This window comes from Benincasa hispida, chromosome 6 (genome assembly GCF_009727055.1).
Source record: "Benincasa hispida cultivar B227 chromosome 6, ASM972705v1, whole genome shotgun sequence".
Taxonomy (NCBI): Eukaryota; Viridiplantae; Streptophyta; class Magnoliopsida; order Cucurbitales; family Cucurbitaceae; genus Benincasa; species Benincasa hispida.
The window spans coordinates 169362-241450 of record NC_052354.1 but is presented as its reverse complement, the minus strand read 5'-3'; the positions used below and the strand labels follow the sequence as shown (position 1 = coordinate 241450).

The 72089-nt window shown below is 36.3% G+C and overlaps 3 protein-coding genes across 6 annotated transcripts; 1 reads left to right on the top strand and 2 right to left on the bottom strand.

Annotated features, from left to right (window-relative positions):
• Positions 1 to 23157: 23157 nt before the first annotated feature.
• On the bottom strand, positions 23158 to 28077 carry LOC120079628. The gene is made up of 3 exons (XM_039033893.1): positions 27822 to 28077; positions 24067 to 24181; positions 23158 to 23429 (listed from the first exon to the last, which is right to left on the bottom strand). Exons 1-3 carry the CDS (start codon positions 28041 to 28043, stop codon positions 23356 to 23358), a joined length of 411 nt encoding a protein of 136 aa, XP_038889821.1. The 5' UTR covers positions 28044 to 28077; the 3' UTR covers positions 23158 to 23355.
• Positions 28078 to 28204: 127 nt separating this feature from the next.
• Positions 28205 to 33665, top strand: LOC120079627 (putative methyltransferase At1g22800, mitochondrial). The gene is made up of 11 exons (XM_039033892.1): positions 28205 to 28466; positions 28896 to 28976; positions 29548 to 29626; positions 30679 to 30817; positions 30913 to 30982; positions 31452 to 31516; positions 31601 to 31679; positions 32050 to 32137; positions 32468 to 32532; positions 32733 to 32822; positions 33300 to 33665. The coding sequence occupies exons 1-11, from the start codon at positions 28275 to 28277 to the stop codon at positions 33411 to 33413; spliced, it is 1062 nt and encodes a 353-aa protein (XP_038889820.1). The 5' UTR covers positions 28205 to 28274; the 3' UTR covers positions 33414 to 33665.
• A 1142-nt stretch (positions 33666 to 34807) lies between these two features.
• Positions 34808 to 40173, bottom strand: LOC120079626 (probable serine/threonine-protein kinase At1g09600). Of its 4 annotated transcripts, none has more exons than XM_039033888.1 (9): positions 39533 to 40173; positions 38804 to 39355; positions 37463 to 37747; positions 36972 to 37289; positions 36553 to 36780; positions 36282 to 36382; positions 35971 to 36085; positions 35477 to 35740; positions 34808 to 35177 (listed from the first exon to the last, which is right to left on the bottom strand). In XM_039033888.1, the coding sequence occupies exons 2-9, from the start codon at positions 39251 to 39253 to the stop codon at positions 35010 to 35012; spliced, it is 1929 nt and encodes a 642-aa protein (XP_038889816.1). In that variant the 5' UTR covers positions 39254 to 39355; positions 39533 to 40173; the 3' UTR covers positions 34808 to 35009. The 4 variants fall into 4 exon arrangements, with proteins under 4 accessions (XP_038889816.1, XP_038889818.1, XP_038889815.1 ...); XM_039033890.1 differs by having other exon boundaries at positions 39570 to 40173; XM_039033887.1 differs by having other exon boundaries at positions 38804 to 40173.
• Positions 40174 to 72089: the final 31916 nt, after the last annotated feature.

Here is a 72089-nt window from a genome sequence, read left to right as displayed (position 1 = left end):
ATTGCCATTCAGAAAAGCCGTCTTGACGTCCATTTTCCATATCTCATAAATTATAATAAGCGACAGTGGACAGAAGGATGCAGATCAATTTTAACATGTCAACAGGTGAGAAAGTATTCTCATAGTCGACTCCCTCCACCTGGGTATAACCCTTTGCCACAAGTTGAGCCTTGAAGGTTTGCACTTTCCCATCAGCACCCTGTTTGTGCTTGTAGATCCATTTACAATCTATAGGTCTTACCCCATCAGGCTGATCTACAATATCCCATACCGATTTGAAGTACATCGACTCCATCTCAAAATTCATGGCTTTGATCCATTCATCCCGGTCAACATCCTCCATTGCCTTTTGATAGGACAATGGATCCTCAACATCCCCATCTGCCACCATATTTAGGATTTCTGTGAAACCCAAAAAGCGGTTAGGCAGGTTTGTAAACCTCCCACTACGTCGAGGTTCCCTCAACTTTTGAGGTGGAACCGACTTATCAGATGAACTATCATCAACAACTCTTGTTAATGAAGTAGGTCTTTTAACAACTCTTGTTGAAGTTTCAATAGTTTCTTTGGAAAGCTCACTTAACACGACTTTACTACGTGGACTGTGTTCCCTAATATGATCCTCCTCCAGGAAAGTAACGTTTGTGGAAACAAACACCTTGTTTTCGGACGGATTATAAAAGTAACCCTCTCGTGTACCTTTGGGGTAGCCTACAAAGAGGCACAACCTCGACCGTGATTCCAACTTCTTGGGATTTGCCTCAAGCACATGTGTTGGGCAACCCCATATGCGGAAATGACATAAACTAGCTTTACGCCCGTTCCACAACTCCAGAGATGTTCTCGCAACACTCTAAGAAGGAATAAAGTTGATAATGTATACCACAGTCTCCACTGCGAAACCCCAAAATGAGTCCGGTAAGGAAGCATAACTCATCATCGAACGAACCATCCAACGAGGTTCTCTTTCTCTTCTCCGCTACACCATTCTGTTGAGGTGTACCTAATGCTGACAGTTGAGAAACGATTCCATGTTCTAATAAATAGTCCTGGAACTCAGAATCTAAAAGCTCTCCACCTCGATCTGATCGAAGTGTTTTAATTCGTCTATCCAAAGCATTCTCAACTTCAACTTTAAATAATTTGAATTTTTCAAAAGATTCAGACTTTCGTTGCATTAGATAAACATACCCATATCTCGTGTAATCATCAGTAATACTAATAAAGTACTCATAGCCTCCTCGAGCTCGCACATTTATAGGACTACAAAGGTCAGAATGTACTAATTCTAGAGGCTCTTTGGCTCGATAACCTTTTCCAGTAAAAGGTCTTTTAGTCATCTTACCTTCAAGGCCAGATTCACAAATTGGTAAAGAATTTTCTTCTAACTCGCTTAGAAGACCATTCTTCACCAATCTCTCAATCCTATTGAGATTGATGTGCCCTAATTGAAGGTGAAAAAGTTGGGCATTTTTTTTTTGGACAAACTGATTGGCGTTAGATTGAGTTATGGAAGATTTAAACATCTCTATGTTATGAAGGGAATTTAAGGCTAACGGTCTTAGCACATACAAGTTATTTTCCAGTTTAGCTGTACAAATTTCAACACCATCCTTATGAATAAACTTTTTATTAAATTTAAAAGAAAAGAGCTTTATCCACTTTCTCCACTAAACAAGTTTCTAACACAAGTAAATCACATTTACCTTTGTTTGTCTTTGCTGCCTTCTTTTCCTTTAGATAATGAGGACAATTCCTCTTCCAATGTCCATCCTGGTTACAGTGGAAACATTTTCCTTTTTCAACTAGCGGTGGACGCTTCTTCTGGGCGACAGGTGGCGGGTTAGCAGACGCATTCCCTTTCCCTTTACCACCCTTCTCCTTCTTCCCCTTTCCAGAGTTAGAAGTTGAAGGTGCAAACTTTATTCCTGAGGTCAAACCTCGATGGAACCTTTTAGAAAACAAGAAAACATTTGCCTCGCCTTCCTTTTTCTCCTTACTTTTCAGCAAGGATTGGTAAGTCTGCATCTCGTTGAGGAGAGTAGTAAAGATATAGTCCACTTTATTAAGAATCGTATTACTAACAAAGTGGATAAAGCTCTCCGACAATGAATGCAGGATAATGCTAACCTGATTGGCCTCATCGATTTTAGATCCATTCATCTCCGCCACGTTAAAGTGGACCATCATATTCATCAGTGTTCACGAACAGAGGTGCCTTCCTCCATTTTGGAGCTGAAGATGTGTTTCAGAGCCTCATGCTTGAGCTATCCAGACGGTTGTCTGAACATTCCCCGCAGGGACTCTATGATCTCACGTTCTGAGACCATGGGCTCATGGTTCTTGGCCAACACGTCACTAGAATTGACCAAGATATAGGCTCGGGCCTTCTCGTTTGCCCGTATCCAACGCTCATATGTTGCCCGAACATTTCGAGTAGTGTCATGAGGTAGAATAGGAAGATAGTCCTCCATAGGGACAAACTTCAGATCATCGATGATGAGTATCGTCGTGAGCATATGTTTCCAACTCGAATAGTTTTGGCCATTCAATTTTTCGGCATTAAGTAAACTGATAATGGATATAGCCATTTAAAACCATTGTAGAAAAAATGAATAAACTTTTATAAGACTTTGCAAAAACCACGTTTTTAACCAATTAGTTTTAGGAAAACAGATTCCAAGTACCTTAAGTGATAAGACTTCTATTTTGCAATGATGTCCCAGCGAGGCAGGACAAACGTCACCAGTGGGGTGATCAGATGTCCCTTCACTAAGATGAGACATTCTAAACTATTAGGTAGAACCAACTCTTGGAACTGAATCTAACAGCCACCATTTGTTCGGTATAGAACTGTTAACCCTTAACAATTTTGTGTAAGTGTAACCCCTCGTTTTCGGCCCCAGAGTCCCGCCCTAATGCGCCCACCATAGGAAAAAAGTAGATTAGGACAAGAGTCTAAGTAACCTTATCCTCTTATAGAAGATCAAATAAAGAAACGGGAAAAACAACCATCCTATAGGGGGACACACTCAGGGTGCCTCGAGGCGATGCGCATAAACTTTACTTAATCCAACGAGAGAGACTATAGGATATGTTGTCGCACTTCCCGCTCCCACTTACTATGAACATTCTCTCCATCCACCTTGATATTGACCTACCCAAACACCATCCTTTAGGGGGACACTCCCAAGATGTCATGAGGCTGAGGATAGATCTCACAGTGCGGACTATGAGGGAGAAACACGAGAGGTTTAAATGAAGCATCAAATGCCCCAAGTACCTCCCACTGAATGTTCTACCTAGGGATTTATTAACCTAGACAATCTGGCTACTGATTATAATCTAAGTCATTTATTAAATTTGCACAAAAACAACTTTTGTCTTTGAAATAAATCATAATACTTATAATAAAGAGAATATACATGACCAATCCATAACCTAAGGTGAGATTTATCTATATGTGAATACCATATGACATAAAAATAACATACATCACATGTATAAAACCATGGATTAATGGACCGGGATGAACCAACACAAAATCGGAATGAAAAAACTATCTATTACATTATCCCACCGAGCAAATCGGTTCACAAACGAACCGGGTCTTGAACCGTCGGACGAAGCTCCCATCGTTTAGTAAACACCTCCAGGTAAACGATCATGTAACACACACTAAATGATAGCACAAAAGCTAAACGATCGCATAGACAACAATGAGGTCGTGAAGCCTGATCTTCTAGACAATCGCTTAGCACGCAAAAAGTAAACAATTTACCACGCATTTACTCCAAGATTGTATAATCAGTAACTAAGTGATGAGGCTTGTTGAGCTATACGATCGTCTAGTGCGCGCATGCGTTAAACGATAGCCAAGCATCCGATACTCAGCAATCGTCTACCTCATTGTCTGCACGACATGACCAATGCTTGATCGTCTTCTTCCTCAAAAGACAGCAACCCTTGCTCCAAACTTCATCATGAACGACTCAAGACTCAAACTAACTTTGAAATTACAGACTCGATAGCAATTAATTGTGCCAAAAAACACTGGGGCCTTTACAATTAACTAGAGAATTCAATAAACCGAGGTTACATCCCAGAAAATTCCATTAATCCACACATTCACAAACGAATTAACAATTAAAACAAAGAGTAAACATGTTGCACCCACCGAGAATGTAAATTCAATTCTTTTGCAGTAATGAATTGGAATATCAGAAACCTGGCTCTGATACCAATTAAAGGAACTCTTATTCAAGAGTACCTACGAGCGGAAGCAGATCTTTCCAATTCATTGTGACAGAATTTCCACATTCGAACATATTAATATGCATTGATAATGTTAAATTATTGGCATGCTCAAAGAAACAATAAATAAGAGATCGAGAGATCATACCAGTTGAAGACTTATTCTTCACAGCAAATCTCACTTTCGCTGAAATGGTAAGCTAACGTTCAGCAAATCCCAATCATCTACCTCAAACAGTCTCCACACGAATAGAAGGAAACGAGAACGACACCACCATTTAGAGCCCTCTGTATCCTCGGAGTGAGAATCCAAAGGGTAGACTTTGTTCGGATTTTGTAGAAGGAAGGAGGAAGGGAGATCATATACAACGATAAAAAAAGGGGGAGATAGGCTCGTCTATCGTATAGATAAAATGCTTGTCGTTTAGGTGAAGTATACGATCGTGTAGGAAAAATTAAGCAATCGTCTAAACGATTGTGTAGGAAAAGCTATGTGATCATCTATACGATCATTTAGTAAATATCGGGCACTAAACGATCGCTTAGGAAAAGGTAAACGATCTTTTAGTAAATAGCGCGCACAAGTCTTAGCGTTAAGCGATCTCTCAGCACTATCGTATAGGCATAGGTTTTGTTAAGCGATGAAACTCTTCAACACAATATCCGTGCATACAATGCTTAACACACCATGAGCTATTTAAGCATCTCAAAGAGATTCTTCAACTTACTCATTCGTTATGAAAACAGAAGAGATGCCGACCTATTATCCATTTAACCATGTAATTAATAGATGGTGCGCGGTAGTTTGGAAGTCAATTTTATTCGACAACCAAATCCCATGGATGCGGTATGCGATTCATGTTCCTAAGATATGCGTTAATAGTCATGCGTCGATGGTCATGTGTTGGAATGAAAAATGCGTTAACGAATGTATGCGATGACCATGCGTCCTGCCACAAGTTTTCTTACGTTCATAACAAGTACAACATGAACACAAGTTTCTTGGGTAATCCGAGGTCGAACATAGGGACTTGTAACTATATGTTTGCGTTGATGTGCATGCGACGGTTGAATAAAAGAATGGAGGGGATGTTGCTACGTTAATGTTACTCCTACTCCTATCTAACATACAACGCAATGAGAATATGCATGAAAGGTAGAGATGCGACAAACCTTAACATAAAATAAATGTGTGGGAAAATAGATAAAATGCGGAGATGATTTCATTGCAACCTTTAAGAGTGACCGCAAGGGCAACCTTAGTTAGTGTCAAACTATGCGATCATGTTACAACCATACATGGCAAGTCATTTTCCAATGGAAATGCGATGCTCCTAATTCTAGGATGCATGTGCTGAATGTAAAGTATCCATAGAGCTTATTCCTAAGTCTCTACTCTTGTCCTATGCAATGATGCTGAATACACACAAAGCTACGGTGACCGCATTCAATCATATCCTATCTCTAGGATGCATGCGATGCGTTAATAATAAATAGTGCTCATTCCTAAGCACCTATCTCTTGTATTATGAGTTATAATCTGGCTCTCCCAAGCCTAGATTCTGACCTGACCTTCCCAAGCCTAGATTCTGACCTAACCTTCCCAAGCCTAGATCATGTCCTTAGACTACTCTCACAAGTATCCCTAATGGACAAATAAAGCATACATAATACAAGACAATCGCATAAACTTCGCTGACCTAAGATTGTTACTATCCCTAGTGAACAATGCATACCTTGCTTAATGCGTCCAACCACTTACCCTATCGGGCAGTTGATTGTTGCTGACTTCATTCATAGACAAACAATGCGTTAGCCCATAGACAAGCGTTGCAGCAGCTTCACACTAAGCAAATAAGATTACTCACATACTCGCGCAACGCACACCTCTTGGTGGGTTGCTTCATGCTTCATCTTCCAGCAGATGTGCGTTAAGGCTGTCGGTGGTGCCATGGATGGGTGATGGAGCTGACTCTCCCGAGATCTAGCTCTGGTCGAAGGTTCCAATCGTCACTTGGAATAGATAAAGGAGGTGAAGAACTCTCAGCCATCTTCTCACACAATTTATTTGGATTGGGGGGAAAATCGATGAATCTCCCGGATGAATTTGGAATTTTGCTCATCGGTTATATTTTATAGAGTTTGGACTACTGACAGCATTAATTGGACTGCTCTGAGTCTGACTTCGGCACATTAGTCCTTTCTGAACCTCTACCACCAACGGCACGGTAGGTGAAATGTCAGCATCAACTTTGGATTTTCTCGAGGTAGATGAATTGATGCGTTCATTCCACCTACCTTGCATTGATCCCATTAGAATGCATTGTCGTATAGCCACAATCATTCAATGGTCGCATTCTCTTAACACCGCAACTCTATATGATGACTGCAATCGCTTGACAAGCACAACTCCTATGTAATGGACGTATACGGCTGATTACCACAACATCCATGCGTTGATCGATGCGTTTGCCTTTGCGATGGAGTATTTCTCCGCATACGGTCGTCTATACGATGGTCCAGTTTTCGCGTTTCTGTTTATTTCCTACATTAGCTACAAAAATAGAACATTGAACGCATAATTAACGCAAAGTAATGGGTTAGCTAAGATTCGACATGTTGATTGATGCAAACTCTTTTTCTTATGAATTCCTAGCACGATCGACGCAATTTCTGTATAACAACCTTCATAATTCTAAGTAAAAGAACTAAGATGGCATGCATTTCTACATGTCATCAATAGACAATGAATATAATCACATCATATTCATAACCTACAAACTAAAATCATATATTAATCATAGTATTTTTCTTCTACTAGATATAAATCATATTTATATCTAATTTTCTCCAAATTAATATATCTCATACATAAAGTTAATTGTATCATATATAATTAACCAATTATATCATATATAATTGAACTCCCTCTTGTCAATTTAAACATTTCAAATTGACCCAAAAACTAATTCTCAACTTGTATCCAAGCTACCAAGGGGACCTAATGGACCTATGGCTCGAAGCTCCAACGGTACGTGAATAACTGACTAAACTCTTTAGCCACGATATCCACCATCCGTTAACTGCCAGGCATTTCACTAAAAACCGACAGTTGAACTCTTCTTACCATAGATATATTTCTACGTCCATTGGATATAACCAATCATCAGTACGATGACCCTTCACAGATGCTCGTAAGTACAACTGGCCAATTTATCGTCTTACCCCTGTAGTTACATCTTACTTCTTAAGTACCACTGATCCCTTTAATGAATAATACAGTATAGTCCTACTATGTGTGAACACCTCTCTGGCCATGACAAGGTGTGTGGCGCCACATCGTTCAAGCCCCGGGATTAGCCTTTAAGAGAGCAATATCTATCTACTTACCCCTAATTCGAGGAAGGAGTGAACTCCATCTTGTGAAGCTGAGTTTTCAGCTCCCAAATCAAACGAATCCCCAAAGTGGTAGGTTTAGGTCAGCGCTCTGGCCACTCGCACCCATGCAAATCAAAGGGTCGCCCTCAATGGCAGAAGTTCCCAACTCACTTAGGATTGAGGTCATGTTACCTATGTTTATCCTAGTGAAGTAAAGTCTCTGTCATGAACGGAGTTATATGACGAGACGTTAACACTTCGAGGTCAGGTCTTATACAAACTCTTTTTAGAGGACGCCTCTGCTCGTACATCCCTTACACGAATGATCAGGATCAGACCATCTATGACAAGTCACAACACTTGTAACTATTCCATAAAGTAGCCCATGTCCGTAATGTTATCAGGATAAGGTTTCCCTCCTATATCCATATACTACACACCAATTTATTGTCATTTAAGACATGATCCACTTGTATGTCACTACATACATGCTTAAGTTACATAAAGACAACCAGGGATATTAAGTTTATTGGTTTGTGGTAAAATAAAAACATCTAAATGTACAAAGTCAAGAAGTGAAGTAAATATCATATATATTATACATCATAAGCGTTCGTACAAAATTGTTTACAAACTGCAGGATACGAGACTTTAGGGCACAAACCCCAAAAACTGGGATATGTATTTGCAAGGTGGCTTCTTTCATTCCAATAACCTTTCCAAAAAGAGATTCTTTCACCATTGTTAACTTTCCAAGAAATATTAGTATTGAACCAATCTATTCCTTTCATGATGGAAGTCCACGGAGACTTTAAGTTGCGCTGTATCTGCTATATGAAAGCAAATCTCTCTGATAGGATTGGTTGTATTTGCCTTTAATCACTCTTTTCTAAAGCAGGTCATCCTCATTGTAAAAACACCACAACCATTTATAAAGTAAAGTAGAATTTGTGTTTTCCATACTGTTCATGCTCGGGCTCTCTTTTCCTTTGGAAAGTGACTGTATTCCAGTTGATTAAATGTGTGTTGGAACCTCTGCTATTGGTTTCTTCACTATTATCTTTCCAAAGGAAATTTCTCCACTATTTTTCGATATCTTTGTAAACATCTTTAAGAGCTTTAAACAATAAAAGCATATATGTAGAGAGACTTATGAGGGAGGACTGAATACAAGTTAATTTGCCCCTTATTGAAATGTATGAGTATTTCTAGCTACTAAGTTTTTTTTTTTAATGTTCTCAGTAACTCGATCCCAAAACGAACAATTTTAAGGCTTACCTCCCAAAGGCGCTCTCAAGTAATCAATTGGGAGGAAATGGTTTTGGATACCCCATCTACTTTCTATATTTTCAACTTTTTCCCTTTTATATTGATGGTTGAAATGGATGATTTGTTGAGATTTACAATTAAGGCCTATAGCAAGCTCAAAAGCTTTTATAACAAACTTCATGTTTTCCAAATAATCATCATTGCTCTCCACAAAAATCAGAATGTCATCTACAAATAGTAAATGAGTAATATAGCAAGTCTCGGAGAGATATACTCCTTTAATTTTGCCCTGTAGTTCAAGTTTTTGTAAAAGCCTACTCATGTAATCCATAGAAATAATAAAAATGAAAGGAGACAGAGGATCACCTTGTCTAATGCCCTCGTTTGATTTGATACGACCACATGGTTTTCCATTGATGACGATGGAGAATTGGACACTTGATATGCAAGCATTGATCTACTTCCTCCATTTTTGTGGGTAATTCTTTTTGAAGAGCATGTAGTCAATAAATCTCCAACTTATTTTATCAAAAGCCTTTTCCATATCAAGCTTTAACATAAATCCTCTTTCCTTCTTTTTCCTCCAGTAATCAATGGCTTCATTTGCCATTAGGATAGCATCAATTATTTGTCTTTCTTTGACAAAAGCCAGCTAATTTTCAGCAATTGTGTTAGGGAGAGTCTGCTTTAGCCTCTTAGCAAAGGTTTTTGCAAGTATTTTGTAAAGGGAGGTGGTAAGGCTTATAGGTCTGTAATCCGTAGCCCTACAACACTTTTCTTTTTTGGTAATAAGAGCAATATAATTATTGTTTACATTATTATTCACTATGCTGTTTTGAAAAAAAATCTTGGAACACCTCCATAATATGGTCTTTGAAGATGTTCCATGATTTTTTTAAAAATTCAACAGTGAATCCATCTAGGCTAGCCGATTTTTTTTTACCAATATAATTGTGGACATCACGAATTTCAACTTCATTGAAAAGGACACAGAGCTGCTCTTGTTGAAATTAACTTATAAGCTGCCAATCAAGATTTTCAATTAATCAATTTTCCTTGTACTCTTTCATATAAATGTCTTTGAAATGTTGGGTAAGCACATTTTCGATCTGACTACTTGTAGTGCATATAGATCCATTTTTATCATTTATTTCTGTTATATGACTTCTTCTTTTCCTAGCAGTACATGCTTTATGGAAGCTACGTTTTCATCTCCTTCAAAAAGCCACTTCTTTTTATATCTTTGTGCCCAATAACAAGCCTCTTTGACAACAACTTCATTGAGGCTAGCTTTGAGGGCGGTACGATGGATGCTATTGGTTTCATTGATTTGGTTATTGCTTCTAATTGATCAATTCTTTCAATCTCTTTTAGCCAAGCCTGTTTATCTTCTTTCAAAACTATATTCTGTCTACTCTGCCAAGTAGCTATGGTATGTGATAGTTGTTTGAGCCTTCTGATGAAAGAAAAACTAGGATAGCCGCTCTGACTTGTGTTATTCCACTAATCCCTAACAAATTTGTTGCAATTAGCATTTTCCAGATTTATATTATTAAACCAGAAAGCGCAAGGTCCCTATTTGTGATGCATTGATTCTAGAACAAAGGGAAAATGATCATATGTGGTTCTAGTAAGCTTTCTAGTGGAATGTGTTGAGAAACGATCTTCCCAATGCGATGTGTATAGGTAGCAATCAAGTCTGGAAAGCACAGCTTGAGTGCAAAGATTTGACCAAGTGTACTTTCTATTAGACAGGAGGATCAATGAGAGAATTGTTGCTGATAAAATCATTAAAATTGTTTCATACTATATTTAGCTTGGTTTGTAGCTGAGGTCTCATCTTCCCATCTAACCATATTAAAATCCCTACAATAAGCTAATTTTGTGAGCATATATTCTGAAAATCAATCAGCTCGTCCCAAAAGTTTTTTTTGTGCTTCCATTTTGCAGGGCCATAGACAGTCATGATCCACCAACTAAATCCATCAGCCATAACCACATTAACAGATAAGGTAAAATTTCTTTCAATGTAGTTTGTGATAGAGTATTTATGATCATCTCACATAAGTAATATCCTTTTTGATTTATCCACTGCATTAACAAAAGGCCATTTAATACTAATAGAACTCCAAATGGATTTGATCAAGTTCTTTGAAACAAATTTGAGCTCTGTTTCAGACAGTAAAACAAAGTCGGAATCTTAACTAGAAACAATGTTTTTTATTAGGGCTCTTTCGACGAGAGAACCTAACCCACGTACATTCCATATAATTACTTTCATGTTAGACCTGAGATCCCCAAACGCTTAACGCCCTGTTTTTCCCTTAGCCCCTTGTTCAATTTTTCTTTACATTATTGTTTTTCTTTTTTGTTTAAATTATTGATTTTCCATTGTTTTGGGATTATTGTATTTATTTGGTAGATGATTTGAAATTATTATATTTTTTTTGTATGGTTTTGCATGGTTTCACATGGTTTAGATTGTTTCTACATGATTTAGAGTGATTTTGCAAGGTTTTCCTTATTTGCATGATTTTGCATGATTTTTTTTCATTAATTCAATATCAAGTTTTTGGTAATTAATTTTATAAGATCAAAACTTGATTTACTTTTCTTTTTTGTTTAAATTATTGATTTTCCATTATTTTTCATTCCATTGGGATTATTGTACTTATTTTGTAGATGATTTTGAATTATTGTACTTGTTTGCATGGTTTATATTTGTTTTGCATGATTTAGAGTGATTTTGCAAGGTTTTCCTTATTTGCATGATTTTGCATGTTTTTCTTTTGTTTTCACTAATTAAATCTCAAATGTTGGTAATTAATTTTATAAGACTAAAACTTATTTTTTTTCTTTTTTGTTTAAATTATTGATTTTCCATGATTTTTCATTGTTTTGAGAATATTGTACTTATTTTGTAGATGATTTTGAATTATTGTACTTGTTTTGCATTGTTTTGCATGATGTTGCAAGGTTTTCCTTATTTGTATGATTTTGTGTGATTTGATTTCCATTTTCACTAGTTCAATCTCAAGTGTTTGGTAATTAATTTTATAAGATTAAAACTTAATTTGTTTTTCTTTTTTGTTTAAATTATTGATTTTACATGATTTTTCATTGTTTTGGGGATTATTGTACTTATTTTGTAGAATAAAGATGACACAGTCTCATACGCCCATACCTACGTAGAATTTAATAAAATATATTATGTTATACAACAAATAAAGCAACGATGGGTAACAATAACTGTAACTAGTTATAACAACTAATCTAGAAAGCGTGAGGGAGGCCATACAGACTATACGTCAGTTGTTTCCCATCCGTACGCTCATTTCATTTGTCTACTTTGTCTTGCAACCCTTTTTTCATCCATTTAATTGTCATATAAAATACATATTTTCCCCAATCTACGTTACAAAACTTCTCCATATCATCAATGTAACCTAGGAAGTTATAGTTCATACTTGACTTTCTCTCCTTCCTATCTGTCCATACTCGATGAAAATAGAAAATGGACATTTTTACAGCATTCTCATTGTTCTTAAACTCAAGTGATGGATCTTGGCGTCCAATTCATACTCTTTCAAACCTTCAACATCGTTGAGGTATTTTCCCCTAAATCTAACATGGGTAGTATGCCACTTGCCCTAGTCCAGCCGCGGGTGATCCTGTAGACCAATGCTCTGAAGGTGACCCTCAAACACTATACCCGTGAGAGCCTTCATAAACGGGTCAGCAATATTGTGCTCCGAAGCGATCTTCGTGACGATCACGTCCCCTCGATGCACTATTTCGCAGATCAGATGATACTTCAGCTCTATGTGTTTTTCGCGCCTATGACTCCTAGGCTCCTTAGAGTTTGCCATTGCCCCACTATTATCACAATAGAGGGTAATAGGCCTAGACATATCTAGAACAACTTCCAGTTCTGTCAAGAACTTTCTGAGCCAGACGGCTTCCTTAACAGCTTCGCAAGCCGTTACGTACTCCGCCTCTATAATGGAGTCGGCGATGCACCCCTGCTTAGTACTTCGCCACACTACAGCTCCTTCGTTAAGAGTAAAGACTGACCCTGAAGTGGACATGGAGAGTCCCTATCAGTCTGAAAGTCAGAATCCGTATATCCAGTAATGATCAAATCCCTAGCATGTAGTCCCTCGTTCTCCGAAGATACTTGAGGATGTTTTTCACTGCGGTCCAGTGACCCTGGCCTGGGTTAACTGATACCTATGGCTATGCCTACAGCGTAGCAGATGTCTGGATGAGTATAGAGCATAGCGTGCATCAAATTGCCAACCGCAGACGCATATGGGACCCGTCTCATCTCCTCAACCTCTTGAGGCGTCTTAGGACACATGTCTTTAGAATAAAGTGGCTCCATGTCTGAACGACAGTAGGCCCCTCTTGGAGTCCTACATCGAGTACTTGAGCAACATCTTGTCAATGTACAATGTCTAAAACAATGCTAGCACTTTGTTCTTACAATCCCGAAAAATCTGTATACCCAGAAAAACTGAGCCTCTCCCAAATATTTCATTTAGAATTGGGTCGCTAGCCAGTTCTTAACTGTAGTCAGTAGACCTACATCATTCCCAATGAGTAATATATCGTCTACATACAACACTAAGAAGACTACTGAAGCGTTAATGATCTTCTTGTAGACACAAGGTTCATCGACGTTCTGGTTAAAGCCATACGACTTGATCGTAGTATCAAACTGTATGTTCCAAGATCTAGACGTCTGTTTCAGCCCATAAATGGACCGATTCAACTTGCAAACCTTTTTCTCTTGACCTTGGGCTATGAAATCCCTCGAGTTGCACCATCTAAATGGTCTCCTCAAGATTGTCATATTAGAAAGGCCATCTTGACGTCCATTTGCCAGATCTCATAATTATAATAAGCTGCAATGGACAAGAGGATGTGGAACGACTTTAAACATACGGCAACAGGCGAGAAAGGTCTCCTCATAATCGACTCCCGCTACCTGGGTATAACCCTTTGCCACAAGTCGAGCCTTGAAGGTCTGTACTTCCCATCAGCACCCCGTTTGCCACTTGTAGATCCCATTTATAACCTAGAGGTCTTACCCCATCAGGCTGATCTATAAGATCCCATACTGAGTTGAAGTACATCAACTTCCATCTCGAAATTCATGGCCTTGACCCATTCATACCCTGACCCATTCATCCAGTCAACATCCTTCATTTCCTTCTTGATAAGAACAACGAATCCTCAACGTCGCCATCTGCTACCATAGCAAGAATTTTCGTGAAACCCAAATAGCGAACGGTTCGAGTTCGGCAACCCTCCCACTGCATCGAGGTTCCCTCAACTCTTGAGGTGAAACCGACCTATCTAGATGAACTTCCATCAACAACTCTTGTTGATATAGCAGGCTCTAATACTAGAACGCATGCAATGTATGTGAAAAGGTGTCTATAGGGCCTACATATAAACCTCTAATTCTTGTCGATGTGACGATACACAAACAAGGCGACCACATATCATCATACCTATTCCTAGGATGCATGCAAGTTGACAAACAGAGCTTATCTCTAAGTCCCTATCTCATGTTTATGCAAGTCTAATCTTGCTCTTTAGAGTCCAGATTCTAACCTAGCTCTCTCGAGACATTAGGTTCTTTCTTTAGCCTCTCTTTCGAGTAACTCTAAAGGCTATTTTGCACAACATAAAACAAGACAATCGTAAGCAATAAACTCCCTAAGTCATGTTAGCTTAGTTCTTCTCAACCTATTCGACTAGCTTAGCTACTCATGCGTATTAAGAGAGTGAGCAGATGTAGAAATAGAACTTCCATTGAATAGATATGAAGATGAAATACAAAATAACAATGTAAGTTTAATAAAGAGCCTGGTAGCAATTTCTTACTGCCAGGCGTTTACACTGTTTCTACTCGTGCTCTAAAGATAATCTCGCTCTCGCGAGAGTTGGCCCGCTCTCTGCTATTACGCCCCAAGGTTCTCTCTCGAGTTTCCCTGGGCAATCTCCAGCACCACCACTCTTCTCTTGCTCCACCTTAAAGTAGAAAAGAAAACTATGAACAGAAGCAACTGGTTAACTCGTCAACCGATCAACCCCTTCTCTGAAGAATGCACTTGGTATTTATAGAGCACCCATGGTGAAAGGCGGCTTCTCTCTCCTGGTTGTACAGATGGGACAACTTTAATTCCTTACTGATGCGCCGGATAATTGTCACCGATAAAGCTGAATGTACTTTACGACCGTTATCGGCTGTCAACTTAATTTGGATCCAACTATCATCAGCTTTATGTCCCATCGCTTTTAATTATCCTTTCACCCGGATGCGCCCACCATGTTGCGCTGACCAAGTTGCGACGATTCTTTTTGGGCAAGATCAACGCAAAGCTTTGCGGTGAAGTTGCACTCAACCAACGAATTCCTACGATCGCCATCTTTGCATTGCGTTAACGCATATTCTGCACAAAAAGATAAAGATCGGTTGTTCTAATGCGTTGGATGCATGCGACCGCAATATTATAGAATTTATGCTTAATGGACGCAATTTAACATATTTCATTAACGCAATCCAATATTGTTTAAGAACTTAGCACTATGATAACGTGCATTTCTGCCCGTTATCAATACGTTGTACAAATATTAACACCATCTTTATGAATAAACGCTTTATCCACATTAAAATAAATAGTTTATTTACATTGTAGCAAGCACTTTACAAAAATTAGATTCCTCTTAAATTCAGGAATAATATATACATCATTCAAAATTAGAAACATATTCTGTAAAGCTAATTGGATCCCTCCCACTACCACAGCTGAGACGACGTATCCGGTGCTTACTCGCATTGTCATCTAACCAACCTTCAGTTGTCACCAGGATCTAATCTCCTGAAAAGAAGAACAAACGTTATTGGTGGTGCCCGAATCAATTATCCAGGCAGAATCATCATTCTCCACTAAACAAGTTTCAAGTACAAGTAAATCATATTTACCTTTATCTGCCTTGGCCTTAGCCTTGGCGGCCTTTCTTTCCTTCAGCCAACGAGGATAGTTCCTCTTCCAGTGTCCATTCTGGTTGCAGTGAAAACATTTTCCCTTTTCAACTGGCAGTGGACGCCTTCTTGGGGTGACAGGCGGAGAGTTAGCAGGCGCCTTCCATTTTCCTTTACCACCATTTTTCTTCTTCCCCATTGTATAGTTAGAAGTAGAAGGTGCAGACTTCGTTCCTGAGGTCGAACCTCTATGGAACGTCCTGGAAGATGAAACAACATTTACCTCACCCTTCTTCCTCTCCTTACTTTTCAGTAAAGATTGGTAGGTCTGCAAGAGTTGTAAGTTATATTTCACTTTGTTAAGAATCACATTACTAACAAAGTGCAAGAAGTTCTCCGATAAAGAATGCAGGATTATTCTAACCTGGCTGCCTTTATCAATGGTAGACCCATTCAATTCCGCCACATTGAAGTGGACCATCATGTTAAGCAAATGTTCACGAACAGAGGTGTCTTCTTCCATTTTGGAGTTGAATATAAACTTAAGAGCCTTATGCATGAGCTGTTCAAATGATTGTCCAAACATTCCCCGCAGGGACTTCATGATCTCACGCACTGAGACCATGGGCTCATATTTCTTGGCCAAGACTTCAGAAAGACTTGTCAAGATATAGGCTCAAGCCTTCTCATTCGCCCGTGTCCATCGCTCGTATGCCTCCCAAACATTCCGAGCGGCATTGGGAGCTGGAATAGAAGGACAGACCTCCGTAAGGGCAAACATGAGATCCTCGATGATCAGTATCGTCGTGATTATGTGTTTCCATATTCAAAAGTTATCGCCAGTAAATTTTTCGGCGCTTAGCAAAGCTAAAGTGCCTGTGGAAATTTTTCAAAACTTGTTACTGAAAATACGAACAAAACTTTAATTAGATTTTGCTAAACCACATTTTAACCAATTAATTTTGCAAAACAGTTTCAAGTACCCTAAGTGAATGACTTCTATTTTACAATGATGCCCCAGCGAGGCAGGACAAACGTCATCGGTGGGGTGACCGGATGCCCCTTCACTGGGATGAGACCTTCTCAACCGTTAGGCAGAACCAACTCTTGGAACTGAACCTAACAACCATCATTTATTTGGTCCAGAACTGTTAACTTTTAACAATTTCGCGTAAGTGTGACCCCTCGCTTTTGGTGCCAAAGTCCCGCCCTAATGAGCCCACCTAGGGAAGAAGCAGATTAGGACAAGAGACTTAGTAACCTTATCCTCTTACAGGAGATCAAATAAAGAAACGCACAAAACTACCATCCTATAGGGGGGACACTCCCAGGGTGCCTCGAGGCGATGCACAGTAACTTTATTCAATCCAATGAGGAAGACCAAGGGATATGCTGTCGCGCTTTCCGCTCTCACTTACTATGAACACTCTCTCCATCCATCTTGATATTGACCTACCCAAACATCATCCGTTAGGGGGACATGCCAAAGGTGCCACAAGGCCGAGGGTAGATCTCATGATGTGGACTATATAGGAGAAATGTGAAAGGTTTAAATGAAGCATCATATGCCCCAAGTACCTACCACTGACTGTTCTACTTAGGAGTTCATTAACTTAGACAATCTGACTACTAATTTTAGTCTAAGTCATCCTTTTAAAGTCCGCTCATAAACAACTTTTGTTTATGAATTATGAACAAGTTCAAATAGTCACATTTAAACAGTTTAATGGACTGTCCTTAACTTGCATGCATGCATCAAATCTATCTAAATCACCTTTCCAGGTAAGTTCCCAGGTAGGGGTGTTACATTTTCGTCAACTTAAATGCCCCAGCCTAGACAGAACCCGCCTTAGACAAAAGGTCCCTTGTAGATAGATTTGCTATACTTTAATCTTTTATTAGTCAATTTAACCCTATTAAACTGATTAAAAGATTAAAGCCTAAGGGTTGCTAATCATATTAGAACCGTGATCTTAGGTCTATTGTTATCCAAGTTTTAAATATCTTAAAACAATGAATTAAACCTAAGTGAGTATGCATGTCTGTCTTATTGCTTTTAGTTCTAATTTCTCTTTAACCATTAAAAAAAAAACTAAAATACATCGCGCACAACTAGGTATTTATAACGCTCATAAAGAAACCTATGTGTCATGTTTCATGCAATGTCCAGTCATTACTATACATAACTTTTATATACGCGTAATAACCAAGCATACATGCTTTCCATACACCCTTATACTATAACAATTATAATATAAAGATGATGTATGTCAATGCTTTTTATGCATGCATAAATATAACTTTTATATTATATGATGCATGAGCATGCTCTTACATAATTAAATCACGCTTCTCTAAATTATAACAATTACAATAAAGAGGTGATGCATGACCAATGCATAATCTAAGGTGAGATTTACTGTATGTGTATACCATATGACATATAAATAACCATACATCTCATGTAATAAACCAAGAATTAATGGACCAGGATGAACCTTTACAAAAACTGGAATGAAATAACTGTATCTATTACATTTTCCATCGAGCAAACCAGTTCACAAGCGAACCGGGTCTTGAACCGCCAGGAGAACCTCTATCGTTTAGTAAACGCTGCAGGTAAACGATCCCTTAGCACACACTAGACGATAGCACAAAAGCTAAATGATCGATTAGACGACAAGGAGGCTGTGAAGCCTGATCGTCTAGGCGATCGCTTAACATGGCGAAAGGTAAATGATTTACCGTGCATTACTCTGCGATCGTTTAGTCAATTAAGCGATGAAGCTTGTTGAGCTAAACGATCGCCTAGTGCAAGCGCACGTTAAACGATACTCGAGCATCCAATACTCAGTTGTCACTTACCCCATCATTTACACGACTCGATCAACCTTTGATCGTCTTCTTCCTCGAAGAACAATTGCTCCGAACTTCTTCACGAACGACTCAAGACTCAAACTGACTTGGAATTACAGACCCAATTACAATTAATTGTGCCTAAAAATGCAGGGGCCTTTGCAATTTACCGAAAATGCAAAAGAATTAAATCAAACCGAGATAACATCCCAGAAAACTCCATTAGTTTACACATCCACAACAATTTAGCAATTAGACAGAGCAAATATGAATCCACCATTAATATATATGCAATTTGTTGCATCAATGAAATTGGAACATCAGAACCTAGCTCTGATACCAATTGAATGAACTCTTAAACAAGAGCATCCATGAGCGTGTTCGGATCTTTCCTATTTCATTGTGACTGAATTACCACACACACATTCTAACAAACAGGTATGCAATTTAACACTAATTATAGGCATGCTTTAACAATTAAAATACAAAAGATTGAGTAAACATACCAGTTGAAGACTTTCTTCACACGAACTCAATCAAGCTGAAGCAAACCCTCTACGATCTTTATCGCCCAGCAAACAGTCGTCAAGCAGCATGACCGTCTACACGAATGGTAGCACACGAACAAGCAGCAACCGAGGACGACACCACCACTTAGAGCCCTTGGTATTCTCGGAGTGAGAATCCAAATAGTGGTCTTTGATGGAATTGATAGAGGAAGGAGGAAAGGGACGATTGTGAAGAACGACAAGCAAGTGGGAGAGAGCTATGATATAACAGGTGCTTGTCGCTTAGAGAAAGGTACACGATCGTGTAGGTTTTACTAAGTGATCGTTTAGAAAACACGGCACGCTAAGCGATCGTTTAGGAAAACTGAGCGATCGTTTAGGAATACTGAGCAATCGTTTAGAGAACGTGTGCGATCGTTTAGTACGCGAGGTGTGCAATCGTTTAGGTGATAAGGCACTATCGTATAGGCTCTCAGCTAAGCGATCGTTACGTTTTCACACCTTGAGCGATTTCTTCGAACTCTTTGCAAAATGAAACCAATTTTCATTTTATTCTTCAGTTACAATAACCAAAATTTATTTTTCCCACTAATGCACGGTCTAGGAGAAAAATCCGATCAATTATCACATAACCAACCAATTAATTAATAAATGAATATAATCATATTATATCATTAACCTATAGTTTGATATCGTATATCTACTATAGTAATTTCTCCTCTACTTGATATAGATCATATTTACATCTCATTTCCTCCAAAATAATGTATCTCATACATTTAGTCAATTATATCATATAGAACCAGTTTAATTATATCATATATAATCGAACCCCCTCTTGTCAATTTGAACATTTCAAACTGACCCAAAAACTACTCAACTTTATCCAAGCTACCTAGAGGACCCTTGTGGACCTGTGGCTCAAAGCTTCAACGGTACGTGAATAATTGACTAAACTCTTTAGCCACGAGATCCACCATCCTTTAACTGTCAGGCATTCCACTAAAGACCAACAGTTGAACTCTTCTTACCACAGATATATTTTTGTGTTCATTGAATGTAACCAATCATGAGTACAATGACCATTCACAGATGCTCGTAAGTACAACTGGGCCAATTTACCATTTTACCTTTGTAGCTACATCTCACTCCTTAAGTATCACTGATTCCTCTAATGAACAATACAACATAGTCCAATTATGTGTGAACACCTTTTGGACCGTGAGAAGGTGTATGGCACCACATCGTTTAAGCCCTGGAATCAGCTCTTAGTCTATTTACCCCTGATTTAGGGAATGAGTGAATTCTATCTTGTGTAGCTAAGTTCCCAGCTCCCAAATCAGACGAATCCCCAAAATGGTAGGTTTGAGTCGGCGACCTGGCCACTCGCATCCATACAAATCAAAAGACCGCCCTCAATGGCAGGAGTTCCCAACTCACTCAGGATTGAGGTCATGTTACCCATGGTCATCCTAGTGAAGTGAAGTCTCTGTCATGAACGGTGTTATATAACGAGGCGTTAACATGGTCAGGTCTTATACAAACTCTTTGTATAGGACGCCCCCGCTCGCATGTCCCCTACACGAATGATCAGGATCAGACCATCTGTGACAAGTCATAACACTTGTGACCATTCCACAAAGCGGGCCGTATCCGTAGCGTTACCAAGATAAGGTTTCCCTCCTCTATCCATATACAACAGACCATTTTAATTATCACTTTAGACATGATCCACTTGTGTGTCACTACATATATGTTTAAGTTACATGCAAATAACCAAGGATTTTAGGTTTATTGGTTTATGGTAAAGCAATGAAATAAACAACTGAAAAAAATCAAGAAGTAAAGTAAAATATCATATATTATACATCACAAGTGTTCGTACAAACTGTTTACAAACTACAGGACACGAGACTTTAGGGCATCAACCCCCAACACCTTTCTACCCGTCTGGTCAGGTGTTTCAATCCTGTCATAAGAGAAACAGGGAAATGATCATCAAGGTGGATTTTTGTAACCAAATCCATTATACCTACATTATTTTATGCAAATGGTATAATTAATTAAAGAAAGATGAATAATTATTAAGCAACACAAATTTAAAAGAAAAAATGAAACAGGGAAATGATATCAACCCCCAACACCTTTCTACCTGCCTGGTCTGGTGTTTCAATCCTGTCATAAGAGAAACAGGGAAAATGATCATCAAGGTTGGATTTTTGTAACCAAATCCATTATACCTACATTATTTTATGCAAATGGTATATATTAATTAAAGAAAGATGAATAATTATTAAGCAACACAAATTTAAAAGAAAAAATGAAAAAACAACACAAGAAAAAAAAAATTCTCGGTCCATACCCGGTCAAAAACGGGATTGCGCCAAAACCCAGAAGCAACAACAATGGAAAACTCAGAGCTTCTTGGCCCCAAGTCACATGCAGCCTGGTCCGCACCCAACCAGGGTGAGACCGGGCCAAAATCTAGTAGCATCGGTCCGGTTAGGGAGCGACCACATCACCCCTACCTCGTCCAACACCCAACCACATTCCTTGAAGCCTGGTCCCTACTCGGCCAATACTAGTGTTGTACCTAGTCCCTACCCGGCCAGAAGCAACCAGGTCACCCCTATGTCACCCAGCTCTAGGCCACAACCCTTGAAGCCCGATCCTCACTCAGCCAGGGCGAGACCAGGGCACAATCCAGCAGCATCATTAATGTTGTAACCGGTCGCTACCTAGCCAGGGCACGACCAGGTCACCTCTACCTCGCCCGACTCTAGGTTGCAATCCTTGAAGCCTGGACCCCACCTAGGCAAAGCGAGACTGAGCCAAAATCCAGCAACATCACTAGTGTTGTACTCGATCCCCTACCTGACCAAGGAGCAACTTGGTCACCCCTACCTTGCCCAATTTAGGCCGCAATCCCTAAAGCTCGGTCCCTATCTGACCTGGTCTTTATTCGGTCAGGAACAACCAGGTCACCCCTACCTCATCTGGCTCCAGGCCACAATCCTTGACACCCAGTCCCCACCCGCCCAGGGCTAGACCAAGCCAAAATCCTAGTGTTGTATCCGATCCCTATCCGACCAAAGAGCGACCGAGCCACCCCTACCTTGCCCGGTTATAGGCCACCCACTTTTGAGCTTTGATACTCTCGGGCGAGGGAAGACCGGGTAACCCTCACCTCCCCCGTCACTAGACCCCAACCTAACACTAACGCCCGATCCAGACCCGATCAGGGCTTGCATGGAGTGCGCATGTTCCCGATCCATACCCGACCAGGTATAGACCGGGGAGCGTCATCGTCTCTTCGTTTGCCCACCCCGGTCAAGACCCAGTTAGGCTCACATGAAGTAAAGATTGGATTTTTATGGGGAAAAATCAAAATTTTGGATTGAAATCGTTCCAAAGAACGTCGAAAATGATATTTAAATGCAAAAAGGTTCTAAAATCGAAGAAATTTCACGCAAAACCCTAAAAATATATTGATTCAGCATCTCATATTCGAATCCCTAACACTCTTACAAAATCTAATCATGCAATTTTTATCTCAGAAAAAACATCCAACATCTCAGAATGTCTCGAAACATCTCAAAAACAAACAAAAAATGCGAGAAAATGGTTTCAACCGAACTTGAGTGAAGAAGATGAGAGCTCAGTCAAACCAACAAGAAATCCAATCGAAATATGGATGAAGAAAATGGACAAAAAAAATATCAATTAACCCCTAAAATCGAGTCGAAATCGTAAATGGCAAGGATTGAAACGCAAGAAACAAAGTGGGAGAGGAGGGAAACGAAGCGGGAGTGAAGAAAGATGGATTTTTTTAATTTTTTTTTTATGATTTTTGAAATCTGAAGAGTATAATTGCACTTTCCATTTTTTGAAAAGTTGAAGGGGTCAAAAAAACAATGTTTTTTAAAATGGTCTAATTTTACAAAGTCAAATGTCAAAAGGGCTAAAATGTCAATTAACCCCAAAATTTATGCATAATGCATTCCATTTACAACAACTCTTCACAGTGTTTGAATCCAAATACACTTGATTACACATAAATGCATAAAATTCCCAGCCATTTCCCTTCTCCACTTAACGAACACGGCGAGCTTTCTCTTCCTGCCCCAGTCCAAGTGATTTCTGAGCATTTGCAATACCTTCAGGGTCTGGTATGGGATCAGATGTGTCAGTGAACAAAACATTGAATAATGGCAACGGATGATTCCATTACAATGGCAATGGTAACATAGTATGTATGGCATGATAAACAGGAGTATCAAAAAGTTGCTTTTACACGAGCAAAATACTATACACTTGGACGTCTCTCAAACTTGAAATTAATGTATTTATTTTACTAACAAGTGAGATGATAATGAAGAATAAGACGCACATAAAAACTCGAGTGTTCATACAGGTAAACAAATGTGCTTATGGGGAGTTGAGCCTCAGAATCTATAAATATCAAATGGTTCGTTAAAAGCCTCATAAAGAGTATGCTTATAATGATTCACATTGAAGAAGCAATCTCCACAAGACAAACTACGAACGCGTAATCATTATTTTTGTCATTTTTAACCAACGCCAGAATCACTGTACACCTAACCAAACAATCAATATATCCTTTGATAACAATTTGTTCTTCCAGCTCATTTATACAGGTTTTCAGTCAATGGAAAAACAGTGATATAATAAACTTTTGGGATGTCATTGAGTGTAAATGCATTAAAATATTATTAACAAATAACTGTGCCCGTGTGGAGTGCAAATCCAGACCTGCGGGGAAAAAAAAAAAAAAAAACATACCGAAAAACTGTGTAAAAATTCGAGTGAAGAAATTCAAATTCCGGGAGACATTGTAAGCCATGGCTGGTGGAAGAGGTTTGACAATCGTGTCAATGCTAAATACTCGTTGAAGAAACTGCACCACAAAATTTTAAGAACTTGCAATTTGTTAGAAACAATTTCATAACTTAATACAAAAATATTTCCAAGGTTATTTACTTAACAATGAATAAGGAAAGCACTCTAAGTACAGTCAAATTCTATAATTTGGTGTGTTCATGATTGTCTAAACTAGAGTACACCATGCCATTATACTTCTTTTAAATTAAAGATAATGAAAGTACAGCAAACTAAAAGTAGACATTTTTTTAGAACATTTCATGTTTCAACATTTAAACAACAAAATGAGAACAGATGTTCCTCCATTTGCGGTTCCGGGAGAATGCAATTTTTTTTATGGAAAGTCGGAGGGTGCATTGTTGTGGATATTTGGGGAAGAGAAATAACAGAATTTTTAGAGGGAGGTTGTTATGGACCCCATTTTGAAATAGAGAAGAGAAAATGGAAGGAAAGAAATTGAAAATAAAAGAGATAGTAGACTCATTTGTGGGAGTCTAAACCTCCTCAGGATTTTTGAGGAATGTCAACCTCCCGATTGACTAAAAGATCAGTTAACGTCAGAATTCTCCCCTCCCTTCTCCCCACTTTTTTCCTATATAACTGAAAAACTAAAACTACCCACTTCCGTAAATTTCCCTAAAAATAATAAGCCATTATTTGAATTCCATTACTATAGGAATCCACTAACCAAGTAATTGAATTACAAAAACAAAGAAAATATTCAAATAAAATCTAAATAACAGTAAACAAAGTTAAACAAAAATAAAAAATCATGGACCATAACAACAGATTATCTTGTGGTCCCTTGAGATATTTAATGTCTCTCAGTAGTCATTAGGCGTCAGATATGAGTTCTTTTTGTAATCACTAGGTCTTATTTTGCTTGACTGGAACCCCTTTCCTTAAGGTGTTCACTTTGGTGGACTTTGTTTTTTGGCATGTCCTTATATTCTTTCAAATTTTCTCAATGAAAATAGGGATCCAATAACCAAGTAATTGAATTACAAAAACAAAGAAAATATTCAAACAAAACCTAAAGAACAGTAAACAAAATTAAACGAAAATAAAAAATCATGCACCATAACAGCGGATGTTGATGTTTGGTCCCTTGAGATATTTAATGTCTCTCGGTGGTCTCTAGGCGTCAGTTATGAGTTCTTTTTGTAATTATCTCTAGGTCTTATTTTGCTTGACTGGAACCCCTTTCCTTAAGGTGTTCCCTTCGGTGTGTTTTGTTTTTTGGTATGTCCTTATATTCTTTCAATTTTTCTTAGTTGGACATATATCCCAATGTTAATCATAATATAAATAAATAAACAAAATAACAAAATAAAAACAAATATTTCCATAGATTGATTACAAAGATTCATCCATATTATCAATTCATAACTAAAATTCCGGTAAAGTTAAACACTACTCCAATCTACATTTGACATGGCTCCATAAGAATTGATGTTGATGCCAAAGTGTGGGTTAAATAGCATATAACCATAATTGGCGGTCCCAAGTGGAGTCAGGTCAGCAATAACATTGGTCATGTCGGGTTGGGTTCCAGACAAAAATAGTGTGTGAGTCAATGCCATTATCTCGGTAAAGTTGATTTCTGGTAGAGGACATTGCAGTTTAAAAACACCTTCAGAGAACACTTGCTTAAATAGCCACCAGACAGACCCACACTTCACCTTTAGGTTCACAATGCTAAATTGCATGCCTAACCTTCTTGCATATTCAACTGCATGTAAGTACTCAACGTTGTTCTATGTAAACCCATTGGGGACTCGAAATGTGTGCCCGTCGCTTGGGAAGTATGGGACAACCTTTAACCTAATAGAAAAGTCATCAACGTCCACAAATCCCAATTGTTGAATAGAAAAGGCAAAGGGGGTTGGGATCATGAGATCTGAGATTATCCTTCGCATTTTCAACCTATTAGAATCACATAAATGAAACCCATTGGTGAGAATAACTGCACGGCATTTCAGATATACCATTACCATACAACCAGTGGCGAGAACGGTAGCCATTTGTTCAAACTCAGTCATCGACTCCTCACGGTTCAGATTACCTTTGAGTTTATGGTAGCATTGTAATGCACCACTCAGAGAAGCCTGTATACCGGTCATTAACCGCTGGGGGTGAAGCTCTATGTAAAGCGAAGTAGAAGGTCTAGGAAAGAAGTTTCCTAGGAACCCTTGCTTCCTAAGCTCAAGTGTGTAGGCATGATTCCCTTCAGGTAATTCGTCAGTAGGTGACTCTGTAAATGCTGGTTCTACAACCTCACATTCGCTAAGAACTTCTGTCTTGCATGACAAGAGAGATTTTCCCTTCATAATTTACAATGGAATAAGATAAGAGGAAGCGAGAAAATTTTCGATTTCTCAAAGCTCAAATTTAAAGAAAACCGAGCAAGTCATTAAACAGAATTCGCAGTTGGCTCTACTTCATTCATACTTTCATTTTTATAACCCATAGAGACCCCCTTGTTGGATTGCCAACCATCTCGTTTCCTGGATTTCCAGCCTGCCCTTTTCACTTCTTTTTATTTTCACTTGATGCTTTATCTTTTTCTCTGCTTTTCCGTTGTCCAACTATAAATTCCTTCTCGTTTTTTGTTGACCCCATTAATACATTCACCAAAATCAATTTTGAGCAAAATAAATTCTACATTCAAACTATCATCAGCACAACTAAAGCCTACCACATAAATGTCATCCTCATCGTAAATAGCTGCTTCATTAATGGTGAGTAACCTTTGATTTATTCAAAGCAAACCCAACATCGATTACTTTAGACTAATCAGCATCCCTCTCAATCAAACTTCTTTGACAACATCAGAGGCATCTGCACGACCCCTTCCTTCCCTAACAATGCCAATTACCATTATGTCCACTTCCTTGATCATTAAAGGTACGATTAACCATATTATCTTGCCTCTAACCACTTCAATTTTCATTTTTCTTAGTACAACAACGAGGGTATCAGAGATGATGTAGTAAATGTCAATTAACTAAGCTCACTTTGGCTCCAACCTCTTCAATTTCCTTCCTTGGAATTATCATCATTTCATCTATTTTCCTTCTCTCCGCCAATTACTCCAAGCCCTTATATTATATTATCAAGCTGCCAACCCCGCCAGATATTAATGGACTATCATTTGATTGGACCAAGCCACCTACATCTCTATTTTCTTTGAGCCAACTTCTCTTCAACACATCTCTATTTCCATTTAGTATCATCTTTTGACTTATCAACCAACCGTCCTCCAAGACTTAGTAAAGAATCCATACGTTGAGGTTTTTCTTTGAACTTTCTAGCTGTTTCTTGTGAAAACTTTCCATGTGCACTCCAATTATGATGACTAAGAGGCTCAGTGTGCTTGTCAGTATGAATTTGGAAGTCAGTAATCAAAGAACAGATTACTTCAAGACAATCCTACAATCTAATTAGTGAATCTATGACAGAAGGATGGTTATCTACGCAAAATTAAAACACAATTGCAGATGAATAGGAAACAAGAATACCACACAAAACAACAGCAACGAACAGACAAGAAACGATGAATTAGGTGACTAAAAACATTATTCACGTTAAAACTCTAATGAAACACTTACAACAGTCTCAACAACAGAACGCAGTCGACGTTAAGAGAATTATACCTGGTAATTGCGTTGGAAACTGTAGCGGAGCTCAGGGTCAATCTCGAGGGAATCATCCTCTTCTTTCGAGCTCTTGGACTTGACGCTCTTCTTCCGAGGAACGTGCATTACCGGAGTCTCGCCAGGATTCTTGGTCACTTTCAGCTTTGCTCCGGCGAACTCATCCGCTTCCTCCTCCCCCCGCCATGGAGCTGAAGATGCCAACTGCTTCTTCTTCGCCATTTTCGCCCAACCCAAAATTCTCAAGACAGCCGTAAAAAGCAATGAACTTTGTAACAGATACGATAGGGACCTCGTTTGGAAACATGGATAACACGCCCCTTATCGGGATAGTTTCATTCCTACCCCGGTTTTTGGTACTCTGAGGTTATAGTCGTGTTCGGCCCAGGCCCATTTAAAATTTCCGAAATTTCCTTCCTGTCTCTCCGGCGAGGTTCAATCGGTGACTGAGAAATGAGAGGACTGTCGCCGTCTAGAATCGTAAGATCGCTCTCAGTGTTGAGGAGTACGAGACGGCAAGATTTTCCAAATTCAATTCTATGTTGTTCTTTCTGTACTGGCGATGATAATTATGACGGTAGGATCGGTGATGAAATGCAGAGCTCGAAGGTTAAGGTTTTTGATCGTGATCTTAAGCGTAAACAGGTAAGCCAAATTTGTCGTCATTTTCTTTTTTGAGCTTTATTTTTCTTCTTTGATCTACGTGTGTTAACCAGAACAGGTTTCTAGAGGAGTTTTTGTTCCGATATTTGGAGTAAATATGGTGATATTGTGAAGCTAATTTGTAATGGTCGTCTATATAGAGGGGAATTCTGGGAGTTTTACTTGTCTTTCTGTGATGGGGTTTGTTAATTGATTGGTTCATATGTTCGTGTTCTGCTTTGGTTTTGTTTTTTCTGTGCAAATAACTTTTAACAAGTAAAATTAAATGGCAAGCGCTTTTGTACTACATGAAACTTTTTAGCTACTCCTCCATAAGCTTTCTGATATGTTGTGCCTTCGATTTTTTTTTTTTTTTTTTTTGGAGTATTTCTATACTTTGTTCTTGCTGAAATTGTTGTTTCTTGGTGACAGCGGGACCGAGCGGCATGGTTGATGCGCCCAAAGGATTCTCTTGTTGATACAGTTGCCGAAAACTTGTTGGATCGTTTGGAGGTATTAGATAGCAATGTTGTGAAATTGTGTTCATTTTAACTTGTGAATTCCAGTCATTGTTCTCTTAGTTATCGTTTTCTTAATGAAATGTTGCGCCTTTTGATGAAATTTTTGTGAAAGCATTGGTTATGAAATCATATCTCAATTGGATCCTTTACAGAGATGAGAAAGCCATTACTTTTTAGTTTTTCTTGGTGATAATGACAATAAGATGAATGCTCATAGTTGTAAATGTAACATCTTTTGGACATTAAATGAAACAGGAACTAAATTCTATTCCAAAGTGTACTAATATCTTATAACTATTATCAATTTATCCTGGTTAACTTGGATTAAATCAATTGCAGTTTCGGTAATTGTTAGTTGTGAATGTAACTTACCTATCTATTCCTTTTCCCAAAACTTAAGATTGAAAATGAAATATTTTAATTGGATTTAATCTTATCATGGGTTTCAACTTTTTAACACACAAATTTGGATCCAGTTGACTTCATCATCCTTAAACTCTCAATTAATTTGACGAAGGCATTATTTACTTGATTTTACATGTCTCACATTGTGACTTTTGAAGGATTGCAAGAAGACATTCCCAACAGCATTATGTTTGGGGGGTTCATTGGAGGCTATCAGGAGATTATTGCATGGCCGTGGTAATAAACTTGTTTCCACTTTCTTGAATTATTAGGAAAAGAAGATCTGACTTTGAGAGAACAAAAGGTTAAGGGGCACGACAGTTGTTCATATATTAAATGTGTCACTTAAGTTTCTCAAAATTATACTGGCTTGCCTTGAATTATGGTGAATGTTTTATTTGACTTTTTTTGCCATGGTGTGAATAGATTTTTCATTTTTGTATGTAGTCAAATGTAGATTCAGACCGTCAAGATGCCGTTTTAGAGTTTGCCTTGAAAAATAATTTTCTATTGTTAATACTTTTTCTTACTTTCAACTTTTAAAACTCAAATTCTTTTGCTTGTTATTTTTATGTCCTCTTAAGTCCTTGGGTTTCAGGTTCAAGTTCTTGTCACTTTTCTTTTTTAACAGATACATCCTTCTTCATTTTGGATGTGAATGATTCCTATTTTTAGCTTGTGACCTTCTACTGATGAAAACTTTGGTTTCGTATCATATTTATATAATAATAATAATAATAAACTAAATAAATAAATAAACTTCTACTGAAAATATTTAGGGAATTCATATTTCGAACTTTTGAGTTTGAAGGTTGACCTCATTCTTTTTTTTACATTAGATAAATGATGTCTCAATGAACTTCAATTTCTCTGCTCTAGCATAGTCTTGACTTCTTACCATATCTTTTCTAGTTTTAAGTTTCTTTTAATTATAATCTTCCTTTTTCCAAAAAAATAGAAAAATGAAATCTAAATGTGTAACTACTGTAGCACAAATGTTAATTGTTAAGATAGTTGGATGCTGTAATGAACTAATGATACATGTATAGCTATGAACTGTGACATTGATCTGTTGGAAGTTTGGACAGCTGGGTTGTAGTTCCCACACTGACATGCTTGGCCTTTGTGCTTTTTCATTGTCGTTATATTATATATTGCAAGGTTGCTACTGGTTTTAGTTTAAGTGAATACGGGAATTTGTAAACACCAGTATTAATATAATCTAGATAGGCTATCCTGCTTTTTGTATTGTATTAAATTGTTCAATAAAATTTTTATCTATTTTCCAGGTTCGGTTGAAAAGCTGATCATGATGGATGCATCACATGACATGATAAAGTTATGCAAAGATGATACAGGTGCACATGATCAGGACGTTGAAACGTCTTTTATTGTTGGTGATGAAGAGTTTCTACCTATAAAAGAAAGGTGTTGTTACAGCTTGTTTCTTTTTCAATAATGTGCCTCATTGGTTGAATGAAACTAATGCTTTATCATTTCTTCTATTTGCTTCTGGTGTGAAGTTCAGTAGATCTAATTATAAGTTGCTTGGGTCTTCACTGGACAAATGATCTTCCTGGAGCCATGATTCAGGTTTGTCCCAGCACCCCCTGCGGGAAAAAAAAAATTAAAGAAAAGTATTGCATTGATTCTCATCTTCACTTCTAAACCTAATATACCTTAGACAGCAGAGTCTGCTAATGGAAAACCTTGTTAATTTTACTTTTGCAGTTTCTTAGAAAGTTAGTCTTTAGGTTTTTTAAGTGTCTTGTGTAATAATTGAAACTTGTGGTCAGTGTTAACTGTTAAGAAGGAGAAGTGAAATCTCAATTTTAACCTTTGTACTAGAGAGAGTTTTTACAGGCGTTGTTAGTATGAAGCATGACTGTTGGATAACAATGCAAATTGTATTGCAAACTTGGTATTGGATGGTATCTTGTTCTGTTATTCTTTTCTGTGTGTTTCTTTAATGCTTAAATTTTTGCTTGTTCGTTTTATGTATCATTTCATGTCTGGGAGCTAGTATGTTTAGTGGCCTTTTCTACATCTTTTTTCTTGACAGAGTAGATTGGCACTGAAGCCAGATGGGCTATTTTTAGCAGCGATCTTTGGAGGGGAAACCTTAAGGTTTGTCACGTTTCTTCTGGTTTGAATTTTTAGTTCATTGCTTAAGTTCCCTGCATGATTTCTTGTACATATACTTGCAATCAGGGAACTGAGAATAGCATGTACTCTTGCACACATGGAGCGTGAAGGAGGCATCAGTCCTCGAGTATCACCATTGGCACAAGTATGTTATTGCAAACTACTTTCATGCTTTTAAATATTGTAAAAGACTCTAAGCAGCTTTCTTTTCTCAAAGAATCCTATCAGGAGTGTTTTTTGCCTATAATTTTTTACTGCTGTTTAACATTTCTTCTTAGTATTCTTAGTATCATTTGCACTCAGATTTAATTATATTACTTGGCCAATGTTTTGAGTGGTAATTCAAAATATGAAATAAGAGAAATATGCAAGATACTTTTGTGGCTCTAAATCGAATCCAGAAATTTATATTTCTGGATCTAAATTATGGTGGTTAGATTCTGAAAGAGAGACAGCATATTCAGACATGTATCTTGTATTTAACTGAAGGAAGCACACGTTGTTTACTTATTTAGGTGAGAGATGCAGGCAATCTTTTGACAAGAGCTGGTTTTACCTTGCCTGGTGTTGATGTTGATGAGTATGTAGTTCGCTATCCAAGTGGTGAGCATGCTTATCTCACTATTTATTGTTTATTTCAGTAAATTCTGCCAATTAGAATGTCAGTCTAGTGTAGATAATAAAAAGTAGTTTGTTAAGCCTACAGTTGTCCCGTTTTGACTTGTGGCCTTGTCTGTAGAAAGTGACTTAATAAAAATCAGTCGCAGCCAAAACTTACAATTGAAATATTACACATTTACACTTAAAAAAGAAAATTTTGAAGATGCTCCAACTTGGAACAGTGTACTCGACAAAGTCTTGTATCTCTGTGTCTCATGATTTTTTTTTATTTATTTATTTATTTTTTTTGGGTTCTGTTTACCTATTATTAAGCACTGGAGCTGGTGGAACACTTGCGTGCAATGGGTGAAACAAATGCACTTTTACAAAGGAACCCTGTAAGATTTCATCCTTTCTTGTCTTGAAGATGAGTATCATTGACTATATGTTTCCAGTTACGATATTATCTTGTGTTCATCAACAATGAGTTGACAAGCTAACATGAGCGTAGCTTAGTCATAATGGGAAAAAAAACTAAGAATTGACAAGTTTATGTTGTTGATCTATATATCATTGATGTTTAAATAATGCTACTCAGATCCTGAAGAGAGAGACAGCCCTTGCAACAGCAGCTATTTATGATTCCATGTTTGCTGCAGAAGATGGGACCATTCCTGCAACCTTCCAGGTCAGCTTAGTAGAATGCACCTAGTTAAATAATATGGGTTTGTTTTCTCTTGGTCATTGACTATGTGCTTTTCCTAGGGTGTGAGCAGGTTAGTTGTTCTGTTCAATGTTAAGCCTAAACCGATGCCCAACTGGACCTACTACTAAACAACCAACAGCTTGTCCAAAATTAATTGAAACTGATCAAGATCAGATCAAACCAACTGAGATTGATAAAATTTATCAAAAGTGAACCGACTTTTTCTCTGTTTTTGTATTTATTAAACCGAACTGACCAGAAATAACTGGAACTTGTTACTCAAACAGATCAAAGTGGCCCAACTAGTTCTGTTGATTTTTCGAATTTTGACTTGCACCCTACCTCTGCCTCCTACACTGCCTCAAATGTAGGATTGATTGGATAAATGATGATGGCAGGAGTTATTCTGAAGAAAGTAACTGAATTTTAGAGATGACATTGTTTTGATTTCAATTACAGGTGATTTACATGACAGGATGGAAGGAACATCCTTCCCAACAGAAGGCCAAAAGAAGAGGATCCGCAACCATATCCTTCAACGACATCCAAAAACAATTTGGAAATGTCAATTGATGTTTTTCTCTTTATTTTCTCTCATGTTTAGTCTCCCTTTTTTGGTACAACAAAGTGGGAGCTTGAGATTTGAACCTCCAAGTTCGGAGGAATCAGTCGTTTTAACTACTGAAAACTATACTTACATTTCCGGTCTTCTTTCCTAAATAATTTGTATTCCTAAAAGGACGTTCCAATTTGGAAAATTGGTTACCTGAACAACCAACTTGATTTCATCGTATTTCATCTTTAAATAATACTCTTTTTTGTCGAGTTGGCTAAAGAGAATATCAGCTAGAGACAAAAAAAAACTAATGTAAAATAGGCTAAGCACAGGGATTGCAATTATGCAAATTATGAAAGAAGCAAGAATTTCATTTGTTCCTTAGCGAATGAGAGGGGGGATCTGAGGTTAAGGAGGAGATGGATTAATGGTCGTCTATTGTAAGCCCCATAAATAATGGTTATATAAAACCATTGCAACACACACCACAATAAAGAACACATTTCCTCTCCATTTCTTCTTTTAGAGTTTTAGTGTTTATTTTTTCTTTGCGTTTATTTTGGTTCATATGCTTTACAAATTGTTTAGTTTGTCATTTTAGTTTGTCATGATAGTTTTTAGTCAACTTTTCGGAAAAAAATCCAAATCTATAAAATTTGGCGAGATTTACCTTTTGTCATTTTTAATAGAAATTAGGGGCAATTGCAACTTTAATTAAAAAAAATTAAAAATTGGACACATGTCAAAAAGCTTTCGTATGAAAATTTGATTGTTATCTGGTTTTTATGTGATTGCTATTTGATTTCTAAGTGATTGTTATATGATTGTCACACCTGTAATTACAAAAAAATTAAAGTCATGACTTTGGTTTCTTAAAATGTATTTTCCATACAATGCAATTTTCCTAGAAATTATTGCTATGAGTTTAATGTGTCCGATAAAATGAACTTCAAATATACAATCATTACTAATTTTAAGATTTATTGAAAATACAATGTCCAAATTTTGACATTTATTAGAATATGAATTAAATGTCGGATTAAATATAAGAAAGAAATTGAACAATGAAGTATTTAGATGATAAATAGTTCAAGTGAACCTAGCTTGGCAGTACTTGACATAAACGCTTTCCAGATAATAAATGAATCAGATTTGAACATGCACAGATACTAATGCCTAATGTTTTATAGATCGCATAGTGTAGCCATCGAAAGAAAGAAGAGATATGTAAACTTAGGTATTATTTAAATGATGTTATCTTATGAAGCATGAAGCCCTTCCCTCTCTCTATACAACAAACCAAATCCTCACCCTAAGTATTTTGGCAACTACACAACAATTTCTCTATCCCTGTGGCCTTATCAACAATTAGAAGCTGTTCTGTTCTACTCTTGGGGAAAAAGGTTTTAAAAAAAGACTGTAAACTCCCTGGGGTAGATTTAATTATCAATCCTTATTGTTGTTTATATACAACACTAATATCAATATCATATCGGTCAAGGTTTTTGTGGTTCTTTGCAGACAGTTGCAGCATTCAGTTTGAGAGCAGAACCATCTTCTACCTTTGATGTTACCAAAGTTAGTCTTTGATCCTGAGAATTATCGGATTCATTTCAAAGCTGATCACTAAAGCTTTTGTTCGTCTTCGCTTTGTCGAGTCGTGCCTTTCGAAAAGCCTGCTGAATTTGTCTCTCGTGCTCCTTCAGCATGTCCTCAATGGTTCCCCCTGTAGGCACCAACGGTCCTGAGTAGTGTATTCTGTTCTTCTTTTGAACATAACCCTACAACGCAAATGTTCAAAGTCAGATCCAGTATTAACAAAAACTGAATGAAGAAATAAAGAGGATTGCACTTCAATTGTACTAAATGATTTTGAAAAATAAAAATAGACAAAAACTATTTACTTCTCTGAACTTGTTCTATCTCGTCATTGATTTTCTGTTAATCATGTGTACCAAGAATCTTGAACTCTTTTCAAAATTTGAAATTCTACCAGTAACATACATATGACTTCATATACAAGTCCCTTTATACTCATCATGTAAATGAATAAACAAATTTATGAGAGTTTTCCTCATACCATTCCAGAATCTTTAGTAGACACCAAGTCTTCCTTCTTGAGAGAAGAGGTTGATAAATCTCCCACTGACTGACGCATCTGAGATTTCTGTGTCTTTGACTCTGCACAATTTCTCGAGGCTCCGGTAGGCTTACCCCATAAATCTGCAATGCTCGGGTGCACCATAGATGTTGAGTGGTTGTATCGATTCTGTGCAACTCTCGGAGGCTCATTGTCCTCGTGAGGGTTATATTTCGCACTCGTTTTTTTCGAGATCGGGTGTGCCTGCAGTTTTAGTCCATGAGAAAGGTATCTTATCAGGCAAATAACGCTGTTTTAAAAAAGCATTGTTTTCACATGACATGTTTGGTTCCATGAGTCTGCGCAACTAAAAGCACTTTTCACAATTTTTTTCAGTACTTGTCGACAAATTAATGCACTTCAAAAAAAAAAAAGCCATGCTCTCAAAAGTCATCGAACTCATAAACAAAAAGTTTCCTATTCCTGACATGTACCTTTATAGTAATATCTCCTTGAGTATTGAATTCGGGCGTAGGAACTGCCTTGGTGTCTCTTGAGCCCCTTCTTACTGATTCAGGATGACGTCCCTTCACAGCTTCTGCTTTTTTCCTGAAATTAAGAGATTCGTATGTATAATGACATCCCCAAAAAGGTAGTTTAGTAACCTTGATTTCATTTTTTCTTCAATCTTCATAGATATTTGGCTAGAAAATACTATTTTCATATAATACGGATTATGTATAACAAAAAAAACTAATAAAAAACCTAAACAACGACCACTAGAGAAACAAGTTTGGAATTATACTTTCTCTCTTCTTCATTCCGCAGCTTGGCATCGAATTCTTTGCTCGGAGGATATTTTGGTAAGCTTGATGGGTCACAAGGGAGAGGTTCTGTTCTGAAAAACTGCAGAACCGGATACAATTAAATTACTATAATATGCCAAGCAACATCATATGAAACAACATATCAACAAGAAGCACTTTTATTTCAACTCTAGTAGCTAGGAAAAAAAAGAATAGCGCATTGAGGTTAATGCACATGATTGTAGACATACGAAAGGAAACATGAAATACCTCACTTCTGAGGGCTAAAGTAGCTGATCCTCTGTGCTCTGGCTCAATAGCAAGTAGTTTATTAACAAGAGCCAGAGCTGAAGGAGGGAAACTTTTAAATGTCTCAGAAAGGCAGCTTTTATAACGGTGTTGAGGTTTGAAGCTGGTTGCATGTGGCAACTTTGTTCTCTGCCAGAACTCCTCAGATGGTGAACCACAGAGCTTAAAAATCTTGTGCATTTGTTCCACCTGATAAAATGATCAATTCAAACAACACCCAAATGAATTTTATGGTTATTTCTAGAGCGTATATGAGATGCCATGAACAAAAAATTAACAACTACATAGACAATTCCTGAAAACTAACAACCTATTGTTTTCTCGCATTTTCTTAAAGATTACAAGAAACAGAACAGGCAACGAGTGGATGATAGAACAACCTCTGTTCTTCCTGGCATAATAGGTTTTCCAGCAAATAATTCAGCAACAATACAACCACAGCTCCAGAGATCTATGGCAGGTCCATATTGGGTAGCACCAAGTAAAAGCTCGGGTGCCCTGTACCACAATGTCACAACCCGACTTGTCAATGGCTGCTTTTTATCAGGCTGAAAAAAGGTAGCAAGACCAAAGTCTCCAATCTTGAGCACGCCATTATTGTCAACAAGAAGATTTGAACCTTTGATATCCCGGTGCAGAATTCCCCGACTATGACAGTGTTCGAGTCCGTGCAGCAATTGTTGCACATAACATTTAATCTACAAGCACAAAATGACACCTTAATTACAATGGTTTCAGTTCCTTCAAATATAAAATCTCTCTATTAGTTCCTTGTTTTCACTACTTTAGATGGCTCAGTTTGAACAAGGATTCATTTTCAAAATGGTTCTAGTTCAATAATTGATATGGTCAAGGGAAGCCAAGAAGATACCTGAGCCTCCGTAAACTTATGTCCAGGAGCTGCTGCAAGGCCAGCAAGGTCATGCTCCATGTACTCAAAAACAAGGTATAAGCTGCCCGACATTCTGGAAGTGACTAAACTCTCAAGCTTCATAACATTTGGATGATCAAGTTTGCGCAAAATATAGATTTCCCTAGCCATAAAACGGACACTTTCCGGATCCATATTTACAAATCTCACTTTTTTCAATGCCACGATTTTACCAGTTTCAAGGTCCCGGGCTTTATATACACTGCTATAAGTTCCCTGTCCAATCTGCATATAGGAAGGACACGATGGGATAATTAGCAGATATTGATGCAAGATGAGATAGAGAGACATTCACAGCAGATGTTATAAGATACTTGGAATATTTTGATGAAGAAAACCAACTTTTATGACTAGGACAATATAAACTACAAACAAGGGAAACTCAAAGACAAAAGAAGCCAACAACATAGAACAACCTAACAGCCTAGAAAATTTCAGAAAAGAGCTCCTTTACAGAATAATGAAATTAAAGAGAAATCGCAAAATTTGTTGGTAATCGAGATCCAAATGGAGACACTGAACCTAACCAAGGCCAAAGTCTCCTCCCAAGTCTCAAGAGCTCTTCAAACTTCTGAAAAACATCCTATGTTTCTTAAGTCAAATATGCATATGATTGGAAAGAAAACAGCATCTCAAAAAATCCTCCCTCGATTTCAAAAGGGAGGGTAGTATAAGACCTCCTCCATTATAGACCAATCTGTTGAAAGCCATCGGAACACCAAAAGTCTCAAAGAATCTATCCTATATCCCCGAGGAATCTATCTTTTAACTTGGAGTTCCTATCTGTATACCCGTCCCAGGGCCGTCATGGGGTTTACTGTTTAGTATGATATAAGCTGTCTATAGCTCGTTCCTCGCTTCTTTTCACGGGGCCAATAATATCTACACAGCATGTTATTCTAAACATAGCTCAACTGGTAAAATTAATATCCTTGATCAAAAGGTCATAGGCTCAAATTCCCACCACACGTGTTATTCATCTTAAAAAATATCTCTGTCTATATAACACACGCCAAAAAAACAAAAAAAACGAAAATACCCGAGGAAAGAAAAAGCATTCTGTTATAAATGAAAATAAACGAATAGAGCATTCGACCAATGGGGAGAGGAAATTTAAAAGAAACCTACTGGTGAAAAATTCATTTGAAGGAAAAATGCATGCTGTTCAGAGCATTATCTAGATTGCAATTCGTTGTTGTTAAGTAAATACAGATAAGAAGCACTAGAGTCAAATGATTCTAAAGACATGAAGTAAAAGAGAACATAACGAATGGAACTAACTTTGTCTAACTTTTCAAAGGAGTCAGCCCGCCGAGGTACCCACCCTTTGATGGCTTCTCCAGCAACGGAAGCTAACCATGAAGGCCATCCAGCCATGACAAGTTCGGCTTCGGCCCCTTTAGACAAGCTAGCTAACCTAAAAATGTCAGGCTGTTTTCCACCTGCTGAAGCATTATCATTATTTGCTTTTGCAGCCTTTATGGATTTATTCTCAGATTCATCATCTTCCTTTGCTCGATGGACAGAACCTCCATTGGCCTTTGCTTTATGAACAGAACCCCCATTTGCTTTAGATGCCTGCCTTGACAACTGAATCTCTAACATCATATCCTCTCTTTTTGAGGGAGAAGGGGCAACCAACTGGACTGAAGATTTGTTCAAATCTTTTTCAGACTCTTTGTGGTTGCTATCCTCTGGTTCTGAGGAATCTCTTGAGCAAATGCAGCCCATACTCCCTCAAATTTTCCTCTCTATTTCCTCACGTTTATTCAGCAACGTTTTCTACCATTGATAAACCTGCATTCTCGTGGGAAACCCCAAAGTTTCCCCTCTCTGTCAAAACATTTATACCCGTTTCATCAATTTCCTGTTTCTTCAACACTCAAATATACTCAATACCTTGGCATCAATTCTAACAAATTCCAGATTAAACCAAACATAAATACAAGAATTCCTTACAAATATTTCTAGAAATTTAAATGCCAAGCATATGGGAAGAGAAAATCACACCCTGAATGCAGAAGAAACAACAATGAACCGAACCCACCGATTGTAGAGATAGCAGAAGTAAACAAAAACCCAGATCAGAAATCCTCTTCTCGGATCAGAAAAACCCAGAAAAAGTTTCTGGGTCAAGAACTTTTCATGTTTCCCCTCGGAAAAAAGAAATAATAAGATAACAAGACAAGAATTAATATCCCAATCGTTGAGGAAATAAGAGAGAGAAGGAAAATGCAGGAGGAAAAATAGAAAGAGAAACAAAAAGAGAAAAATGGAAAGGGGAATGGGGAATATTGAAACTGAATGTGATTTGGCAAAGGGGGAGAGAGAGTTGAAGTGGGTAGTGATGAGGTCCTAGAAATGCGAAGGACCAACCATGTTTGGGGATTGACAGAGTGGCTAGGTTGCCAGAGCTTTTCTCTTCTTCTCTTGTGAAAGATGAAAACAGAAATTGGATTTGAACAGTTGAAGAGGCGTAGAATTTGCAAATAATACAATAGAAAAAGATTGTTCAACCCTTCCATTGACAGTGAAGAACAAGAACAGACGAATTCTTTCCCTCTTGTTTCTTCTCTTTGCGTGCAATGCCGCAAGACGTGCATTGCAGTACTGTCGTGCTCAAAATTCAAATCGTTTCTCTTTGCCATTTGGCGACTCAACTAATTTTTATGGCCGTCTCCATTCTTAGAAAATTCATTTTTTTAAGAAAATCTTAGAAAAATCATCTTAAACAAATGTTTAAAATGCCCATATTATTATGAATATTATAATAAAAAAATATATGTTCATTACTTAGTGTACTAAAGATCATGTGCCATCATTTGGTGTAGAAGTATTAAAAAAACTCGATGATCCGAAAAAACTTATGAGAGCTAAGTTTCCTTCATCTGTATGGAAACATGTTATTTTGCATGCAACGTCACTTACACGCATTAGGCTAGTAGCATATCATAAGTACTTGTCATTACAATTAACTTATGGTCATGAGCAAACTATTTTCCATCTGAGAATTTTTGGATGTGCAGTATATGTTCCAATTGCTCCACCATAACGCACTAAGATGGGGGCTCATAGGAGGTTAGGAATATATATATATATGATTCCCCATCAATTATTAAATATCTTGAGCCCCTGACGGGTGATGTGTTTATTGCCCGATTTGCTGATTGTCATTTTAATAAGACAAATTTTTCAACATTAGGGGAAGGAATTAAGAAGTTGGAAAAAGAAATTACATGAAATGCATCATTATTGTCTCATTTGAAGTTCAGAAAATAATTCATTTGCAAAATATAACAAATCGATTACCAGATGCATTTACAGATGCAAAGAAAGTAACTAACTCACATATACTCATTGCAAATGTTCCATCAAAAATTGATATCCCAACATAACAAATTGTCACTAATGAGTCTGGAACACGCCAGAAGCGTGGTAGACCAGTAGATTCCAAAGATAAAAATCCTTGAAAACAAAAAACAATTAATAGTGAAAAAAACTTGGTTGAGGATGTAAATATCCATAATGAAATCCTCGACATGACTAGTGAGGAAGGTGAAATACCTAAAAATAATAATGTGATTTAAATAAACTATGTCATAACAGGAAAAAGATGGAATCGAACTAATGTAATTATTGACAACATTTCTACGTATAATGTTGCTCTTGATATTATATCTGAAAATGAGGACCCTGGACCAAAATCTGATGAAGAATATCGATATAGAAAAGATTGACTTCAGTGGAAAAAAGCAATCGAGGCAGAATTAAACTCACTTTCAAAACGACAGGTTTTTGGACCTGTAGTCCGAAACACCAAAAGGTGTTAAACTTATGGGATACAAATGGGTATTTCTGAGGAAAAGAAATGAAAATAATGAGGTCATAAGATATAAAGCAAGACTAGTTGTACAAGGTTTTTCACAAAGACTTGGTATTGATTTTGAGGAGACGTATTCTCCGTTGGTGGATGCAATTACATTAAGATATTTAATTGGCTTGACTGTATATAAAGTCTGAATATGCATCTTATGGATGTAGTCACAACATATTTATATAGATCTCTTAATAATGAAATTTATATGAGAATCCCAGAAGGATTTAAGGTACCTGAAACATATACATCAAATTCTCAGGAATGGTATTCAATAAAGTTACAGAGATCACTATATAGATTGAGACAATCAGGACGGATGTGGTACAATCACCCGAGTGGATATTTATTGAAAGAAGGATATCAAAATAATCCAATATGCCAGTGTATTTTTATAAAGAAAACACAATCAGGATTTGTTATTATAACTTTATACATTGATGACTTGAATATAATTGGAACTCCTGAAGAGTTTTCAAAGACTATAGAATATCTTAGGAAATAATTTGAGATGAAAGATCTCGGGAAACAAAATTTTGCCTTGGTTTGCAAATTGAGCATTTAGCAGATAGAATATTTATTCATTAGTCAACTTATACAGAAAAATTTTGAAAAGATTTTATATGGACAAAGCACATCCATTAAATATTCTAATGGAAGTTTGTTCATTGGATATAAAGAAAGATATATTTCGACCTCGAGAAGATAATGAAAAGCTTCTTGGTCCTGAAGTACCATATCTTAGTGCAATTGGTGCACTTATGTATCTTGCTAATAATAGAAGATCAGATATTGTATTTTCAATAAATTTATTAGCTTAATATAGTTCTTCTCCTACAAAAAGACATTAGAACAAAATTAAGCATATACTCCGTTATCTCCAAGGAACAATCGATATGGGTTTGTTTTATTCAAATAAATCAAATTTTGATCTAGTTGGTTATGTAGATTCTAGATATTTATCTGATCCACACAAAGCTAGATCTCAACCAGGTTATCTGTTCACATGTGGAGGAACTGTTATATCATGGCGATTGGTGAAACAGACTATAACGACCACTTCCTCTGCAATTCACGAGACTAATCGAGAATGTATATGGTTAATGTCAATGATTCAACACATTCGTGAAACATGTGACTTGTCTTCTAATAAAAACCTTCCAACAATATTATACGAAGACAACACAGCTTGCATAGCCCAAATCAAAGAAGGATATATTAAAGGAGATAGAACAAAACATATTTTATCAAAACTTTTCTACACTCATGATCTTGAAGAAAATGGCGACATCACTGTACAATAAATTTGTTCAAATGATAACCTGATAAACTTATTTACAAAGGCATTACCAATTGCAACTTTGAAAAATTGGTGCACAACATTGGAATACGGCGACTCAGAGTTCAGTGATGTTTTCATGAGGGGAGCAAATATATTGTATTTTTTTAGGAGTATGTATTATATAAGATATGTACTCTTTTTCCTTCACTAGGGTTTTTTCCCATTGGGTTTTTCTTAGTAAGGTTTTAACGAGCATATTTCATATATATATATATATATATATATGGGCATCTAAGGGGGTATTATGAATATTATAATAGAAAATAGATGCTCATTGCTTAGTGTCCCAAAGACTATGTGTCACCATTCATGTTGTCCATGTGCCTTGTAGTTATTCATGCTTGGTGTTCATGTAAGTCCACATCCTACTTGCCACTTTGCCTATAAATAGTGGCATTTGGTAGATCTTAAAATCACACATATATTGATGAGAATTCCACTTCCACTTCCACTAATTTTCATAATATCCAATTTCATGATTTTGGTTATTATGTTTTTAGTTATTTTATTTTATAATTTTAGTTTTATTTATTATTATTGTATAAAAATATTATTATATTATATTCTCCATATTTGTATTCCTATTGTGCTCCTCAATTTCATAACACCTATGAATTTTTTTTTTTTTTTAAATGTCCATATGAAGGGATGGATGTGGATGGACATTTATGAAAAAATTAATAAATAAATATTCTACGCTTTTTAAATGAGTTAAAATATTTTTAATGTCGTAACATTCTGTCATTTCTTCTTTTAAAATTTTATCGATATTTTACAATATATATATATATATATATATATATATATATATATATAAATATCAATGAAAATTAAATACTTTAGTTCAAACTTCTAATTCAATATTAAATATGGCATACTACATTTAATAAGTTTTAATTGCAAGTTTACCAAATTTTCAATTTTTTATTTATTTTTCAATTTTTTTTTTTTATTTCTTAACTTCTTTTCTTTGAAATTTTGTGGTGTTATGAAAAATTTGGATAGTGGAAAATGAACCAGATCTTCATGTGATAACAATGACAAATTTGTAATTTGAGAAAGAATGTGACCTACCAAATAGAAAAAAAAATGCAGATCTATGCGTGCAACATAGACTCCGATACTTTAAGTTATGTTTGTGTAGCAAATCAAAAGTTTGAGTATTATAAAGGATTTACTTTTTTCTTGACCTATTCATGATGTATTTATAGGTTTAGTTGACTTAGCCTTAGCCATAATATTTCAAAGTTGCATTGGGATGATCTTTTGGCTCACTTAAGGTAGTGTCCCATTTGGTATTTTACATAAGCCAATCTCCTTTTTCTAGGTTTATTTTGCTCCTAAGTTGACACTTTCGTGTCGAATCTTGCTATCCTTTTTACTTTTTTGTCTCTATTTTTGTTTCATATTTATTATACTCTTTGATTTAAAATTAACCATAACATACCAAAAGAAGCATTTTATATTCCTAAACTTTTATCTCGCATTGATTAAAATTATAAATTCATAATTTCATTTTAAATTGTTAACTAAAATTCATAATTCCAAAATTACCCTAAACTAAAATTAGGGTCTATTCTTTTTTCTCCCTCATTGATAGGTTTCCATTTTGCTTCGCTTTCTTTATCGCCGTGCAAAATTCCCGAGAACGAGCAACGGATTCCCTGTTCTTGATCATCTGTCTCTGTTTTTGCTAAGTGGCTTTGTCGATTGGTTCCTCAACAGCCCTTCTTTTCCCTCTTCCAACCCCAACGATTCTCCCATATCGACTTTACTCGCATATCCTCCCACCGTGGGACCTTCCACCTGCTGCGACGGAATTTGAATCTGCTGCGACAGAGGACTCACGCGGGAGATCAGGATTGGTCTTAGACGTGGACGCCATCTCCACATTGGAGGAAGCCATGCTGAAGTTCTAGGGTTTCCCTTGTTCTTAATCAACCCAGTAAGTCAAATTGAGGAAATTAGAGGTAAAAATTATGGCAAGTTATCGAAGGAAGAAGAAGAAAAAGAAGGGAAAAGGGGGAATGAATCTCTGTAGCAAACAAATGCTTTTGAAGGCTAAAGTGATAGTAATGGTAATTTTGAATGGTGAATGTTGAAAAGGAGTGTTGAAATTTAAGGCGAAGCAGAGGAAAATTTGAGTCACAAAGGAGGATGCCATGAAGTGGTTCCAGGTGAAATATGTGGGTACAATTCTTAACAAGTCGCAGTTGGTTAAGCTTCGGAGGGTTTTTTTCAAATAGTCTTGTGAGTTATTTGCGTGCCGGTTATACGATTTTATACTTTTGAAATTAGTCTGACTAAAGCTCCTTGTTTTATTTTCTTTGAATACTTTTGGAGTTTAATGGAGATTACTAGGATCAATTTGAAGACCTCATTAAGTTGTTGGTAGTCATATGTTTTATTAGTTGTATCCTTTGAAAGAGAATTGAATTCTCGCGGAAGACCCCTAAGACTTAAGTAAGGCCGTTACTAAAATACATAGCATGCAAGGAACTACACTAAATAGATAAGGAGAGTTCAAAAGTTCTTTATTAAATGCAAATGTTCAAAACAATAATAGGATACCCATAAATCATAAAGGTTAATAAATACATATGAAAAACAATTCTTAATAATAATAAGTTTCAAACATCAAAACTAAACATTAGGAGAAACATGAAAAGAACTCTAAATTTCATGATGCTGAAGCGTAAAAACTAGTCTCAGTGGCTCGATCACGAATTCTGCTTGTCCATCGCCGGTGATACATATGAACGTAGGAATAAAGAGACTTTGATACTCAAATTGGAATTTGCAACAATCGAGATCATTCAAATTTCACACTGAACTAGATATACGTCCCATTACTAATTCAAGGAAAGAGGATATTAATAAGATCAAACAAGGATCCCATCTATCTCTCATGAGTATAAAATACTAGTAAGTAACCTCACTACTGGGGTCAACTGGGCATCTATGTCCTCTAGATACCCATCTCTGGTGAAACATATAAACTATATGCCCGGGATTCAAAAGGAAACACAAAATCTAATGGGCATCTAACTAATCAGTAAGGACATTTGCACAATCTCAACATCATAATCATCACTGTACGAATCTATGACATACATATAAACCTCAACATCATGGCTCTACAACATACATGTATACCTCAACATCATGGTTCTACAACATACATGTATACCTCAACATCATCAGATCAAATACAACCATGGAAGCACATACCATCTCATACTAGCATTCAAGTGTCTATGTCCATAAATAAATAATTCGGATCTCGTAACAGAACATACTTTAATCATGTTACACTATCAATCTTTCATGCTGTCATTCTGCCATAACCTTCATTTAACATGCTAGCATACATCTAATGCCTGGCCCGTGGGCTTAACATGCTAGCATACATCTAATGCCTGGCCCGTGGGCAGTTCTAGTAGTAAGATTACTTACCTTGATATTAAATCGAATCAAAAAGCAATTGAATCTTTGTGAAATTCTTGAATCCTTAATTAAGCCTAAACATAAACCAAGCTTTAAAATTAAAAGTTAAGGCCAAATTCCAAACACTCAAATATTACAAAATATTTCCAGATAACCTTACCTAAGGTGTGGTCCAATTCGAATTCACCTTCCAAACCACCAATTTTAAGCCCAATAATTAGCAAACCAAACTCTTCTTCATCTTGAATAATCCCCTAATCATAATTTGAAATCAGGCTTACATGATTAAAGCTTGAATCAAATACATACTTCACTACCAATGTCTCAAATAAATTATCCATATGTAGCTTCATAAAAAAAAATCACTTCCAAATGACTTTACCAAAATTTCTCAACAACCAAAATTAATCCACAAGAGGGTAATCAAAGCATAAACTTACCAAAACTCGCTAAAACAAACTTCAACTTCACTGAACAACACCTCAATACCTTCACAAACTTGAATCCAAAGTTGAAACACAATGGGTATCAACCAATTGATGCCAAAAGTAATTCAAGAATCAACCGAAAACAAACCCAAACGGCATAAATCTTACCCAAATCGATAGATCCAGTGACGGCAAAAGCGAATGACGCTTGAGCAGTGGTGGACGGAGGTCATGAAGAAGAAACTGACGTGGTGACTTTGAGCGGCGTCGGACGGGCTCACGAATGTGAGGAAGAAAAGAGGGGTGGGGTTTGACTTTTTATAAAAAAAAACAATAATAATAATAAAACAAAAAAGGAAATAAATATAATTACATTTAATTTCTTTCCGTTTCAAAAGAAAATTAATTCCTGTTATTAATTTCTAATTTAAATAATTTCACGCCAACAATTAAATTCCCGCACTTACACTTGAATTCCAAAAATGTCCTCCAACTAATAACAATTATTGAAGTTCCAAATAATAAAGTTACTGAAATTACATTATTACTAAAAAAAATGTGCGGGGTATTACATTCTTCCCTCCTCAAAGGACTTTCGTCCTCGAAAGTTCATTCTTGGAAAAAAAAAACTCCGGGGGTGTTACATTCTTCCCTCCTCAAAGAACTTTCGTCCTCGAAAGTTCATTCTTGAGAAAACTCCGGGTACTAGGCCTTCATCTCATCCTCTCGCTCCCAAGTAGCCTCCTTGAACTGGTGATTCTACCACAGGACTTTCACAAAAGCAAATTTCCTGAGGCGTAATGTCTTTACATCTTTGGCGAGAAATTCTACAAGCTTCTCCTCATAGCTCAAGTTGTCATTCAACTGCAATGGCTCAAAGTCAACTACATGGAATGGATCTGTCACATACTTCCTTAGCATCGAAACATGGAAGACATTTTGAACTGAAGACAGTGATGGGGACAATGCCAAATGGTAAGCTACGGGGCCAACTCGTTCCAAAACCTCGAAAAGTCCCATGAATCTCGGACTCAACTTTCCCTTCCTGCCAAACCTCAGAATACCTTTCATGGGTGCCACTTTTAAGAATACTTTCACACTAGTCTCAAATTCCATGTCCTTACATCTTACATTGGCGTAGCTCTTCTGTCTGCTCTGAGCTGGTTGCATACGAGCTCTGATCTTCTGTATTGCCTCATTTGTGGTCTGCCTAGCTCAGGACCTAGCAACTTCCTCTCACCAACCTCACCCCGACATATAGGAGACTTGAAACTCTTTCCATATAGGACATTAAATGGCAATGTGCCAGTGGCAGTCTGATAGCTATTATTATATGTGAATTCAATTAAATGCAGGTGAGAGTCCCAAATCCCTGAAAACTCTAGTGCACAAGCGCACAACATATCTTCCAATATCTGGTTCAGATGTTCTATTTGACCATCAGTCTATGGGTGAAAAATTGTACCAAAATCTAATCGAGTACCCAATGCTAACTGGAGACTCTTCAAAAAACTAGATGCAAAACGAGGGTCATCATTTGACATAGCTAAAACTAGTACCAAAAGAGGTATAACTGTTAGCTTTAGGGCTTGAATCAAAAGTATTTTGATGATAACAAACTCAGATTTTTTGTACTAATATTTTCAGTGTTTCAGAGTCACTATCTTGTAGAGCTCGGAAAGATGATTCCAATGCAATTTAAATCGCTCAAATCAGAGATCAAATGAGAAAGTTATAAGCAAAAGAAGATTGGAGAGGAAATCCAATGTGGCAGTGACACGTGGCACCTTACTGATATGGCATACAAATGATCAATATTGATAATGTGGCAGCTGACGTGGTAGATGACGTAACGATCCAACTGGTCACTTTTTGCTGACGTGGTGATGACGTGGCACATGATGTGGCAATGACGTGGCGGGCGTGGACGAATGAGATAATGACAAGTGGCGGTCACCCAGCTCCATATGCACGTTCGCTGCACGTGCCTACGGTTTCTTCACAGAATGCAGCGTGTGTCGCTCAATCTCCTCCCCTGTGCACGTGGTGCTCATATCATCCGGCTATTTTTTATTTTTATTTTTATTCTCTTATTTTTCTTTAATTTTCTGATCCAATTTTCTCCAAATTCTCATCAAATTTCAGCCTTTTCAAATTTGATTTCCTTCCTAAATTTTCATCCTTCAAATCCTTTTTATTCTCCAAATCTCAATAATTCCAATCTTTCAAAATTTCTTTTCAAATCCTTTCATTTTCTATTTTTATTCAATCTCCACCCTTCATTTGCAATCATATCCAATAGCCAAAATTTATCCCCCTCGCCTATAAATTCGACTTGATTTTACTCTTCATTCACACACCAAAAGCTATCAAGTCTTAAGCTCTCAATTCTCTCTACTCTCAAATTCTTGTCATCCTTGCTCCTAAATTGGCCTAGAGTTATTTTTGTGAGTTTTTTTTTTAGTGCTCAACTTGTGTATTTAGCCTTCAAGAGGTAATATTGTGATGTTTTCTTTTATTTTTTTGGGAATTGTATTAAGGTGTGGGTACACCTTGGGTTGTGAGAAAAAGAAGTTGGTTTGATCTTGAACGATTTTGGATTTCTCTTTAGCCTAGGAAAAAGAGGGTCGTGCGTTGGTTTAGTCCTCACCTGTAGGAGGATCACTTAGTGAAATACCCAAGAAGGAGTCTTCGAGAGTGGAGTAGGCAATTTGCCGAACCACTATAATTCCCGGTGTTTTTTCTTCCTCTCTCTCTTTTATTTCTTGTTTTCAAATTTTTTGCTTCTTGTCTTAGTTATTTTTTAATCTTTCCTAATTGCATGATTTAATTTTTAGTGTGTTATTTAAATTTATCCTTGATTAAATTGTCTTATTTGAAGTTATCATAGCTTGCATGATTTAAGTTTTGTCTTGCATAAATTTTCTTTAATCAAATTAGTGGGTTAACTTTATTGAGCATTGTTTGAAGATAAAATTATTTTTTTAAAAAATTGGTAGTCAACCCTATTCACCCCTTTAGTGTTGCCTTTAAATCCTACAATTGGTATCAGAGCGGGTAGCTCGGTTCTCTTATTTCAAAAAGGTTTTGTAATTTTTTTTTATTGATTTTACATTGTGTTTTTTTAATCTTATTAAATATGGAATTTTTCTAATTTTTGCAAAAAGTTTGAAAATTTGAGTATTAAAAGCCGTTTTCTCATTAGAAATTATTTTCTTGAAAAATTGATTATTAAAACTTATTTTTTTTCTCTACTTCTTAATCTTTGAAATCTTTTTGATTAAAATCTAATTTGAAAAGTATTTCTCTTTAAAAAATCTTTTAAAAAAAATTATTATATTCTCTTCCATTTTCCGAAAAACTTAATTTTCGAGCTTATGACAACTACCCGAATAAATGGGTATGGTGAAGTCAATCTACCACTAGGCCACCTTTGTTTGATGGAAATAATTATGCATGGTTGAAAAACTAGGATGAGAATTTATTTTGATTTCTATTGACTATAATCTATGGAAAATTGTTTCTAATGGTCCTTTAATTCAAGATAGTTGATAATAAAAGATATTCCTAAGGAAGAAAAGAGTTTAATGATGAGATAAAAAGAAGTTTTCTATTAATGCTAAAGCCACGAACTGTTTGTTTGTGCTTTATGTCCTGATGAGTTTAATCGAGTCTATGCATGTATTTCTGCTAAAGAGAAATTTGGGATACGCTTGAAGTAACTTATGAAGGAACTAATCAAGTTAAAGAGTCAAAGATTAGCATGTTAGTTCATAATTATGAATTGTTTAAAATGGATGCAAATGAAACTATATCTGAAATGTTTACCAGATTCACTAACATTGTTAATGCTTTGAAAGGATTAGGACTAAACCAACACACGACCCTAAGAGTTGTCAAAAAGATGTCAAAAAGAAGAAGAGTCTAGCATTAAGTCGACTCAAGTTCAAGAGGACTCTGAAACTAGAGCTGAACTAAATGATAAGGAGTTCGCTTACTTAACTAAGAAATTCAAAAAAGCATTTTAGGAAAGGGAACTTCTCAAAGAAAGTCAACAATCAAGAGGCAAGGAGAAAAGAGCAACAGAGATACAATCATCTGTTATGAATGCAAAAACCTGGACACGTGAAGTGGGACTGTCCTCAAAGAAAGCCATTTCAAAGAAGAACAAGAAGGCCATGAAAGCTACTTGGGACGAAAGCGATGAAAGCGAATATGAAAGCGAGGAAGAAGTAGAAAATCTGTGCATTATGGCTTTTGGAGACGACAATGACGACGATGATGAGGTAAGTACTGAAAACCTTACTTTTGATGAGCTCATTGAAGCATATAATGAAGTTAAAATTGAATTTGAAAAAACTAGGTTTCAAATATATGTCTCTTAGGAAGAAAAATACTAAATTAGCTCTTGAAAAATAATAATTTATAATTGAGCTAGAATAATTCTAAAGAGAAAAATGAGACATTAGGAAAGAATCTAGATTTATCTAAATCAAATTTGCATGCTTTAAAAGAAAGTATAAATTATTAGAAAATAAAATGAAGATAAGTTTCAGCTACTCTTTTAAAGTTTACAAATGGGGAAAAAAGATTTAGATATCCAAGCAACAATGCATATTTGATAAAAGTAGCTTAGGTTATAAACCTCACCAAACAAAAAGAAATTTACAAACTACTTTGTCAAAGAAGGTTCTATTATTTGTCATGCATGTGGAAAAACATAGTCATAAAGCTTATGCATGCAATTAAGAAAAATCAATATTATGAAGGAAAAGAGATGGATTCCTATTTTTGTTAGTAACCCCCAAGAACCCAAACAAAATTGGGTACCTAAAGTTACATCTTGAGAATTAATTCCTCTCAGGTATGTTTGAGATCTGTAAAGAATAAGTGGTACTTGGACAGTGGATATTCAAAACATATGACTGGGGACCCAACAAAATACATAACCTAGAAAAGAAAGATGGAGGATACGTTACCTTCGATGACAATAAAAAGGGTAAGATTGTTGGCAAAGGTAATATTAGTAACGGTTCAAATTTTCTTATTGAAAATGTTTTGTTGGTTGATGGTTAAAGCATGATTTATTAAGTATTAGTCAATATGTGATAAAGGATATAGAGTAATTTTTAGTGATAAAAATTGTACAATAGAAAATGCATGTGATGGAAAAGTTCTGTTTGTAGGAAATAGAGATAAAAATGTTTATACTATTGATCTATTAGATTATCCTATAGTAGAAAATAAAATGTTTATCTGCATTGCATGAAGATTGTGGTTATGGTATAGAAGGTTAGGTCATGCTAAGCATGCATTTAATTTCAAATATTTCTAAGAAATCCTTGTTAGAGATCTTCCAAAATTAAAACTTTGAAAAAGATAAAGTTTGTGATGCTTGTCAAATGGGTAAACAAACTAAGTCTTCTTTTAAAACAAAGAAAATGGTTTCTACTTCTAGACTTTGCAACTGTTTATATAGGACCTTTTTGGACCTACTAGAGTTGCAAGTATAAGTGGAAAACATTATGTGTTTGTTATAGTTGATGATTTTTCGAGATTTACTTGGATTTTATTTTTATCTCATAAGGATGAAGCTTTAAAATCTTTTATCAGCTTTTTCAAAAAGAATTCAAAATGAAAAAGGTTTTATGATTTCGAAAATTAGAAGTGGATCATGAAGGAGAATTTGAAAATGCTTCTTTTGAAAATTTTTGTGAAGAAAATGGAATTCTCATGATTTTCCCTCTCCAAAAACACCTCAACAAAATGGTGTTGTAGAAAGGAAAAATTGATCTTTACAAGAATTAGCTACCTCCATGCTTAATGAATATGATTTACCAAAATCTTTTTGGGCTGAAGCTGTTAATACTGCATCTTATGTAATGAATCGTGTTTTAATAAGACCCGTTTTAGATAAAACTCCTTATGAGCTTTTTAATAATAAAACCCAATATTTAGCTATTTCAAAGACTTTGATTGCAAATGTTTTATTTTGAAAGACAAAGGGAAACTTGGAAAGTTTGAGTCAAAAACGGACATTGACATATTCTTAGGATATTCTATATGTAGTAAAGCATATAGAGTTTTTAATAAAAGAACTCGTGCACTTGAAGAGTCAATGAATGTTGTTTTTGATGAAACACATATTGCCACTAATAAGTTTCTACTAGTGATGAATTAGAAATACCTGTTGAAGATCTTAGTATTAAAGATAGGGAAGTAGTATCAAATTAATCTCAGAAAGGGCCAGAAAAATCCCTCCCTCAGGATTGGAGATTCTCCCCTCACCATCCTCAAGAGTTAAAAATAGGTGATGTGTCTCAAGGGGTAAGAACTCGCTCTTCTTTAAATGCTTTCAATAATATTGCTTTCGTGTCTCAAATTGAACCAAAGTCTTTTAAAGATGCTGAATCTGATGAGTTTGGTTAATTGCTATGCAAGAAGAATTAAATCAATTTGAAAGAAATAATGTGTGGGAACTAGTCCTACATCCTAGTGATCATCCTGTTATAGGTACTAAATGGATATTTAGAAATAAATGGATGAATCTGGTAAATTGTTAGAAATAAAGCTAGACTAGTTGCTCAAGGCTATAGTCAAGAAGAAGAAATAGATTATGAGGAAACATTTGCTCCTGTTGCTAGATTAGAATCTATTCGCATGCTACTTGCATTTGCATCTCATAAGAATTTTACTTTATTTCAAATGGATGTAAAAAGTGCTTTCTTAAATGGTTTTATAATGGAGGAAGTGTATGTTGAACAACCTCTTGGTTTTGAAAGCTTTGATAATCCAAATCATGTTTTTAAATTAAAATAAAGCACTTTATGGTCTTAAACAAGCTCCTAGTGCTTGGTATGATCGTTTGAGTAAATTTTTTGCTAGAAAATGGTTTTAAAATGGGACTTATTGATACTACTCTTTTTTATCGAATTAAAGATAATGATATTTTATAAGTGCAAATCTATGTTGATGATATTATATTTGGTGCTTACTAACTCTTCTCTTTGTGAAGAATTTTCTAAGTGTATGCATAGTGAGTTTGAAATGAGCATGATGGGAGAACTTAAATTCTTCCTTGGGCTTCAAATTAAACAACTTGAAGATAGAATCTTCATAAATCAAGAAAAGTACACAAGGGATCTACTCAAAAGGTTTAAGTTCGATAATGCAAAAGTAGCAAAGACCCTGATGAGTACCATTACAAAGCTTGATAAGGATGAAAAAGGTAAAAACGTAGATATTAAAGGTTATAGAGGTATGATCGGATCCTTGCTTTACTTAACTGCGAGTAGGCCTGATATTATGTTTAGTGTATGCATGTGTGCTAGATTTCAATCATGTCCTAAAGAATTGCACTTGCATGCTGTAAAAAAGAATTTTTAAATATTTGCTTGGTACCGTTGATTTAGGCTTATGGTATCCTAAAAATGCATCTTTAGATTTGGGTTGCATATTCTGATGCTGATTTTGCTGGTAGTCTAACTGATAGAAAAAGTACCAGTGAGAACATGTCATTTTCTAGGTAGTTTTTTAGTATCTTGGTATAGTAAAAAGAAAATTCTGTTGAATTATCTATCACTGAGGTTGAATATATTGTTGTTGCTAGTTGTCGTTCTCAAGTTTTATAGATGAAACAAACGTTGCGTGATTTTGGTTTAAATTTTGAACAAGTACCAATCTTTTGTGATAATACTAGTTCAATTAATTTAACTAAAAATCCCATTCAACATTCTAGAACAAAGCATATAGATATTAGACATCATTTTCTTCGAGAGCATGTGCAAAATAATAATATTGTCATTAATTATGTTAATACTTGAGAACCAGGTAGCAGATATTCTTACAAAGGCATTAAATGAAGAAACCTTTGTAAGATTAGACTTGCACTTGTATTATTAGAATTTCCTAATTATGTTTGATAGGGGGGCATTATTCATATTTCTATGAATTTATGTGTTATAATTTATTGAGGGGGAGCATTATTTATATGATTAAGGGGGGAGAAAAGTCACTTGTATATCTTTTTTTGATAACAAAAGGGGAGAAGTATTTTTGGTAGTATGGTGGTTTGTCATCATAAAAAAGAGGAGATTATTACTTTAGGGCTTCAATCAAACCATGTATTTTGATGATAAAAAATTTTGATTTTTTGTACTAATATTTTCAGTGTTTCAGAGTCACTATCTTGTAGAGCTCGGAAAGACGATTCCAAAGCAATTTGAATCGCTCAATCGGAGTTCAAACGAGAAAGTTATAAGCCAAAGAAGATTGGAGAGGAAATCCAACGTGGCAGTGACATGTGGCACCTTGCTGACGTGGCATCCGACGTGGCGGCTGATATGGCACACAAACGGTCAATATTGATGACGTGGCGTATGACGTGACGGTCCAACTGGTCACTTTTTGCTGACGTGGCACATGATGTGGCAATGACGTGGTGGCCGTGGACGAATGAGATAATGACAAGTGGCGGTCACCCAGCTTCACGCGCGATGCACACGTGCACCGCACGTGCTTGCGGTTTCTTCACAGAATGCAGCGCGTGACGCTCAATCTCCTCCCCTGTGTGCATGGTGCACTGCACGTGCTTGCGGTTTCTTCATAGAATGCAGCGCGTGATGCTCAATCTCCTCCTGTGCGCATGTGGCACCGCACGTGCTTGCGGTTTCTTCACAGAATGCAACGCGGACGCTCAATCTCCTCCCTTGTGCGCGTGGTGCTCATATCATCCGACTATTTTTATTTTATTTTTTATCTCTTATTTTTCTTTAATTTTCCGACCCAATTTTCTCCAAATTCTCACCAAATTTCAGCCTTTTCAAATTTGATTTCCTTCCTAAATTTTCATCATTCAAATCCTTTTTATTCTCCAAATCTCACTAATTCCATTCTTTCAAAATTTCTTTTCAAATCCTTTCCTTTTCTATTTTTATTCAATCTCCACCCTTCATTTGCAATGATATCCAATGGCCAAAATTTATCCCACTCGCCTATAAATTCGACTTGATTTTACTCTTCATCCACACACCAAAAACTATCAAGTCTTAAGCTCTCAATTCTCTCTACTCTCAAATTCTTGTCATCCTTGCTCCTAAATTGGCCTAGAGTTATTTTTGTGAGTTTTTTTTTTAGTGCTCAACTTGTGTATTTAGCCTTCAAGAGGTAATATTGTGACGTTTTCTTTTATTTTTTTGGGAATTGTATTAAGGTGTGGGTACACCTTGGGTTGTGAGAAAAAGAAATTGGTTTGATCTTGAACCAGTAAAAAGGATCTTGGGTTTCTCTTTAGCTTAGGAAAAAGAGGGTCGTGTCAGTTTGGTTCTCACCTGCAAGAGGATCACTTAGTGAAATACCCAAGAAGGAGTCTTGGAGAGTGGAGTAGGCAATTTGCCGAACCACTATAATTCCCGATGTTGTTCTCTTCCTCTCCTCTTTATTTCTTGTTTTCAAATTTTTTTCTTCTTGTCTTAGTTATTTTTTAATCTTTCCCAATTGCATGATTTAATTTTTAGTGTATTATTTAAATTTATCCTTGATTAAATTGTCTTTAAATTTGAAGTTATCATAGCTTGCATAAATTTTCTTTAATCAAATTAATGGGTTAACTTATTGAGCATTGTTTGAAGATAAAATTATTTTTTTAAAAAATTGGTAGTTCAACCCTATCCCTCCCCCTCTAGTGTTACCTTTAGATCCTACAGTAACAACCCATTCCATAAATAACTATGAAGCTTAAGATGTTGAAAATCAACAACACTTTTATACGTCCGAGCTGAGAACTGTGAAAACGGTCATGAGAAAGTCTTATATACTAAAAACATATATCTGAGCCTACCATTCTACCACAGGGAAAACTTCATACGAGTAGTGAAGAACTGGTCACACTATATAATGCGTCATCTGAAGATACGTACTAGAACAAATCTAGTTAACTGAAAACTGCTTCTACTCTAGAAGCGCCAACTGTGATGTCTTTCCTAGAGTCTAGATGTCTGAGAATAACTCTGTTTAATTAAGTCTCACATTCATGAGAAACTCATCATGAGGCTCTACACTGTCATGAGTTATAAAACTTGCTTGAGCCATCCTCATATTATTCTTTAGGCTTGAAATAATCACATATCATTACTTAGACCCTGCTGTAAACGAGTCCAGAATTCCCTCCCGAAAATGAGATTTTGAAATTCCTGGATGCTAAAGCATAAGTCGGTTGATAACACATTTTCATAACCTCGTAATAACCATAATTGATCCTTAGAGTTAGCTTTTACGATGAAACCTTTTTGATTCATAAGTCCTAGCTTGAATTGCTCGTGCTCCCTAGAGCTAGTTAACTCATTGCCCATGCAAGAGAAAATATACTATCCTGTAATGCTCCAAACCCACCTTTACCAACTTCTTGTTATCAACTCAACTTTATTACCAAGTCTAGCCCTTATGCCAATGGTTATATTAGAAGATCCAACTTACTTACTTTTGTGTATATACCACTTTTGTCTACCTCGAGCTAGATTATTTTCCTTTTTCAATCAACTTGATAGTATTTCTAGTTCATGTTTCCAATTAGCACACAAACTAAAAATCCCTTAAATCTTACTAATGCCCTCAATGATTTACCTCTTAACTAATGAAGCCTTAACATATCATGTCTATAGTTCTCGATCATCTACTGCTACTAGTAACTCCATTTTAGCTTATCCCTTCTTGACCTTCTATTTCGGCAACAGATTCTTGCGTTAAAACAAAGTTCCATACCAATCACCTACATAAGCTATCTTTCCATCTAACACATATTGTCTTAAAGTTCCACATGATAATGAGGTATTCTTCTTTTACATTAGAACAAATACCTCGTAACCCCTCTTATCAAGCCTTCAAACCATACTTAACTAGGAGTTTCGAACACATTAAATTTCTTTCTCTTTCCAAAAGAGTAAACTTTCTTGGATACTTTTCTCTCATTCACACTTATCTTTGATAAAACTACTAAATTCAAGACACCTCCCTTTTTTTTCCACTTTTCATATGGAACATAATCTCTTTACTAAATTATATTTTACTTAACTCCTCCATAAATCTTATCTCTCTCACTAAGAATTTCCATCTTGTAGAATTCCTCTTTGCCAATTTGCATACGTTTAAACTCCAAAAGACTTTTGTTTCTTCAAATCTGTCTAACTTGGATCTCCTTAACACAATAAGACTCTGGGTTTAGTCTAGGTATACTAAAATAATCCTTCAACCTAAACAAATAACACCTTGCTTTAACCCCTTTAAGTCCAAGGTCATGTCTAACTATTTTAGCTTCCTTTAATGACATCTACTTCACCAGATATTCCAAAATAATCCTTCATATCATTACACATACTTTACCTAGTCCAGCAAATCACAGTATTACCCAAATGATTATGACTTATGAATCATTTCTAAAATTCTTCTCGAAATGTTGGGTCCTTAATACCTCAAAAGCTTCAATAAATTTATAGACTCTTTTTTCTTTTCCTCCTTGTTCATAAACAACTTTTAACCTTATACTTGAGTACTGGCCTGTGTATTTATACTACCACCGATTGCACTATCCAACAAAAAAACATAACACTAGCCCTTGATCAATTCTTGTCTCTACAATTTTATTCTTTGGCTTAAACATTTAAATACCTTTATTCCCAAATTGTCATAACTCTACATAGTTTCATTAACCTTTAACATTGCTAAACGGAGGTATATATTTGTTCGTTTCTAACATAATTTCCATGAGATTAACTAGTGCCAAATGACCTCATAATTTACTCTATTTTATTTTTCTCCTTTTGTAGTGTCGTACCGCATAATCCTCTTATAATAACTTCTAACGAGTCACTAACCTAGCATTAGAACATAACTGGTGCATTTAAGCTAAACAAAAATTTTAATGCACAACTATCATAAAACTTGTAGTTGATAAGACGTACCTGGCGATGACGAGGAATCTGTTCATGGGCCACAAGGACAATCTAGACTTACATAGTAAGTCAGTCTACATAACCCAAAACATGGGCTCTGATACCAACTGTAACGACCCGACCCCCTAGGACTTAAGTTAAGCCGTTAATAAAATACATGCATGCAAGGAACTTAAAACGACACTCTTTTATGATGAAATAAATGCTAAATAGATAAGGGGAGTTCAAAAGTCCTTTATTAAATGAAAATGTTAAAAACAATAATAGAGTACCCATAAATCATAAAGGTTAATAAATACATATGAAAAACAATTCTTAATAATAATAAGTTTCAAACATAAAAACTAAACATTAGGAGAAATATGAAAAGAACTCTAAATTTCATGATGCGGAAGCGTAAAAACTAGTCCCAGTGGCTCGATCACGAATTCTGCTGTTCCATCACCGGTGCATCTCTACCCTTACCTGAACAACAACATGAGAAAGAATGAGTATAAAATACTTAGTAAGTAACCCCACTACTGGGGTCAAGCTGGGCATCTATGTCCTCTATATACCCACTTCTGGTGAAACATATAAACGGCTCTAGTCCTCATGGGACACATATACACATGAAACAAGAAGAAGAATGAGTCTTATCCTACTATAGTTAAGTATGCCCACTACCTCTGGTGAATCTTGAAGGAGTCACAAATTGGTGAATCCCGAAGGAGACACAAACTGGTGAATCCCGAAGGAAACACAAACTGGTGAATCCCGAAGGAAACAAAAAATCTAATGGGCATCTAACTAATCAGTAAGAACATTTGCACAGTCTCATAATCATCACTGTACGAATCTATGATATACATATAAACCTCAACATCATGGCTCTACAACATACACATATACCTCAACATCATGGTTTTACAACATACATGTATACCTCAACATCATCAGATCAAATACAACCATGGAAGCACATACCATCTCATACTAGCATTCAAGTGTCTATGTGCATAAATAAATAATTTGGATCTCGTAACAGAACATACTTTAATCATGTTATACTATCAATCTTTCATGCTGTCATTCTGCCATAACCTTCATTTAATATGCTAGCATACATCTAATGTCTGGCTCGTGGGTAGTTCTAGTAGTAAGATTACTTACCTTGATATTAGGTCGAACTAAAAAGCAATTGAATCTTTTTTAAATTCTTGAATCCTTAATCAAGCCTAAACATAAACCAAGCTTTAAAATTAAAAGTTAAGGCCAAATTCCAAACACTCAAATATCACAAAATATTTCCAGATAACCTTACCTAAGGTGTGGTCCAATTCGAATTCACCTTCCAAACCACCAATTTTAAGCCCAAATAATTAGCAAACCAAACTCTTCTTCATCTTGAATGAAATTCTTGAATCAACCCCCTAATCATAATTTGAAATCAGGCTTACATGATTAAAGCTTGAATCAAAACATACTTCACTACCAATATCTCAAATAAATTATCCATATGTAGCTTCGTCAAAAAAATCACTTCCAAATGACTTTACCAAAATTTCTCAACAACCAAAATTAATCCACAAGAGGGAAATCAAAGCATAAAACTTAATAAAACTTGCTAAAAAAAACTCCAACTTCACTAAACAATACCTCAATACCTTCACAAACTTGAATCCAAAGTTGAAACACAATGGGTATCAACCAAGTGATGCCAAAAGTAAATGAGTATTCAAGAATCAACCGAAAACAAACCCAAACGGCATAAATCTTACCCAAATCGATAGATCTAGTGACGGCAAAAGCGAACGACGCTTGAGCAGTGGTGGATGGAGGTCATGAAGTAGAAATTGACACGGTGACTTTGGGCCGCGTTGGACGGGCTCACGAACGTGAGGAAGAAAAGGGGGGTGGGGTTTGATTTTTTATAAAAAAATAATAATAATAATAATAAAACAAAAAAGGAAATAAATATAATTACATCTAATTCCTTTCCGTTTTATACTATAAAATTTCTTTCCGTTTCAAAAGAAAATTAATTCCTGTCATTAATTTCCAATTTGAATAATTTCACGCCAATAATTAAATTCCCGCACTTACATTTGAATTCCAAAAATGCCCTCCAACTAATAACAATTACTGAAATTCCAAATAATAAAGTTACTAAAATTACATTATTACTAATAAAAATGTGTGGGGTGTTACAAAAAAACAACAAAGAGAATATAAATAATAATGGATAGACATTATAGGACGCATGCTTTAAAAGAAGAAACAAAGGCATAAAGTAACAAACCTTTGTCGAATCTTGAACTCTTCATGTTTTCCTTTCTGTCTTCTCACGAACCTTTATTCAACAAACAAGGGACATCACTGCAAGTACAACCTTGTTATTCTCTAGGAATCCAAGAGTAGAAGAATGGTCTCTATCCCTGAGGTTCTTGAGAAGTGACTGATTGACAGAACTGCTAGACCTTGGGATGTCGACCGCTACGTAGGGAGGAAAACATTTTAAAGAGTGAGCTAAAAAATGCCTAGTGAGTGACTTCTTTTAAAGAAACACATTTTTATAAGCTCATATTAAAACATATTTATTATAAAACATTTACATACTCATTCTTAGGATTTGGAATTAAAAACTCAGAAACATAAAATCATAACATATAAAAACTTGAATTTAAGCTCATCATCATTTCCTGTAAAACACATTTACTCCCCTGCCTGAACGTGAGGGAGAGCCCTTTTGCCCAATTCCTAATAACCTTAGTTGAGAGAGAGCCCTTTTGCTCGATCTCATCAACGTCGTTAACATAGATCTAACGTGTATGTAGAACTGAATAAGATCCTGCCTACCTTACCATACCTTCGGTAGCATGGATCTCCATATAGCTAGGTACCTTACCATACCTTCGGTACCCATGCTCAAGAGTAGGTTTTACATGTCAAGCATAAAACATACTAACTTCACATAATTCTTTATCATAAAAAAGATACTTATCATGCTATAGAGAATCCATAAATAGCTCATTCTAGTGCTAAAACATGGCATAGAGCTTCAATGAAACGCATGGAAGTTACACATAAAATATGTCTTAAAACTATCAAACACACATTCAACACAAATTTCCAATACTTAAAACATGCGTTAGAAAAACAATTTAAACTAACTATGCATTAGAGGTTCATTAGTGAAACACTTAGAATATTTGGAAATTAGTCACTCACTGTCATTGAGTTACTTCCTCAAAGGATTGTAGGCCTCCCCTATATGCGTTTGTCCTAAAAAAAATAATAAGAGTCTTTGGTTAATGCCTTTAGCTCCCTCTTGAGCTTAACTTCACTATCCAAGTTTAACATACACTAAGCCCATATCTAGTTCAATGCATCCATTAACACATAGGTACATAATGCGTTACCACACATAACCTATCCAAGTTTAACATACACTAAGCCTATATCTAGTTCAATGCATCCATTAGCACATAGGTACTTAATGCGTTACCACACATAACCCAATTTTACCTTGCAATCAGCTAGGTGGGTGGCAGCACACACACTGTACCCCCTTGGCATTAGATGCACCTGCCTTGCCTATGCGATGGACACTTGTGGTCGCAACCTTCAACACGTACTTCCGTGTGCACTTCGGACAATGCCTGCTCAATCCAATGCACACCCTCGCCTATTCGCGCTTTTTCCCACACTTAGCCTCAGCCAGTCAGCTGCTTACTTATACATGGGTTACAACTGCCTTAAAATCCCAGCCTCTGATTCCTCTCCACGAGCTTGAAATTTACCAATCTTTACAACTCGTCTGAGTAGCCTAAGATTCTTGAACATTTGGAAGAAATTCTTCAACCTTCAGCTTAATTCCCTGAGAATTTCCTTTTGGCAGTCTTGCGTTTACTCCTTTACTTCTCAAACTTCAAATTGGTGGCAACTCTCATTCTTTAGCATATATGAAATGCTCAAACCGAGCTTTTCAACTCAAACCTTTTTCTATACTAAGGCTGCATGACCAAATTGTTGGGGTTGATGTCCTAAATCTCGTAGGGTCCTATAGTTTGTAAACATTGTATGAACAAACTCTTATGTGATTAATAATATATGATATTTTATTCACTTTATCTATAAAATATGTGATATTTTAGTTGCATTAACCACAAACCAATAAACTAACATCCAAGGTTATCGTTATAACTTAAACATGTATGTGGAGACATATAGGTGGATCATGTTTAAGTGATAACCTAAATGGTCTGTAGTAGATGGATAAGGCTAGGTACCTTATCCTATTGACACTACGAGTATGGCCTGTTTTGTAGGTGTTGCAATTGTTGAAAAGTGCTATAAATGATCTGATCCTGATCATTCATGTATCAGACATGCGAGTGGGGATATTCTATACAAAGGAGTTTATATAAGACTAGAACACGAAATGTTTAGTCTCATTATATAACGCCGTTCATAATAGAGACTTACATTTCACCAAGATGACCATAGGTAACATGATCTGAATCCTGAGTGAGTTGTGAACTCTTGCCTATGAGGGCGATCCTTTGATTTGTATGGGTGAGAATGGTTAGATTATCAATTCAACAAGCCTACCATTTTGGGATTCTTCTGATTCGGGTGCTGGGAAAACAACTATACAAGATGAAATACACTTCTTCCCCGAAGCAGGGGTAAGTAGATAAATTACTCCCTTAAGGGCTGATTCCGGGTCTTGAACAATGTGGTGCTACACCCTCTCTTGGCTCGAGAGGGGTTTAGTCATAGTAGGACTATGATCTATTGTTCATTAGAGAAATCAGTGGTACTTAAGGAGTTAGATGTAACTATAGGGGAAAAACTGTAATTTGGCCTAGTTGTACTTACGAGCAATTTGTGAAGGGTCATCGTACTGTTGATTGGTTATATCCAATGGACACAAAAATATATCTGTAGTGTGAAGAGTGTAGCTGTCGGTCTTTAGTGAAGTGTCCGACAGTTAACGAATGGTGAATAATGTAATTAAAGAATTTAAATAATTATTCATGTATCGTTGGAGCTTCAAGCTACAAGTCCATAAGGTCCCCTTGGTAACTCAAAAGGATTTAGTTGAGAATCAGTTTTTTGGGTTAATTTGAATTGCTCAAATTAATAAGAGGGATTTAATTATATATGATGTAATTAAATTGTTTCAATTATATATATATATATATATATATGTAATTGTCATAATGTATTTGTTATATTATAATTTAATGAGAGGAAATAAATATTTGAATGATACATATATTTTCTATGAAATTGATTCATAGTTGTTAAATTTAATATAAATATGATTTATATTAAATGCCATAAACTAGAAAAAAGAAACTATAGTTTATATTGTATGTGATACAATATTAAAACTATAAGTTATATGTTATATTTGATATAACATATAATTTAATATAAATATAATATGATAATTTAGTTATCATATTTATTTATATTATTTTATTATTATTTGAATAATAACTTCACTATTTTCTCTCCAGCTACCTTAGTGGATGGTTATTATTTTTGTGGCAAGAGGAATAAAAGAAAATTGGCTTTCTCTTCTTCCTCGACGACTAACGTTTTTTAGATTGCAAAACGATAGAGAGTTGCACAAAATTTCTGTGTATTCCTCAATCTTCTTCCTCCACACTCAAACTATCCCTTCAAACCAAAACAGTCAGAGCTCAACACTCCTGGGTTCCCACCCCGAGAATACCAAAGGCTTATTATGGTAGTGTTCCTGTTATTGTTCGAGATATCTTGAAGAAGATCTTCAAGAGTTGCTGTGTCTGTTTGAGGCTTGTGACTGTTCGAGGGAGTTTTATGTGAAGAAAGGTTCTTCAAGAGTAATGTATCTTAAACCTTTTATTTATTGTAAAAGCATGCTATAATTTATTTTAAATGCATATCTTGTATGTTTATTGTAAATTATGTATTCGATAATTAATGAAATTTGGACAATCCGCTTCCGCTCAAGGATCTCTTCAATACGAGTTCCTTCAACTGGTATCAGAGCCAAGTTATTGGTTTCTTATTCCAAATTTCATTCTTGTATTGAATTCGTTTACAGTACTGGTGGGTTTTATTATTCGCATTGCATTTATAGGATAAATGTTTGTGGATGGTTTGTTAATGGATGTTTTGGGATAGAAATTTCTATTTTTATGACTTTCTGTTTATTCTACAAAGTTGTATTGTAAGGGCCCCTACGTTTTTGGACAATAAATTACAATCAAGTCTGTATTAGTTTAAGTTTTTGAGTCGCTCGTGAGGTTCAGAAGAAGGGTTGCAGTGCGTTTCGATGGAGAAGATGAAATAGAGGATGCCACATCATGTAGCTAGAGCTAAACGATCATTTAGGTTTTGTTATGCGATTGTGTAGAGTTTGCTACACGATCGTGTAGCATTTGCTAAACGATCACATAACTAATGCTATGTGATCGTGTAGAGTTTGCTACACGGTTGTGTTGCATTTGCTGCATGATCGCGTAGGCGCTCGCTTGGTGAACAATCATGGGGTATATGATATTTGAAGTATCCTTGTGTTCTAAACGATCGTGTAGACTATCATACTCATCGCATAGTCATTAGCTACATAATCGCCTAGTATATGATATTCGACACTTGGATGTTTACTACATGATCGCGTATACTTTCATGCTCATCACATAGCCATAAGCTATGCGATCACATATAAACGATCGTATATACTCGACATCTTGCTGCTCGACATAGAAGTTTGCTACACGATCAGCTGCCAGGGTTCTTCGTGGAGCGGTTCGAGGCGAGCAGTTCAAGACCCAATTCTCTTATTCCGAACCGGTGGACTAATTTTTATAATAGATTAGCCTGTAATTTTCGGTTTTAGAGATGTTCTATCCTAGTCCATTAGCTTTATTTTAAATATACACTTGATGTATGTTTATTTTGTATGCCATAATATATGTCATATAGTTTTAAAACCCACCATAGGTTATGCATTTATTTTCATGCATCATTTTATATTATAAGTGTTACAATATATTAGTATGCATGATTTAAATTACATAAAGCATGCTCATGCATCATATAATATAAGAGTTATAGTATATGTACATGCTCATGCATCATATAATATAAGAGTTATAGTATATGTATGCATACATTATAGCATATCCATGCATCATTTATATTATAAATTTTATAATATAAGATTAAATGATTGTATGGAGTGTATGCTATAGCATAGTTCATTACGTATTTATATAAAAATTATATATTAGTAATGAATGAACATTGCATGAAGCATGACACTACCTTAGGTTAAATTATAAATGTTATAATTAACTTTTGTATGTCTTTCATGTAATGATTGGTTTTAATTGTTTCATTTACTTATATTGTTATAATAAATGAAACTAGAATTAAAATCAATAATAAAGAGTTACATGCAAACCTTAGGCTATAATCTTTTTTTAAAACTGTTTTAAAATTTGATTGAGATAGACCTAAGATCACATTTCTAATGAGATCAGAAATCTAAGTTTAATAGGATTAAATTGATTCCTAACAAAAGATTAAATATGTAACAAATGTATCTATAAGGGACCTTTTGTCTAAGCTGGTTTTGGCTAGGTTGGGATACTTAAGTCAATGGAAACGTCACACCCCGAACCTACCTGGAAAGGTGAATTAGATAGATTTGTTACATGCATGCAAATTTGATGAAAGTCTATTAAAGAGTTTAATAAGACTTGTATTAAAACTGTTTAATCATTAAAGACAAGAGTTATTTTTTAGCAAATTAAACAAACACTTAGATAAAATTGGTAGCTGGATTTTCTAAGTTAATGTACCTTCGGTAGAACACTCAGTGGGAGGAAAACGGGGTATATGATACTTCGTTTTACCTTTACATGTTTCTCCCTAAAATTTCACACCGTGAGATCTACTCTTGGCCTCGAGGCACCATGGGTATCCCACTCTGGGTGGCGTTTGGGTAGGTCAATACCAAGGTGAATGGAGAGAATGTTTATAGTAAGTAGGAGAGGGACGTGTGACAATATATCCCTTGGTCTCTCTCATCAGGTTGGATAAAGTTTCATTCACCACCTCGTGGCATCGTGGGTGTCCCCCTAAAAGAAGGCAATTTTGCATGACGTTTTATTTGATCTCCAGAAATGGGTAGGGTTGCTTTAGTCTCTTGTTCCAATCGACTTTTCCCTAAGGTTGGCTCATTGGGGCGGGACTCTAGAACCTAAATTGAGGGGTTACACTTACACAAAATTGTTAAGGATGTTAACAAATTCTGGACCGAATAATGGTGACTATTAGTTACAGTTACAAGGAGTTGTTTCTATCTAATGGTTGAGAATGTTCCATTTTAGTGAAGGGGCATTTGATCACCCTACTGTGACTTTTGTCCTGCCTCACTGAAGCATTATTGCAAAATAGATGTCACTTAGGGTACACTAGAATATTTTCTAAAACTTGATTGGTTTTCTAAAAGTGGTTTAATGTAAGTAGACTAAATTAAGTTTGTTCTTTTTCAACAATTTAAATGGCTACTGCTACACTTAGTTTTCTTGCCATCGACAAATTAACTAGCAAAAATTACGCTAGTTGGAAAAATATGATCAACACGATTTTAATCATTGATGACTTACGTTTTGTCCTGATGGAGAAGTGTCCTTCCATTCCGCCTCCTAATGCTCCTCAAAATGTTCGGGAAGCATATGAGCATTGGACAAGGGAAAACGAAAAGGCCCGAGCGTATAGCTTGGCAAGTCTTAACGAAATCTTAGCCAAGAAGCATGAGACCATGCTCACCGCCCGTGAGACCATGGAGTCCCTGAAGGGAATTCGAACAACCTCCACACAGCTCAGGCATGACGCTCTCAAATACATCTTCAATGCTCGTATGCAAGAGGAGACATTTGTTCTAGAATATGTTCTCAACATGATGATCCATTTCAACTTGGCGGAGATGAACGAATCAAGCATCGATGAGGCTAGCCAGGTTAGCATCATTCTGGAATCTTTATAAGAAGCTTCCTACACTTCTGTAGTAATGTTGTTCTGAACAAGATTGACTACAACCTGACTACTCTACTCAATGAGCTGTAGACTTTTATCCTTGTTGAAAAGCAAGGAGAAAAAGGGTGAAGTAAATATTGCTTCATCTTCCAAAAAGTTCTATAAAGGTTCGACTTCAAGAACTAAGTTTGTACCTTCTTCCTTCGGCACCAAAAAGTGGAAGAAGAAGGGTGGAAAGGGGAAGGCTGCTGCCAACCCAGGAGTTGCTGCTGCAAGGGGTAGACAACCAATGAGGGTCGACAAGGGAAAGTGTTTCCATTACAACCAAGATAGACATTGGAAGATGAACTGCCCCAGATATTTGGTAGAAAAGAAGAAGGCAAGGTAAATGTGATTTGCTTGTCTTGGAAACTTGTTTAGTTGAGAATGATGATTCTGCCTGGATTATTTACTCTGGGGCTACTAACCATGTTTGTTCTTCATTTCAAGGAATTAGTTCCTGATGGAAACTTGATGCAGGAGAGATGACAATGCGAGTTGGAAGCAGCCACGTCATCTCAGCTGTGGCAGTGGGAGATTTCCGGTTATCTTTACAGAACAAATTTCTCATTCTGAATGATGTATTTGTAGTTCCTAATTTAAAAAGGAACGTAGTTTCAATAGAGTGTCTTTTGGAACATAATTATCAGTTAACTTTTCTTATAATAAAGTGTTTATTACTAATAATGGTGTTGATATATATTCTGCTAAACTGGAAAACAATTTGTATGTGTTAAGGTTGTTAGCAACAAATACCCTTTATAATATAGAGATGTTTAAAACTGTTGTAACTCAAAATAAATGACTTAGAATTTCTCCTAATGAAATGCCCAACTTTGGCACCTAAGACTAGGATACATTAATCTCAATAGAATTGAGAGATTGGTGAAGAATGGACTTCTAAGTGAGTTAGAAGAAAATTCTTTACCTGTGTGTGAGTCATGCTTTGAAGGCAAGATGACTAAAAGTCCTTTTATCGAAAAAGGTCATAGGGCCAAAGAACCTCTAGAGCTAGTGCATTCAGACCTTTGTGGTTCGATGAATGTAAGAGCTAGGGAAGGTTATGGATATTTCATCACTTTTACTTATGATTATTCTAGATATGGGTACATTTATTTAATGCAACATAAGTCCGAGTCTTTTGAAAAGTTCAAAGAATTCAAGGCTGAAGTTGAAAATGCATTAAATAGAATGATTAAAACATTTTTATTTGATCGAGGTGGAGAGTTTATGGATTTAACTTTCCAGAACTATTTGATAGAACATGGAATAGTATCCCAACTCTCAGCACCTGGTACACCTCAGCAAAATGGTGTATTAGAGAGGAGAAATCGAACCCTGTTGGACATGGTTTGGTCTATGATGAGTTACGTTTCCTTACTTGACTCGTTTTGGGGTTATGCAGTGGAGACTTCATCGTATATCCTAAACACGTTTTGAGTTATGGAATGGCCATAAAGCTAGTTTACATCATTTCAGAATCTGGGGTTATCCAACATATGTGCTTGAGGCTAATCCTAAGAAATTGGAACCATGTTCAAGGTTATGCCTATTTATAGGCTACCCCAAGGGAAAGAGAGGTGACCATTTCTTTGTTCTTAATGAAAACAAAGTATTTGTATCGACAAATGCTACTTTTCTTGAGGAAGACCACATAAGAGAACACAAACCCAGAAGCAAAATTGTGTTGAATGAGATTTCTAAAGAAACTATTGAATCTTCAACAAGAGTTGTTGAAGAGCCTAGTACCTCAATAAGAGTTGTTGAAGTAGGTTCATCTAGTAGGTCAAATCCACCTTAAGTGTTAAGGGAACCTCGATATAGTAGAAGAGTTGCGAACCCACCTATTCGCTATATGAAACCCCCTATTCACTATATGGGTTTAACTAAAATCCTAGCTATGGTAGTTAATGGCGAGGTTGAGGATGACAATAGAGGATGTTGACAGAGATGAATGAATCAAAGCCATGGATCTCGAAATGGAGTTTATGTACTTCAATTCAGTATAGAATCTTGTAGATCAACTTGATAGGGTTAAACCTATAGGTTGTAAATGGATCTACAAGAGAAAATGAAATGCTGATGGGAAGGTGCAAACCTTCAAAGCTAGACTGGTGGCAAATGGTTATACCCAAATAGAGGGAGTTGACTATAAGGAGACTTTCTCGCCTGTTGCCATGCTAAAGTCTATCGGATCCTCCTATCCATTGCCTCACTTTATGATTATGAGATATGGAAAATGGATGCCAAGACTGCTTTTCTGAATGTCAATCTTGAGGAGACCATTTATATGGTGCAACCCGAGGGATTCAGAATCCAAGGTTAAAAGCAAATGGTTTGCAAGCTTAATCGGTCCATTTAGAAACTAAAACATGCATCTTAATCTTGGAATATAAGGTTTGATACTTCGATCAAATATTATGGCTTCGATCAAAACATTGATGAGTCTTGTGTCCATAAGAAGAACATCAATAGTTCAGTAGTTTTTCTAGTGTTGTATGTGTTGGGGTTGATGCCCTAAAGTCTCATTTCTTGTAGTTTGTAAACACATTTTGTACGAACGCTTGTGATGTATAATTTATGATATTTACTTCACTTCTTGACTTTGCACATTTAGATGTTTATTTGCTTTACCACAAACCAATAAACTTAAAATCCCTGGTTGTCTTTATGTAACTTAAGCATGTATGTAGTTACATACAAGTGGATTCTGTCTTATGTAATAACAAAATTTGTTTGTAGTATATGGATATAGGAGGGAAACCTTATCCTGGTAACGTTACGGACACGACCCGCTTTGTGGAATAGTTACAAGTGTTGTGATTTGTCACAGACGGTCTGATCTTGATCATTCATGCAGGGAACATGCAAGCGGGGGCGTCCTATACAAAGAGTTTGTATAAGACCTGACCACGAAGTGATAACGTCTCGTCATATAACTCCATTCATGACAAAGACTTCATTTCACTACGATGACCATAGGTAACATGACCTCAATCTTGGGTGAGTTGAGAACTCCTGCTATTGAGGGCGGTCCTTTGATTTGCGCGGGTGCGAGTAGCTAGAGCACCGATTCAAACCTACCACTTTGGAGATTCGTCTGATTGGGGAGCTGGGGACTCAACTTCACAAGATGGAGTTCACTCCTTCCCTGAAGTAGGGGTAAGTAAAATTGCTCCCTTAAGAACTAATCTCGAGGCTTGAACGATGTGACACCACACACCTTCTCATAGCCCGAGAGGTGTTCACACATAGCAGGACTATGTTGTGTTATTCATTAGAGGGATCAGTGGTACTTAAGGAGTAAGATGTAACTACAGGGGGAAAACGGTTAATTGGCCCAGTTGTACTTACGAGCATCTGTGAAGGGTCATCATACTGATGATTGGTTATATCCAATGGACATAGAAATATATCTATGGTTAGAAGAGTTCAGTTGTCAGTCTTTAGTGGAATGCCTAACAGTTAACGAATGGTGGATATCGTAGCTAAAGAGTTTAGTCAGTTATTTACGTACCATTGGAGCTTCGAGTTATAGGTCCATAAGGTCCCCTTGGTAGCTTGGATACAAGTTGAGAATCAGTTTTTGGGTGAGTTTGAAATGTTCAAATTGACAAGAGAGAGTTCGATTATATATGATATAATTAACTTTATGTATGAGATACATTAATTTGGAGGAAATTGGATATAAATATGATTTATATCTAGTGGAGGAAAAAAACTATGGTTAATATATGATATTAAACCATAGGTTATGAATATATTGTGGTTATATTTATTATCTATTAATTGGACAGTTATGGGATAATTGGCCGACATCTCTTATGTTTTCATAATGGATGAGTAAGATGAAAGAATCGCTTTGAGACGCTTAAATAGCTCACGGTGTGTTAAGCATTGAAGAGGATATAGTGTTGAAGTGTGTCATCACTTAGTAAAATCAGAGCCTATACGATAGTGCTAAACGATCGCATAACGCTTACACCCATGCACGCTATTTACTAAACTATCGCTTATCTTTTACTAAACGACCGTTTAGTGCCCGAGTTTTTCTAAATGATCGTATAAACGATCGCTTAACTTTTCCTACACAGTCGTATAGATGATCGCTTACCTTTTCCTACACGATTGTATATGATCAAGCATTTTGTCTATATGATACACAAGTCTTTCTTCCACCTGGTTAATCATTGTATACGATCTCCCTTCCTGCACCCCTCTACTAAATCCAAATAAAGCCCACCCTTTGGATTCTCACTCTGAGAATACTGAGGGCTCCGAGTGGTGGTGTCATCCCCGCTCCATTCTGTTCTTGTGTGAAGGAAATCGAACACGAGGATTTCCATGAGCAGCGGAAGGATCATTCCAAATTTCAATCGTATATGAATATTACAATTACAATCACAAATAGAAACATACGGTTATGCGAAATACAGAAATTACAACATGCTATACAAAAGATTAA

What these genes read in the sequence shown, in the direction of transcription:
- LOC120079627 (XM_039033892.1), top strand. Translation starts at nt 28,275, where the DNA reads ATGAGAGGACTGTCGCCGTCTAGAATCGTAAGATCGCTCTCAGTGTTG. An exon ending in GAGATTATTGCATGGCCGTG is followed by an intron (nt 29,627 to 30,678) that starts GTAATAAACTTG and finishes TCTATTTTCCAG; the next exon opens with GTTCGGTTGAAAAGCTGATC. An exon ending in CACTTTTACAAAGGAACCCT is followed by an intron (nt 32,533 to 32,732) that starts GTAAGATTTCAT and finishes AATGCTACTCAG; the next exon opens with ATCCTGAAGAGAGAGACAGC.
- LOC120079626 (XM_039033887.1), bottom strand. Translation starts at nt 39,253, where the DNA reads ATGGGCTGCATTTGCTCAAGAGATTCCTCAGAACCAGAGGATAGCAAC. An exon ending in CTTTAGCCCTCAGAAGTGAG is followed by an intron (nt 36,383 to 36,552) that starts GTATTTCATGTT and finishes CCGGTTCTGCAG; the next exon opens with TTTTTCAGAACAGAACCTCT. An exon ending in CGGAATGAAGAAGAGAGAAA is followed by an intron (nt 36,086 to 36,281) that starts GTATAATTCCAA and finishes TCTTAATTTCAG; the next exon opens with GAAAAAAGCAGAAGCTGTGA.
- LOC120079628 (XM_039033893.1), bottom strand. Translation starts at nt 28,043, where the DNA reads ATGGCGAAGAAGAAGCAGTTGGCATCTTCAGCTCCATGGCGGGGGGAG. An exon ending in GTTTCCAACGCAATTACCAG is followed by an intron (nt 24,182 to 27,821) that starts GTATAATTCTCT and finishes TTTGTGGTGCAG; the next exon opens with TTTCTTCAACGAGTATTTAG. An exon ending in AATTTTTACACAGTTTTTCG is followed by an intron (nt 23,430 to 24,066) that starts GTATGTTTTTTT and finishes ATCCCATACCAG; the next exon opens with ACCCTGAAGGTATTGCAAAT.